This window comes from Cornus florida, unplaced genomic scaffold (assembly GCF_030987335.1).
Source record: "Cornus florida cultivar Cherokee Brave unplaced genomic scaffold, ASM3098733v1 CherokeeBrave_3.0.0_Hap2_Chr03, whole genome shotgun sequence".
Taxonomy (NCBI): Eukaryota; Viridiplantae; Streptophyta; class Magnoliopsida; order Cornales; family Cornaceae; genus Cornus; species Cornus florida.
Window position 1 is genome coordinate 57,335,629 of NW_026775573.1, and position 72,089 is coordinate 57,407,717.

The 72,089-nt window shown below is 36.4% G+C and overlaps 1 protein-coding gene across 1 annotated transcript; it reads right to left on the reverse strand.

The window, feature by feature from the left end:
- Nucleotides 1-19,352: 19,352 nt before the first annotated feature.
- Nucleotides 19,353-49,185, reverse strand: LOC132300592 (protein CHROMATIN REMODELING 25). Its single transcript, XM_059797757.1, has 21 exons — nt 48,914-49,185; nt 47,130-47,510; nt 46,346-46,432; nt 46,004-46,244; nt 45,802-45,927; nt 45,644-45,700; nt 45,456-45,542; nt 44,312-44,407; nt 44,047-44,097; nt 42,548-42,622; nt 42,359-42,445; nt 38,720-38,811; nt 38,502-38,634; nt 31,903-32,022; nt 31,706-31,819; nt 31,506-31,589; nt 31,294-31,371; nt 31,157-31,215; nt 21,052-21,247; nt 20,837-20,935; nt 19,353-19,758 (listed from the first exon to the last, which is right to left on the reverse strand). The coding sequence occupies exons 1-21, from the start codon at nt 49,051-49,053 to the stop codon at nt 19,402-19,404; spliced, it is 2,760 nt and encodes a 919-aa protein (XP_059653740.1). The 5' UTR covers nt 49,054-49,185; the 3' UTR covers nt 19,353-19,401.
- Nucleotides 49,186-72,089: the final 22,904 nt, after the last annotated feature.

Genomic DNA, 72,089 nt, shown 5'->3' on the forward strand with positions numbered 1-72,089 from the left:
ATCCTTTTAAAATTAAGGGTATTATATATGCCAACATGAATTTTCTTACATCAAATTTACAACCATACTTGCATGCTTTGGGATTAAATTAACACAACAAATATCATGCTCTCAATTTATCAACCATAGCATTTTTGGCATGTAAAGCATGAAGTAATATCAATCAAACACATATTTTCACAAAAATTCAAATAGGCATGTAATTTAACACATTGATCACATAAAACACACTATCATGCTTCACACACATATATGTCTTAATAGCCATGAACAGGACTCACAATTTAACATACTATAGCACAATTACAGTGAAGATAATTCACAAGAATTAAAGAGACTGAGTTTTAGAAATCCCTACCTCAAAATTGACCCAAAAGCTCCAATTAGCCCCAAATTTTGAAATCACCAAGGTGGCCCAATCGAGAATCGGCTCTGATCAATTGGTAACCCTCATCGAGCTCGTTAACTTTACCTTCAATGGCAAAGTTCAAATCCAAAAGGAAATAAATGAAATGGTGGCTTGAAACTTATAGATTTAGAGAGAGAAAATGTTTAGAAAGAGAAGATGAAACCCACGGCTGTAACAAGAAGAAGAAATGGCCAAATTCTGCTAAGTGTGGTCCTTTAATTAATGTGTGGTCAAAGTGGGGTCCACTTGACCCTCAAAATGTCCATTTTGCCCTTCTAAGCATATGTATACACTAAACATGCTACAATGTGCAAATAAAACACCTACCCACATAAAAACACTCCAAATAATATAATATGAAATGCAATGACCCCGAAAAATAATCCCGAGTATGAAAAATCCGGGTGCGTGACCCACCCGGGACCTCTTGACTCGAAATTGAAATATGGAAAAAAGACAATAAATTCATTTCTAAGAGTTCTAAAATCAAAGAAATGTCCCAAACCTCACTCAAAACCTTCGTGGCACGCTGACTGGTGTGTGGCACGCAAAACGAGGCGCAAAAATAAATAAATCCTAAAATTCAAAAAATGCTCGAAAAAATGAAAAATTGAGAAACATTACATGGTGGTAAAAGGAGATAGTGGTGTAGGTGGTGGAAGGCAGTGGTGGTGGTGGTGGTGGAAGGTAGTGAAGGTGGCGGTGGTAGAAGCCAGTGAAAGTCAGTGGCGAGGGTGGTGGTGAAATATGGTGGTGGTGGTGGAAGGAGGTGGCAGTGGTGAAAGTCAGTGGTGGAAGGCAGTGGCGATGGAGGTGGTGGTGGTGTAAAGTGATTGCGGTGGCAATAGTGGTGGCAAAAGGTGATGGTGGTGGAAGGCGATGGCGGTGGTAATGGCGGTGGTGGTAGAATGTGGAAGGTGGTGGCGTTGGGGGTGGTGGAGGTGGAAGGCAGTGGTGGAAGTCGATGGCAGTGGTAAGGGCGGTGGTGTAAGTCGATGGCAGTGGCAATGGCGTTGGCGATAGAGGTAGCTATAGTGGTAGAGGTGGTGGTGGCAGTGGAAGGCTGTGGAGGAGGCGGCGGTGTGGTGGTGGTGGTGGTGGTGGTGGTGGTGGTGGTGGATGGCAGCCACAATGGTGGTGGAAGGCAATAAAGGTGACAATGGCAGTGATGGTGGTGTAAGGCAATGGAGGTAGCGGTAGTGAAATGTGTGATACCCCTCGGATCCGAGACACGGGTTGATCAGGCCCATGCCCAAACTCGAGGGAATATCAAACAATTAATATTTTAAAACGAACACAGATTACAAAATAGTTTAGAAGGTAAAATAATAAAGCTGAAACGAATACTAATATAAAATCCTTAACTGATAAAAAGTAAATAAATCCAACTTCTGAAACCGCCATGAATACAACTCGGGAATCCATCTCTAGTGGACCCCTATTAAAAATCCAAACTAAAAAGAAAACTACTAAAAGAACATCCATAGTAAACCATGGAGAGAAGTCCTACGTCGTCGGAAGAGTGAGTGATAATCTCTGCTCAGCACGATCAAGCCTACGACTGGAATGGTTGAACACCTGAAAAATAGAAGTGGGTCAGGCCCACAAACAAGTTCTATCCTACTACTATCCAAGCAGAGACTCGATACGCATACACATTCTAACCAACTCAACAATAGCTAATAGTCCATACATATGTATAATCACACTACAGGACTCTCACTGGACTATGGAGAGGGTCTCAACCTGAATAGAATGTAACATGCAAAAATGCACCCATAGGTGGGCATGAGTACCTAGACCTAACAGGGTACACCTCAACCTCCTATATCCAGCTACGCATCCTACTGCATATACGTTCCCTAACCGACGACTCTGAGACTCAAGCTCATATCGCGGTACCATAAAAATATATTTAAAGTCCGATCCTAACTATCCATCAAGAATCCAGTTAGTCATTCAGCTTGTGCAGCTTCTTTGACTTAACTTAAATAACAAGTAATCCAGTTAGTCATTCAGCTTGTGCAGCTTCTTTGACTTGAGCATAAGTAGGATTTATTTTGAAATCCATTCCCTTATTCTATGTAGGTAGGATGTAGTATTTTGAAACTAATCCGTCCCTAGTATATCACCGTCCCATACCGGTGCATACAATCCATCCATCCAGTAGTTGGCAATACAAGTATATATGTAAATACCAACTAATCCATAAATTCCACAGTTGATAATAATATATTACATATAGGCATCAATTGTTCCATAATAACTGGCAAAATCTAAATAACTGTTTACATTAATTAATTCCATACAAGGCATAATAGAACTTTGTAAACTAACATGCTTGTCTTATACCACCGTTGCATGATTCTCTCATAATTTATTGCACAGAGAATAAGTATAGACATCCTTTAATCCGTGCTAATCATAATCAAAATATATATTTGAACATGCTTAGTTTATACTGCTACACAATTATCCAAGAATTGATATTACATTTAACACATGTATAAATCAATTTATCCTCTATAAGCATATAATAATTCTGTAATCTGACATGCTTATGTTTCACCACTGGAACATGATTTAAATCTATAAAATCATTCTCGACAAAATTGCTAAAACCATGTTGAACAATTTTGTACCTTCACATTTAAACAGTATACTAACTTGTGTAAGAATTCTATAATGTTCAAACTATAATACAAGGTGATTAATTATGCATTAACAAGGCTCTTGGGAGATTTAATTTGTTCTTAGACACCTATGAAAACCTCCATTAAGGCTGCGAATTAAACTGGAACCTTCAAAATCCAAGTACCCAAGCAAAACTCTCGCTGAAACTTAAAAAAAAAATGGAAAAACCACATTGAAGCCGGCTCCAAAAATAAGTGGAGCCGCCTCCACCCTATTGGAGCCGCCTCCAATAACATATGGAGCCGGCTCCACTTCAATGGAGCCGCCTCCATTGAAGGGTGGAGCCGCCTCCACTCCTCCCAGCCTCCGTCTTCTCCGACGCCGGCTATTTTCTGACATTCTGATCGTCTACCCTCCATTCTTAAAGCTCCTAGGTGTTTAATACTAGGTCCAGTGTGTTCCAGAATTAGTTAAACTCTTAATTCATCAACCAACATCAATTAGACTACAACTTATGCAAGAAGGACCTAAACCGGAACAACTACTCACTCATGATCATACTGTTTCAAGTGATCACCCATGCGAACCAGATTAAGTTTAATATTTTCCCAAGGTGTTCCAGCATTGATTAAATCCTTAATTCTTTAATTGACATCAATTAAAACATAGAGTAAAACATGGGTTTCACAAGAAAGAGTTCAAAGCAAACAATAACCAACTTATAAACACATTCAGGTTTAACTATCTCAGACATGCAAACCCAGTTTAATTTTAAACCTTTATATATCCCTGGAATTATATTAGAGATGCAAAGAACACGAGCCTAAGGAATAGAGTTAGGATTAGAACTTGCCTTTGAGATTTCGGTTAAAAATCCCAACGTCGTCTTCGTAAATTTCTCCGGTAAACGACCGTAATCCTCCTATGTTCCTTCTCTGCCTCCACTGTCGTGGATAGGGTTTTCTAAAAACCCTAGGCAGAACTTAATACGTATATTTATAAGTTTATATAAAACCTAAATTCAATCCAAACCCTACAATAAATCTAGCCGGCCCATAGAAAATCCTAATTAAATCTACGTCGGCTACCAAGACTTGACTTCTAAAACAAAACCCTAAATTAAACGTTAACTAAACCCTAATGTAAATCAATTAAGCATTTAAAAGAATTAAAATACAAAAATACAATTAACTAATCAATTAAATAAATTAAAACACCATAATTCAAACAAGTCACAATTAAGTCAAATATCAAGCAAATAAACAATACAATTAACTAATCAATTAAATAAATTAAAACACCATAATTCAAACAAGTCACAATTAAGTCAAATATCAAGCAAATAAACAAATAATTTCAAATATTCAAAAACACAAGCAATTAAACATTTTAAATTCTCAAAAATGCAATTAAATAATTAACCAAAATACCAGGACTATCCTTTTTAAAATTAGGGGTATTACAAAATGCGGAGGTGGCAGGGGTTCGGAGGTAGGGGAATGCAGTAATGTTGGAGGCGATAGTGGTGGTGGTTTTTTGACTTGGAACATGAGGTTATTTTGGGAAGTTGATTTGTTTAAAAAAATTACTTGGGAATGGAATGGCCATTTCATAGCTTTAGTTGTGGAATGGATTTTCATTACAATGAAATAATCATTCCCACTTTAAATTGCATACCAAACAAATGAATAGTTGGAATGAGCATTCCATTCTATTCCATTCATGCACACCAAACGCAGCATTATGATCTTGCTCTTGGATTTTTTCCCCAAATACCTCATACTATTTGGAAATAACACTCATACATATACAGTTCGCTCAGTGTGATAGTCTGTTAATGTCTCGCAGCCACCCACATAGGTTGCCAAAATCACCCCTAGGGGGACTAACATCCTTGTTAATCACAATTTCGACTGGATCAAGCTCTGATACAATTTGTAGTGACCCTCTCCACCACATGGTGTGGAAATGGAAAGAGTGATATATATGTAGGAGTGTTATCTTCAAATGGAACGAAGCCTTTTGGGGTAAAATCCAATAATAAAACTAGGGGCGGGCTCGGGCCCAATGCAGACAATGTCATATCATGTGATAGAGTGGGTGTTACAAATAGCATCAGAGCCTGACCCAGAGGAAGTGTGGCCAACGAGGACGTTGGGCCTCCAGGGTGTGATTATGGCAACATTGTGCGCGGGTGCAAAGCACTAGCTCAAAAACTTGGGCCCATAAGAAGGTGGTATCGCAACCTACACAAACTAACATTGGACTTGAATCCCCTCTTGGGCGATGTTTGCACTGTGCACCAAAATGATATTATTTTAGTGTAAAGCACAAGACCAATGTATGCCACATGGAGCTCTACACTAGGCTCGCGTTGTGATTTGTGTCTGGGCGCCCAATAACGTTGTTTTGGTGCATTCCAAGAGCACAATTCTCCTAAGAGGATCCTTGTGTTTGTCTTAGAGTCTATTAGGATGTAGTTATAGAGAAGTTCGACTAGTTACACTTTTGTTATGGTGCTGGAAAAATCCGATCGGTTGGATTTTTTTGGACCGGTTGCACTTACCTCTCATGATTAACAAAATCTATCAAAACATATTGCTAGAAATAAAGGAATGGAAAAATATGATATTGTATTAATGTTAATGAAGATTACATAAAGGTCCTATATATAGAAGAAGGTTTGGGGGTAGATGAGTGGTAAATAAGTAACCTATAGATATTAATATGGTAGGTGTAATTATATATAGTAATTTGTAGTATGCAAGAAACCTAGGTGGTAGGTAAAGGGGTAAACTTGTAATCGAACAACTCCCCTCAAACTAGAGTTAAGTATGAACTCAACTTGAAATTGAAGGCAAGATCATGAAAGCATCCTAACAAAAATTTGATGGAGATGGGTTTTCACCCATGATACAGATAGAGGCACGGTTAACAGCTGACATGGCTGGTGACTGGGCACTACTGCTGGCACCGCTGTTGGCTGTGTCTGACATGGTACTACTACTGGCATCACTACTAGCTGTGTCTAACATGACAGCTGTCGTGATAGGTGACGTAGCACTAGGGCTGCAACTCGGGTGGGCCCAACCCAAATTTACCCAAGCCCAGCCCGCATTTTTATGGGCTTGGACAATGATTTTTTGTTATGGGCGTGGGCCTGGGCTGAGTTTTTTGAGCCCGAATTCAATTCGGGCCGGGCTCGGATAGATATGTTATGAAGCCCGAAGCCCAACCCAAACCCAAACCCGCCCGAAACGCTAAAGCCCGCCCAACCCGCTGAAAGAACCCGAACATCAAGCCCGATCTCATAAGCCCGCCCAACCTGTCACATTCAGACTACTTCTAGTAATGGTAGTAGACACAAAAATATGAGGACGTAAGAGATTTGAACGCTGGACCTATTAGAGGAAAGAACTAGGCATTACCATTTATGCTCCAACAGTCCTTGTGAAATATTTCGCTTAGTAAAATATATAAATACTAGTAATATATACCTAATATAAAATTATAAGGAGGGCCATATTTGCATCCGTTTTTCTACACTTACACTACAATCTTAAATGAAATGTCAATTATAACCTTAACTTTACAACTAAATGATTATTACTTTTTAAATGACACAATAACCCTTTCAAATTTCCTCTCCTTATATCTAATATTTATATCTTTTGTCAAGATTCAAAAAACATATATATATGAAAAAAGATGATTAAAAAAAAAAATTATTTGTATTGAATAAATTATCTCTTTTGATAAGATCCAAGAAATAAAAAGGTTATTTCTATTGAATAAATTATTTCTTTTTACGGGCCATAAAAAAAATATCAAATTTTTTTTTTCAAAATAGGAATTATTGACTCATTATCATTATTAGAGGAATTCCTTTACTGAAAGTGATATTATTGATGGTTTTAATATCTGACTCATTATTGACTCATTATTAGATAAATTCCTCTACAAAAATTGCAATGTTTTATAATTTTTCAATACTTTGCATTTTTTTTTTTTTCTCTTTTTGTTTTTTTGTTTATGAGTGTCAAATAGTCAGATAGATTATTAGATTTAATCACTAATGTCTGTCAAAGTAATAGATGTATATTAATGAATAATGATTAAAGAAACAATCTTTTACATATAAAAAACAATCTTTTACATATAAAGTATAAATGAAAGGGATACACAATCTAATTATATATAAAGAGTCCTGATGTATATTAATGATCAAAGACACAATCTTTTACATATAAAGTATAAACGAAAGGGATACACAATCTAATTATATATAAAGAGTCCTTACAAGTATACAATCTAGAAAGGAAATTACAACTTTCTAAATAGTTAATTACCTTCTATTTACAACTTTCCAAATAGTTAATTACCTTATATTTTTAAATAGGTCCTATTATATTTTTAAATAGGTCCTATTATTATTATATTTACGTGAAGTAGTAAATTTTTACCTTCTATTTACAACTTTCTAAATAGTTAATTACTTTCTATTTTTAAATAAGTCCTATTATTATTATATTTATGTAAAGTAGTAAATTTTTATTTACCAGGATAAATAGTAAGACTCATATATATATATATATATATATATATATATATATATAAAATAAGCATGGCATGTCACAATGAAAACATAAATCAACAAAAAATAATCAAAACTGAAACATTGGCTATATTTATAATTATATATATATATATACACAATAAAAATAAAAATTTATTATTGTATTATTAAGGAAAGAATTAGTCGAACACTAAAAAAATAAAAAAATAAAAAAAAAAGACTGTTTTTAGTATATAGAAAGTTAGAAACCCTACGTTCCTTATATCCTTATGGACCTTACCTTACTTCAAAGGCTGCCTCACCTAAGTCCTTTCCAAAAAAAAAAAACACTCCGCCTTCGCTCTTCTCAGTTTCCACTTTCCATGCTTGTTGTTCTAGACCGGATCCCCTTTTCTCAGTTTCCATCGCTTGTTGTTCTAGATCAGATTCATCGTTCGCCTCCCCCTCTCTCCCTCCAACTACTAACTTGTAGGTATGGGTTTTGTTTTAATTTTTTTTTTTTTTTTTCCTAAATCAACTAATCAAGGCTGTAAGACTGTAATTCTTGTTTTGCAATTTTTTTTTTTTTTCAAATTTTTAAAAAATTAAAACCCATATATTTCACTTTCCAGAACCAGATCTCAGACCCCTATTCGCCACCGTCCTCTGTCCTGCCGTGACTGCCGTCCTTCGTTATCGTCTACTGTCATATCGGTAGGTACTACGAATTTTTTATTTATTTTTTGTTTTAATGAGTTGAATCCATTGCAATTTCTTGTTATTGTTGTTTTGTCTTGCATATTAAAGTATAAATTTATATAAAAAACACAATATGCTATTATTGATTTACTCTCAACTCTCAAGCTTGCCCCCCTCTCTCTGTGCAATGCTAACTTGTATGTATAGGTTTTGTTTTAATTTTTTTTCTTTTTCTAAATCAACTAATCATGGTTGTAAGACTATAATTCTTGTTTTGCAATTTTTATTTTTTATTTTTTAATTTCAGATTGTTCAAAAAATAAAAACCCATATAAGACTGCAATTCTTGTTTTGCAATTTTTATTTTTTATTTTTTAATTTCAGATTGTTCAAAAAATAAAAACCTATCTAAGACTGTAATTCTTGTTTTGCAATTTTTATTTTTAATTTTTTAATTTCAGATTGTTCAAAAAATAAAAACCCATATAAAACTGCAATTCTTGTTTTGCAATTTTTATTTTTTATTTTTTAATTTCAGATTGTTCAAAAAATAAAAACCTATCTAAGACTGTAATTCTTGTTTTGCAATTTTTATTTTTAATTTTTTAATTTCAGATTGTTCAAAAAATAAAAACCCATATAAGACTGTAATTCTTTTTTTGCAATTTTTATTTTTTATTTTTTATTTTTTAGTTTCAGATTGTTCAAAAAATAAAAACCCATATAAGACTGTAATTCTTGTTTTGCAATTTTTTTTTTTTTTTTTTTTTAATTTCAGATTGTTCAAAAATCCAACCCCTATTCTTGTTATTGTTGTTTTGTCTTGCATATTGAAGTAGAAATTTATATATACACATAATTTGCTATTATTGATTTACTGAGCATTTTTTATTTTTATTTTTTTCACACATACGTTTTAGAAGTATTGAAAATTTGGGATGGTGAAAAAGAAAGAGACAAAGGCAACAAATGAAGCCACAATAAAAACCATGCCAACTTTGCAGAAAAAGAGTTATCTACCAAAATCTGAGGTGTGGAATCATTTCACAAAACAGAAGAAAGAAGGGAGGGGGGGGGGGGGGGGGCTTCTGATAAGGCTAATTGCAATTATTGTGGGGGCTTATATAGCTGTCCTACTAAGAATGGAACTAGCACTCTAATTCGACACTTAGGAGTCTGTTCTAAGTATGATGGTAATAAAGACCCTACTCAAAAAATCTTAAGTTTTGGAGGTGATGGTTCTGGTGTTAGTAATTGGAAGTTTGACCAAGAAGACTGTCGCAAAGAGCTTGCAAGAATGATTATTGCTGAAGAACTTCCTTTTAGTTTTGTGGAGAAAACTTATTTTAAAAGGTTTTTAAGTGTGTAACAGCCAAAATTTAAGTTGTTTTCTCGAACTATTATGACAAAAGATTGCATTAATCTATATGAAGCTGAGAAATGCAAACTTAGATGGATTCTTGAGTCATCGGCTTCAAGAATTTGTCTTACCACTGATTTGTGGACTTCCATCCAAAATCTTGGCTATATGTGTCTTACGGCACATTATATTGATAAAGATTGGAGGTTACAAAAAAAAAAATTATTAATTTTCGTGTGGTTCCAACTCCACATAATGGTGACATCATTGCACAAGCTGTTGAAGGCTGTTTGTTGGAGTGGGAAATTGATCAACTTTGCACGTTAACTGTTGACAATACAAGTTGTAATGATACGGCATTTTCAACTTTGAAGAGGAAGTTCAATAAGCACAATGGGCTGTTATTGGAGGGTAAGATGTTTCATGTAAGGTGTTTTGCACACATCTTGAATTTGATAGTGAAGGATGGAATTGATGAGGTGAGTAGTTCCATCATTAAGATTCGCGAAGCAGTGAAGTATGTTAGGAGTTCTCCTTCTCATTATCAATGTTTCAAGAAGTGTGCTGAGGTGGAGAAGATCACATCTAAAAGAACAGTGTGTTTGGATGTTCCAACACGATGGAATTCAACATATTCAATGCTTGGTGCAGCACTTGAGTATCAAAAAGCCTTTGAGTGGTTAGAGGAGCAAGATTTAACTTTTTCAAAGGGTGCTCCATTTGAAGAGGATTGGTTGAAGGGAAAGAACTTACACAAGTTCTTGGAGCACTTTTACATTATCACAAATCGTGTATCGGGGTCCAAGTATGTCACCTCTAACACCTATTTTCAAGAAGTGACTGGAATTCAAACTTTGCTACAAAAGTGGTCAAGAAATGAAAATGTTTTATTTAGTAATATGGGGAAAAAATGGTCCTAAAGTTTAAGTATTGCAATATTGACAAAATTAATATTTTGTTGATCATAGCAGTGGTTTTAGATCCTCGTTACAAGTTGGGATTTGTAAAATTTTGTGTTGCAAAATTTTTTTCGGATACCAAGGTTGAAGAGTTGACGGGGAAGATAAGAGATACCATGGCTGCACTTTATAAATATTATTCATCAATTGAGTTGGCAAAAAATGTTGAGTCAACTAAAACAAATGCTGATGTTGAAATGGATGATGTTGAGGGGGTGGATAATGTACTTGATGAGTATAGGAGGAATTGGCGTAATCACTTGAAAAATGAGCAAAGGGAGGTGATTAAGTCAGACTTAGAACGTTACTTGTATGATGCTGTTGAAGAGGAATCACCAAAATTTGATATTTTGGCGTGGTGGAAAGTAAAAGCCCCTACATATCCTACCCTTTCAGAAATGGCTAGAGACATTTTGGCCATTCCAATTTCAACTGTGGCTTCTGAGTCAGCTTTCAGCACGGGGGGATGAGTACTTGACTCATTTCGAAGTTCCTTAACTCCTTATATTGTTGAGTGCTTGATTTGTGCCCAAGATTGGCTGAGGAGCTCATCAACATCTATTGATATGGAAGAAAAATTAGAGGAACTAGAAGCTTTAGAAAAAGGTATTACTTTTCTTCACTCTCTTTATTAATTTTATAAGTATATAAAATTGTCATTTGTGATCTCTGTAGTTAACAAATAATTAATATTCTCATTTGCATATAGGTTTGGAGATCAGTTGGAGAACCTGGAGCTTGCACCACTTCAGCATCATCTAGCAAAATTCAAGAGGTAATATTATCAATTATGTGTATATGAGATAGTTTTGACAAATGATTTATATATTTCATGTTTTTTTATTACAAGTTATCTATAATTTGATATTGTTATATCCCTTTTGTAGGAATGAGGAGCATGGAGATTGGAGGATGAATGACCAACAATTTTTTCTGTTGTTTTGGAGGATGAATGTTTTTATTAATGTTGGTTATGAATTTTATATTTTGTTGGAATGTGGCTTGTTATTTTGTTAACTTTGTACTTATTTATTATTAATGTTGGACTTGTATGTTTTATTGTTTTGTAATGGATGCATCATGAACGCATGGAATGTGGCTTGTTATTTTGTTAACTTTGTATTTAAAATTATACTGACTTTTCCCTAGAAAATTAGGTGTTCTAGAAGCCAGGGGAAGTTAATAATCTCATATGTAATTCCTTGTAAAAGTAGACTTAAATGTTAGCAGAAGAAGAAGGTGCATGGAGATGAATTAGATCTTCTAAGACTGATGATTATCGAAGATGTTATTCTCTTATAGATGGTCCGCACTTGGTACTTTATGAATAAATATTTGATAATTTTGGTATGGTCTAAAAGAAAAGGTTTATATGTTACTGAATCTGTGAACTAAAATGTTGTGACTGATGTTGGTAATTGTAGCTTGTGTCTATCATTACACAGGGAGCAATAATGGGGCTGTGATCCAACTCCAAACACTAATAAAATTGAGAGCCTGATTTAAAAGTCCAAGAAAACCCGAAAATATAGCCCGAATAAAGAACCCGAGTTTAGCCCGCGTTTTAAAAATTAAGTATGGGTCGGGCTTGGGCTCACTAGGCGAAATTATACATGGGCTTGGGCTGGGCTTGGGCTAAAGGTTTATATATTGGGCTGAGCCCGAGTTAAGTGTCCAACCCACCTGAGTTGCAGCCTTATGTAGCACTACTGTTGGCATCGCAGTTAACCGTGACTGAGGATGAAGAGTTGACGAGGTGGGATTATGGCGTTATTGCCATGTAACTACGTTGATGTGTCTTGGAGGTTGATTGGGCAGCGGCCAAATAAGGTTTTTGCTGATTATAAACTTAAGATTGAAAATTGTGACACATAAGGTTAATCGTCGCCTAGGATGGGGCTGACGAAGCCATTCCCGACTGTGACTACGAGAAAACTGGTAGATTATTTACCAGGGATCGAGATGCTTTGATACAATGTTAGGAAATAAAAGAATGAAAAAAATATAATATTGTATTGATTGTTAATGAAGTGTAATGACCTGATCATTTTCCTCCCATTCCTTTTTTTCAAATTTTACAAATAAATTTTTTTCGTTTAATTTTCTTTTTCGAGTTCTATTTTCCATCACTGGGTGTCATCTCGAATGCTTGGAAATGGTTTCCAAAACTCTTTCGTTTGGATTGACAACTTCTTTTGAAGACCGAGTCATTTCCACATTTTCACTTTTCGGACACTATTCACTTTTCGTCTTTTTCCCGTATGTCACTTTGTTGGCACAACCTCACTTTTCATGTTCGGTCTTGCTTCCATTTTTGCATGCACTCATGATTTATGATTTCTTTGAAATGTGTATTTTTACTTTCCTAGAAATGCATGCCATTTGTTCACTTTCTTCCTTAGGGGTGTGGATGCACACTTTCTTTGGAAACTTTCTTGTTTTGGGGGTTACTTGTGTAATTATGTAAAGTAATTATTTTTCGTCTTGGGGACCATTTTGTAATTTAATTTGGAAGATATTTTAAAAAAGGACCTTTTTGCAATTCCCAGAAAGTGTGACAAGTGTCACACTCTCATTGGTCCACTTGTTGACATTTGTGTGGAGACACTTAGATACCTTGGATGATGACATGTGGAGAATGGAGATTCAACCACTTGTTAACCTAGGATAAGTGCACTTGTTGGCTTGGATGGTTGATAAGTGTAAGTTTAGGATTAAGCCTACAATGGATGCTTGGATGAGTGACAAGTGTATGCTCACAATTAAGTCTTGCAATTATTTTTGGGCTACTTTGGGATTGTGGTTTTAAAGAAGGGTTTTTGTGAAATTGACCATAGATGTGTGTGTTGACCATGGTGTAGGATCACATAGTGAGTGGAGGATTTCTATTTCCTCCACTCACACTTTTTCACATTGTATCATTTTCTTCTCCCTAGCCACCATTAGAGAAGCTTGATGCTTAGGCCTTGACCTTGATTTTTGAGGCCTTTTCACTCACCTTAGACCATAAAGTTTGGAATATTTTTTGTTCTCCTCATCCTCCTCTACATAAGGGTTTGTCATTTGGTGTTGATTTGCCTTGGATTCAAGAGGAACAATCCTTCTTGTGAGGTAGGGGGTATTATAATTTATTTTTCCAAGTGGTTTTACTTGCATTTGCATGAAATACAAGTTGTATGCATGTCTCTTGTTGATTTGAGAAATTAATAATGTATCATAACTTGCATAGAACTCATTTTTGACTTGATATATAGCATGGCCTTGACTTGATCGTTGTTATATAATTGTTTGGAATCATTTGAATGAGTTTTCAAATCTAGAGATTAAATGAATTTAATTTGATTTAAATTCTAGTTAATTGTGTTTTGCTTGTATTCCATTTTAGACTTGATATATGGTATGGCCATGACTTAATCCTTGTTATATATTTATTTGGGATTATTTGGACAACTTTTGAAATCTAGAGATTTAATTAATTTAAATTAATTAAATCCCACATGATTATATTTTGCTTACTTTTTGAAATTGATGTGATATTTGCAATCATCATGGAATGGACACTCACATATGTTATTTTGAGAATTTTTGGAAAAACTTTGATTTCTAGATAAATTAATTAATTAGGTTAATTAATTTTTACTTAGTGTTCTAATGATTTGGACATCTATTTCATGGAGCTTTTACCTTTTTACCATGTATCATGACTTGTTGCAACTTAGCTTCATTAATGTAGTTAATGAACTTGCACCCTTACATTGGAATGATTTAATTGTTCAAGAGTTGTTAAACAAATAACTAAATCATTAATCTTATACTAGTGGTATGTTTACATCGATGGATTCCATGTGCTATATATCTTGGTTGTAGTCTATATAGATGCACACTATGATTACTTGACGTTTCACATGCCATCATAGTTGAGAACTTAGGACATGACTTGTGTGTTCCAAAATCTTGGTTGTGCATAAAATGTGGTTTAATGCATTACTTGTATCTCGATACACTCTTGGTTGTACAACTTGTTAATTTTGGGACTTGAGATATCAATCAAGAATTGACATGGCTAGGACTTGGTTCTAGTATGGGAGATAGAGAGCTCTCTACACTATAGTGCGCACTAGGGGAAGGTACCCATGGGTTAGTAGCCCTAAAGTGATCCCAAGAGTACGGTTTTAATCCAGGCGATATCCGAGTATCCACATTGGTTGATTTCACTCTTTAAATTTCAAGTTGCTATTCCTTGAAGATTTAAACTTTGTCGTGTTATATGAAATGTTCCAATCTTGTTTACTTGCATAGATATTATGCCTTATTCTTGATTACATGTATTAAACTTGTCGTGTTATGTGGAATGTTCCATTCTTGTTTAATCGCATATCCTTGATTTCATGCATTATCCTTGATTTCACGCCTTGTCCTTGTCGTGTTAATTGAATTGTTTCAATCTTATTAATTTTCTTAGTTATCTCATTTCATGTTACTTTATGCTATCGTGACTTAGGAATGATCCTAGACATGTAACTTGACTTAGATTCTAGGTGGCATGGACCACATGTAATGATTTATATCAACATGCAAAATCTCTAAACCCTTAGATTTCAAGTGTTATTATATGGAGTATTTCCTACCTTATTTAATTACATAGACATTATGCTTACTTCGTGTATTTAGACCTCATTCAGTATACTTGAAACTGTGCACTTGCTTCTTGCATCTAGATTCCATTTAGTATACTCGTGTCTTATATACTTGATTTGTGTGTTTCCGATCTCGTTTAGTATACCTATGTTTTATATACTTACCTCGCATGTTTTCATCTTTGTTTAGTACAATTATAACTGGTATGCTTGTATGTCGTGTATCTCATTTCAATTGCATGAGTAGTTTGAGATGATCCCTGAGTCTCACTTTGACATAAACGTTAGGTGGCATAACCCTTTTTAATTGTTTCAAGTTAATGTAAAAATCTTTAAAGAAATCGAATATATACATGCTCATTCTCTACGAGTAAACTTGTTTACTCACCCCGAAGTTACTGGGGGTTTTGTTCAGGTACGAAGACTTGGTTCATGATGCTCACCATTCCGTGGATGACTTGTAGCTTTTAAGTTTCCATTTCATGCAAATGTTAGCATGAAATGCCTTTTTGTAGCTTTTTATGTCAAACTTGTAGATTTGATTCTATGTATGTAATGTGTACATAAGTACACCTTTCGCAATGTATTTGACATGTATGAGATGAGGCCGGAGGCCAATGACATGTATTTTGTATTCTATGTAAATTTCGACTTCATGAAATATTATGAAAATATTAAAAAATGCCAAGTTATTGTCTCGCTATGGGTGCATCGGGTGTGGGAATTCAATTTTCATTCTTTCATAGGGTCTCATTAATCATGTATGAAGTGTGGCCAAGGGCCAAACAGTAATTTCCAATCATTTGTTAATTTTGGTTTTCAAAATTTTCATTTCAAATTCATTTTCGCCTTTTTGGCCGTCGGGAGGTCGGATTTTGTATCGGTCGTTTTCAGGAGCCGTGGACCATTCCCACGCGCTCAAAATCATTTATTATGTTTGCGTGCATATTTGTTTCAGTTTAGAAATGCATTTGGCGTCAAATGCATGCTTGGTGCAAAGTTGCATTTTCGTCGTTTTGAGCCTAATCTAATCCAGGGGCATTCTAGACATTTCGCAGCGAGTTTTTTTGTTTCCGTCCACATAGTCGGGTAGAAAAGATGATTTTGATGGTGGGGGGGGGGGGGTGTTTCTTCTTTCTATTTTTTTCAAAAAGGCCCAGAAAGTCCTCAAAATCACATTTCAAACTCAAAAAGCTGCTAAGCTTGTCAGCAGGACGAGCGTTCGTCCATGGGGTACGAGCGCTCGTAAATGGGGCAGTGGGATTTGGCCCTGGGCATGCTCATCTACGAGTGCTTGTATCCCTTGCACGAGCGCTCGTCCGTATTGTTCGTGTGTGTGTGTGTGTTTGGTTCAACACTGCACTTCCAACTTCGGGTCATCATATCTTCTTCATTTTAACTCCGAATTGGTCCGTTCTTGAGTCTAAATTGACCATGCCGAAATAAGCTTTCCAATGGTACTAATTTCAGTTTCACATTCCATTTGTGGCTTAAGATATTCAAGTTTTATTAAGGTAGTGTCAGAATTTGGTTCGAACCGGGATGGGGTTTCCCTTCCTTCAACTTCAGGACTTGATATCTTTGTCATCCGGACTCTGAATCAAGTGATTCTTGAGTCCATATTTGTTAATTTTTCATTTTCTATCCAATGGTGTACACGGGAGTGCCCATTTCAGTTTGGAATTACCATTTTACCCTTTTAGCCTTAAGTACTCATTTTTCTTCGTCCTGCCATTTCTCTTTCATCCGGATTCCGAATCATGTGATTCTTAAGTCCATCTTAACTAGTTTTTCATTGTATTTCCATCGGTGTGCTTGGTGGCACCCGAATCCATATTTTTTGAAATGACTATTTTGCCCCTAGGGGCTTAATTGTTATTTTTCTGATCTTTTGCTTCCGCTTCAGTTCTCATTGAGTTCCACGACCTCATGGAAGGTCATCAAAGTGTCTTAGAGATGTGTTGTGCCTTGGGAGACCGTGGTCTTGTTTCTTACTTCCGCATTTGGATCCATTCCGGGTCGTCACAAAACACGCTAGGTTGAAAAATCCAGGGTCGTCACATAAAGATTGCATATATAGGAGGTGGTTTGGGGATAGGTGAGTGATAAACAAGTAACCTATAGATACTAATATTATAGGTGTAATCATATAGAGTAATTTGTAGTATGCAAGAAATCTAGGTGGTAGGTTTTTTTTAAATTTTTTTCCCTGGTCCAAAAAAAAAAAAAGAAAAAAAAAAAAAAAAAAAAGGAAAATAAAACCAAACCACTAAGCAGCATGATCCAAAGTATCCAGTTCAATAGCCTTCAGCACCTGGGATGGCCAAACATCCCAACTTACATCACCAGATTGAGAGGCCATTGCCAATTGACTGATAATATGAGCAACCGAATTATTTTCTCTCGGCGTCCAATATGAATTGGATATCTTCCACTAAAGGAAAGGAGAGGGGGTCATGTGGATTAAAAGTAAAGATGGATAAGTAATCACTTTCTATATCTACCTTGTCATATCCCCATTGGATTAGCATATTCATTCTTTCGCGAAAAACCCAAGCCTCAGCAACCTCTGAACTGGCCACATGAGAAGTAAAAACTGATGCAATTCTAATTGGATTACCATTAGAATTTCTCAAAATAAGACCACCACCAGCTTCTTTGGAAATAGATCTAAAGGCTACATCAATATTGAGCTTAACTCGACCTTCAGTTGGAGGAACCCAGTGAGAGGGAGAAACCAACCAAGAAGAAGAAATCATAGAAGGAATACATTGATCAAGGAAAGCCCAAAACTCATTAAAATTAAACTAAGCTCGTTCCACAATGTTCTTTGGATTCCATTTTATACTATTGAAACAAAAGTCATTTCTTTCCTTCCATATCTACCAACACATGAATAAAAGCAGGCTTATAAGTTGGTCAAAATATTCAGCTTTCTTCCACTGATCCGTTAATTGCTCCATATCGATCTAGGTGGATAAACTTGTAATCTAACACATATAATGATCTAAATGTATATTTGTGCTTCTTTTTATATGTATCTCAATTTTTTTTTTTTTTTTGGATATTTATAGACAACCCTAGCGAAACTTTCCAAATAGAATCGGTAAGGACGGATCCAGAAATGCATAATAGGGTGGACTAATCTATTCTGGGGTGAGCTAGTACTACTATTTTTTTTTTTTTTTTGGTTGGGCTTAAATTACCTCTAGTATTTTTATTTTTTTATTTTTTTATTTTTTTTATTTATTTATTTTTTTTTTTGAGCCTATCCGTGAATCCGCCCTTGACTGACTTGGTAAGAATTTACTTGAAAAACTTGAAAAAATACTGTTCACGTCTGTCAATTGATACCCATGTAAGGGTCGGTGGATCAACGTACGTCAATCGATATAGAGTTGAATATCGATTGATCGATATTTTAAAGTACTAAGATCGACAATTTGCCTTTATACCCTTATTGGGTTGGCTCTTTAAATGGGCTTCTGCTTTTGCCTTTTGGTGGTCTTCCGGCCAAAGGCCCTCCTTGTAATTGTTTATTTTATTTATATCAGTTGCTTGAAATTTTGAAAAAATAAAAAATAAAATAAAACCTTTATACCCTTATTTTGAAGAAGTTGACAAATATGTTCATTATATAAACTACTTCATCCAAAACTCACTAATCACCTAATCATCAGACAACTTATATAAACTAAATGTAGTCTGAAATTACATTGTACAGTATCAATTTTGTACGATAAATTTTGCCAACTTAAGAATAAAAATCTAACTTCAAATCAGCACTGTGAAATAGATTAGGTATCTAATTTCAAGATGCAACAAACATACGTATTCACATTGATGTGCTACTTTTTAGTGGCATCTAGCAGTAGCAATGGCAGGAACCAAGACATAGATATGGCCAAGAACAATGGCAATGTCTTTATTTCTGCCATAATAAATTAAAATGGACGGAATAATTTAATTGAAGAATGCAAGAATTTGCTAGAGATGCCGACATCCAAATACTCTGGAGATGATATTTTTTAAGGTTATTGATCTCAAAGACATAATCCGACTGAATTAATTTTGGAGACATACAAGAGGCACTGTGGTATTTGAGAACAAAAATGAAGGGAAATAATTCATTTGAACTATTCAAGAATTTACTTGAAATCATCATCATCGTCTATGGATTCTGGAGACAATCTTTTTTTAGGTAATTGATCTCCAAGTGTTAGTCCAGGCTTCGTAGCATTTGGCACACCTTCTAGAGAATTTCTTACCAGTGTTGTGTGTGCTCTTTTATGAGACTTGAACGAAGAAGGTAACCTATTCTGGACAGAACGAAAATTAGAAGATGGAAATGGCCGTTGATGTTGAGAAGATAACATGCATTTCGGGCTTAGATTTTCCTTTGAAATAGACTGCTTATCTCCTTCCACTCCATTGAGCTTTGAGCATAACATTGATTCAATAGGCACAAGCTTCCCATCCACTTGATTAGTGAAAACAAATGTGACCTGCAACAGCGTAACAATGTGAGTTTAGCTCTACCACATGGTGATAAGACATGAACAGCAAGTATTAAAATTTCTGTGTATGCGCACACAAGCGCTCAGAATGCACATAATACTATGCGTGTTCTATGTTTCATTTACAAGGAGAATGCACAATCTTTTTTGTAATAATCATTCTAAGAAAAGATAATTCTTCAAAGGAACATAAAGATATCAAACCCAAGTGATGTATAAGAATGCATTTTAAAAAAACTGAAACTGATCCCACACATGAAATTAAGGTCAAGCAAAAGATTGATTTCGTTCTCATCCAAACCCACAAATGCATATGTTTGTACTCAACTTTATCTTCTTCCACTAAACATCATGCAGATAGATAACAATATTGCATTTACAAAACCAAAAAATAAGAACAGTTTCTTACAAAACTTTGGGAACAAAGGATATCTATATCCCTCAAACCCAAAGATCCTGTTAAATCACGGTGAAAGATTATTCAGTTACTTTTTGAGCAATTGTTAATAGTAAGATCTATCTTCTAATTTGAACCCCCTATTACATGAATTCCTAAAAAATGTATAAAGTATCCGCCAAACATACGACAAGTGGACATGGGAATGGGATATGTATACGACACATTTGACTAACATGCACACTGTCTTATTCAAAAAGTCAAATTTATTATGTAACCATGAATAAAATTCCCATATTATGTTCCTATTATTACATTCTTGCCTGAATACAAGTGAAGTTCCTACATTGAACACTATATTAGATAAGAACATCGTGTTACTGTAAAAATGAATATTAAAGAATACTAATATTTAGTCGTGCCCTCATGTCATTGGGATTGGGAATTGAAAACTCTGATTCTTAGCCATATATATGCACCCGATATGCATGGTTGAGTCCATGTGAATTGTTAGGAACTTAGGATATGCAAATTATATATTATAGTTTATAATACTACAAAGATCAAAGAACACATTACACTTCAATAAACATTTATGCTCAAGAAATATTGAAACTACTACTGAGAAACAATATTTCAAGTTTATATAAAAATTAAAATTCTTAGCACCTCCTCTCCGGCTGAAGCTTGAAAAATAACATCAGGGACTGATGCTGGGAAAAAATGATGCCCCCAACTACCTAAATCCTCTTCCAAAGGACTTCCCACCTGGGTGGAAAAACATATTTTCAACGTCATAAAAATAAAAAATGAGTGCAAACCAAATATAACACCTAAATATAAATTTGGTGCCAAAATTATCTGATGAATTTACAGCAAGTGACCTGCTTCTCTGAGCTTTTTAACTTATGCAAGCAACCAGCAATGCCAGCAAATCCCCCAATATCCTCTTCATCAGACTGACAACCTTCATTTCTTGATCCAACTCCATCAATCTCCCTTGCGTTGTTAGGTCTGTCCTCTACCACTATCTCACAGGTTTGACAACGAGTGCAACTCATCTTTTCATGAATTTGTGATCTACAAAGATGATATTAGAATTAAATCAATGCAGGAAGAAGAGGTATAAATATATATCTTAAAGCATGTCGTCAGACCATGACATGTGGACGGGGCTTGCTGGGTCAAATGGACTTAAGTTGGCAAATATTGTAAAACGAGACTGGAGTCTGTAACTTTTGTTTTAATTTCTAGAATCTAATCTGGATTAGAAAATTTCAGAAGTTAGTTAGAGTTAGTTGATCACCTTGCAAGATCGAAGCAGGAAATCAAAACTACACTGAAGGATAAAAAGGAAGTTCAGCACAGTGATTCACTCACCAAAAATTAGGGTTCATGCATGCATTGTTAGGGTTTCTAAACTTCCATGATTTTGATCCAATTTGTATCCCTAAATCTTTTAAACCATCCATCAAATGAATTTTCGGAAACTTTGATCGAGGGCTTATGGAGTATCGTCGATTGATTGACAAGAATTTCTATCAATCAAGCTTTTCAAAAAAGCAGTTTCCAAGTAGATTTAAACCCTGTCAACCCTGTTCTCTCTATATACTTCTATGTTGCCTATACATGTGAATTAGTGCAATATACAATAAACAGATATAGACGGATATACACAGAGAATACACAGAGAGCATTATTTTTGAGTTTTAGAGTGCATCTTCATTTCTCTTTTTGCATTCATCATTCTGGTACTAGTGACTGGCGAGTGTGACTTTGTGTGTTGACAAATACTGCTACACAATCAATCACATAGTTCAACACAACCATTCAATCCTTCATCAGAGATTGAAGCCTGAACAACTAGTGGTTGAGACCAAAGCACTAGAGAAGCAGATTCGTGAGGAGCATATGGACGGACGGACGGGAGATTTTCGACAGAGAGTTTGGCGTGATCTGTGTCAGGAGGTAACTAAGGATTTCTTTGGGTAGAGCCTGTTAAACTCAGGTTGCACTATCTTTTTCACATGGTGGATTTTGGTTTGCCTAGACAAAGTCCCCTACTTTTTCCCATTTGGGGTTTCCACGTAAAAATCTCTATTGTCCATTGCTTCACTTTTTTTTCAACTTTTTATTGCTATGGAATGATGATTTTTATATCTGCTACAAAATGAATTTGAATTTCTGTTAGCTTTAAATTCAAAGTCGTTAATTTAGTAATTAGTTGTACAAAACCTATTTACCCCACTCTAGGTCTGGATCACAAACTTTGAGCGTCTCTCCATCAGAGCCAACCCTTTTTATTGTTGTTTATGAGTTTTGTCACGTTTTTCTTTTTCTCGATGCACGTGCATTTCAAGAGTGTGGGCCCGGGGCGAGTCTTGGACTCGGGATTAGGGCTGCAAATGAACCAACCCGAGCCAAGCTTTGGCTTGTTCGGGCTCAGCTCGTCAACTTCGGCTCGATAGAGTTTCGCCAAGCTCGGGTTCGGCTCAGCTCGGGATCGTTTACCTACCAACTATCACTGATCAAAAAAATCGCCGTCATTTCTTCCATAGAATCCGACCTCCATATCTAACAAGAAAAAATAATAATTACAGAGCATGAAATCAAACCTAACAAGGTTATGTCAACTCCATTAATAACCGGCCGTTTTCACTGAAATTTCTTAATCTCTGATTTAATCTTTTTTCTTTACCCTAAGATATGTTCGAGAGAAATAGAGAAAGAGCTGTCACATGTGGTCTGAAGAGGGTTGCCAGTGAGATCATGCGACAGAGCTGAAGAGGATGTGCCACTGTATGCTTCTAGTTCTAGGGTCTTATCTTCTCATCTCTTAACGTTAGCAAACCAAGGGCTAAGATATATTAGATTTTAAGGGCTGAGATGAAGTCTTATTTGAATAATGGACTAATGAATTACTCCCTCTGTCCTAATAAAAATGTCTTTTTCGGGAATCTAACTTTTTAAGAGAATGTTTTTTTTATTGTTTTTTAATTGTATTAGTGGTGAATGAATTACCAATTTTACCCCTAGTGGGTCTACAGTGATGTGATGGTTTACTTTTTATAGGTTTAATGCAAGAAGATTAAATTGGTAATATTAGAAAAATGGTACATTGACTTTTCAAATGACACTTATTTTGGGACGGATAAAAATGGAAAGGTGGACACTTTTTTTGGGACGGAGGGAGTACAACTCTATTGGCCTTATTAATTGTTCAGATTCATGAGAGATAGAGAGAGAGAGAGAGAGAAATGTATATTCTGTATTTCATTCAGCCCTCTCAATGAGGCTTATATAAAGAACAAGGGTTATACACCCTAATTACACAATATTGCTTAATTACACAATAAGCCTAACTACTGTGGGTAATTACATAATGACCCAACATTATGGAAGATATAAACATTCTAACACTCCCCCTCAAGCTGGAGAATATATATCAAATAATCCCAGTTTGGAATAGATAGTCCTTAACCGGTTATGACCCAGTACTTTGGTAAACATATCAACTAGTTGATCTTCAGACTTCACAAATAGAGTAGAGATGCTCCCACTTAATAGTTTTTCCCGAACAAAGTGACAATCAACCTCAATATGTTTGGTCCTCTCATGAAACACAGGATTCCATGCAATGTGAACAGCTGTTTGGTTATCACAAAACAATGGAGTAGAAGCTTCAACTGTCAACCCAAGTCCTTTTAGAAAATGTTGTATCCATGTCAACTCACTAGTGGTATGGGCCATTGCCCTGTACTCAGCTTGAGTACTAAATCTAGCTACCACCGTTTGCTTTTTACTTTTCCACGTGACAAGATTTCCTCCTACAAATGTACAGTAGCCTATAGTAGATCTCCTATTTGAAGGAGAACCAGCCCAGTCAGCATCTGTAAAACCTTCCACCCTGAGATGACCATTTGATTTGTATAGTAACCCAAAACCTGGAGCTTGCTTGAGATATCGGATAATCCAAAGAACAGCAATCCAATGTGGCATTCTAGGAGCTCCCATGAACTAACTTACAACACTAACTGCATATGAAATATCAGGTCGAGTGATAGTGAGATAAATTAATTTCCCAACAAGGCGACGAAATTTGCCCGGGTTATTAAATAGATTACCCTCATCAGACACAAGTTTTGTATTTGAATCCATAGGAGCATCAAACGGACGACCACCTAACATACCCGTTTCTTCTAGCAAGTCCAACACATATTTTCGTTGAAATAAACTTATACCTTCCTTGGATCTAGCAACTTCAATACCCAAGAAGTACCTAAGTTTACCCAAGTCTTTAGTGTGGAATCGATTTTGCAGAAACAACTTCAACTTAGCAATGCCTGCAGAATCATCACCTATGACATACACCACAAGAAAAATGAAGCCAGCTTTAGTGCGCAGGTGAAATACCGAATGATCGATCTGGCATCTGTTAAGACCAAATTCTAATGCCGCCTTAGAGAATTTTCCAAACCAAGCCCATGGAGATTATTTCAATCCATACAAGGCCTTCTTAAGGCGACAAACAGTGTGACAATACTCCCCCTGAGCAACAAACCCAGGTGGTTGCTCCATATAAACTTCTTCAACCAGGTCACCATGTAAGAAGGCATTTTTGACATCCAATCGAAACAACGGCCAGTTAAAATTGGCAGTAAAGGAAATAAGAACCCGAATAGAAGAAATCTTAGCAATCGGGGAAAAAGTCTCATCATAATCAACACCATAAGTCTGACCCCTTTGCCACTAGACGAGCCTTCAACCGCTCAATAGACCCATCATGAAGGTATTTAAGTGTGTAGACCCACTTACAACCAACTGTTTTGGAGCCCGGAGGTAAGGGAACAAGATCCCATGTTCCATTACGGTGAAGGGCATCCATTTCATCCACCATGGCTTGTCGCCAACCCAAATCAGAGAGAGCATCCTGCAAAGTCCTGGGAACAAAAGTAGCAGATACGTTGGATAAAAAACAAGATAAAGAGGATGAAATATGACAGTAGGAGACAAAGTTAGAAATGGGATGTGCAGTAACACACGACCGAATACCTTTACGGAGAGCAATAGGCAAATCATCAGGTAAAAGCGTCGGATCCGAAGACTCTGAAGGAAATGGAGGGAGCGAAGTAAGCGGTCGAGGTCGTCGAGTATACACCTGCAATGGGACAGCAGAGCGAGGAGGTGTGGAAGCAGGAAACTGAGATGGAACTGTTGGCATAGGTGGCTCAGAAGTAATATCGAGAGGAGTAGTAGAATCAAAAAAATATGGGAGACTCAGAAAATGTTACATCAGCACTAGTGAAATAGCGTTGAAAATGAGAACTGTAACAACGATAGCCCTTCTGAGTGCGAGAATACCCAAGAAAAACACACTTAGTAGCACGAGGGTCGAGTTTATCAAGACCGAGTCCAAGGTTATGGACATAACACACATAGCCAAAGACTCGTGGAGTCAAATTAAACGATACGGAGTCGGGAAATAGAACAGAATGAGGAGATTTACCTTTTAACACTAATGAGGGCATCCGATTAATAAGATGACATGCCGTAAGAACGGCATCACTCCAAAATCGTTTAGGAACATGCATATGAAATAAAAGGGCACGACAGACTTCCAGAAGATGACAATTTTTACGTTCAGCTACTCCATTTTGTTGCGGAGTATCAGTACAAGAGGATTGATGAATGATGCCTTTAGCATGAAAATAAGTCTCAAATGGGTCCAAAAAATATTCTTTGGCATCGTCAGAACATAAAACTTTAATGGAACACCCAAATTGAGTTTTTATTTCTTTGCGAAATATTTCGAAAATAGAAAACAACTCAGAACGATTTTTCATTAAAAACAACCAAGTCATCCGAGAATGATCATCCACAAAGGTCACAAAATAACGAAATCCATTAATAGAAATATGTTTTATTGGTCTAGCAACACGATTATTAGCCCTTGGTTTGAAAAATACACGACAATACTTACTAAGCTGATATGTTTCACAAGACATGGACTCAACACGACTAAGACCGGGGACTTGACACTACAGAACTGATAGTAATGGGTGGCGGAGACGACAGTGCCACTGGAAAGAAGACAAAGATGATTGAAGAGCCGTGGGAGATGGTGCAAGATCGAAGTAATACAAGCCACCTACTTCATGCCCCGTACCAATCCTCTTTTTCGTCTTGAGATCCTGAAAAAGACAACATGTGGGATAAAATGTAACAGAACAGTGAAGAGATTTAGTAATTTTGCTGATGGACAACAAATTAAAAGGGAAATGAGGAACATATAACACAGAGGAAAGGGACATAGAAGAGGTAAGATGAATAGTTTCCAAACCCAAAACTTTAGTTAATGATCCATTAGCAAGAGTAACACTTTGAGAAGAAGGAACAGACTGAAAATCAGATAAGGGATGAGAACTACCAGTCATGTGATCGGATGCGCCAGAGTCAAGAATCCAGGGATTCTGACTAGAGGACAAAAGACATGCAGGGGCACCACCTGATTGGGCCAAGGACCCCATGGAAGATGAGGTGGAATGCCGTTATTGAGACAGAAACTGAGCATACTCATCGCGGGGAATCGTGACCATAGCATTCTCAACAGCCACATGTGGAGCAGTGGGTGTGGCAGAGAGAGAAGAATCCCCATCATTAGAAGTCACTTGATGTGCATAGGAAGAAGGTGGTGGTTTCCCATGAAGATTCCAACAGTAATTGACAGTGTGATTAGTAAGACCGCAGTGAGTGCAAAGTTTTGAGTCTCGGCCTCTGCCTTGACCACGGCCACGAGTAAAATGACCACCACCACCACGAGAAGACTGAAAGCCACCCTGGTTCACAACTAAGGCAGAACGTTCACTGCTAGGAGGAGCAGTGACACCACTGGAAGCCCCTCTTGAAGCGCCACTAGATAAAGTGGCACGCTGGAGTCTAGATAACATATCAGGTAAAGAGGGAAGTGCAAGGCTCCCCAAAATCTGTGCACGAACAGGTTCATACTCTTGTGACAATCCTGTGAGAACTCGAACAACATTAAAATCCTCACGTTGCTACTGCATGCTTTTCACATCAAAGGTGATGGGTTGATACATATTCATTTCTTCACAAAGTCCCATTGCCCGTGAGAGGTATTCTTCTAAACTGTGAGTCCTTTGCTGGAGGTCAAAAAATTGTCTACACACCTCATAAATTCTGGTTATATTACCAGCACCGGAATATAACTGTTGGAGTCGGGTCCATATCTCCTTGGCAGTGTCCAGATATAACAAGTTGGAACTAATATGAGGTTCAATACAATTCAGCATTAAGGAGATGATCTGAGCATCCCTTTGTTCCCATGAACTGAAATCAGCATCACTGCTTTTGGGTTTATGCTTAACCAAATGAGCACCAAAGCCTTTGGCTTTCAGGAAAATGGCCACTGACTTGGCCCATAAAATGTAATTTTTGCCATTAAGCTTGACTGAAGTCATGGGAGGATTAAAGGAGCTAGAAGATAACAGGTCTGAACTGGAAGCCATGGAGAAGGTAAAAAAAAAACTGACGAACCTGGGGAAAAAAAAAAATGCAGAATCGGCAACCGGGTCGGATCTAGGCAATCAGGTCGGATCTGGGCACCCTAGTTGGATCAAAACCAGGTCTCTGCTATCTCGACTTTAGTAAACCAAGGTTGGAATAGCATAGCCGCGTAGCCAAACAAGGCTGTTCTTCTTCACAACCACCAACAGACTCCGGCAAGCACACAATGGCGACACCACACCGAATCAAAACCTTCGCAACTTCCGACCAAGAAAAAGGACGAATCGATGAAGCCTCACCTCTGCAAACAACGACGGTGGATGTCGGCGAGCTTGCTAACGATCAACGCGGCAACAACACAAGCGGCCAAGGGGCTTCAGATCTGACGGCGACGAAAGAGGCTGCAGATCTGACAACGACGATGACTACGGGCTTCAAATCTGACGGCGACGAAGGACGATGACGACTACGAGTGATGTTCTCAACCTACCAGCGACGGCAAAGACACCAACAACACACTCGCGATTCCAATCGCGAGTCCAATCTCATACAAGGGCAACACACTTGTCGTTTCCCACACCCATGAATCTATAGTGCTCTGATACCATGTTCAGATTCATGAAAGATAGAGAGAGAAATGTATATTCTGTATTTCATTCAGCCCTTTCAATGAGGCTTATATAAAGAACAGGGGTTATACACCCTAATTACACAATATTGCTTAATTACACAATAAGCCTAACTACTATGGGTAATTACATAATGACCCAACATTATGGAGGATATAAACATACTAACATTAATGAAATTATGTGAGTTGGGCCAAAGTTATACTTTTATAGGCTAAACCTTTTAAATGTAAAGTAGTAATATATAGGCTAAACTTTTAAAATATAGAACGATAATACGAATAGGCCAGTTAACGAGCTTGTTCACGAGCCTAACGAGCCGAGCTCAATGTTGCTCAAGCTCGGCTCGTTTACTAAACGAGCTTGAAAATCGAGCTTGAGCTCAAGCTCAGCTCGTTTACTAAACGAATGAGCCCGAGCTGTTCATGAACAACCCGGTTCATTAACAGCCCTACGCGGGATAGGTTAGGGGCATTTATGAAAGTCTTTGGGCACTTAGATGAAAGTACCTACAAGGTGCGATTAGAGGAAAGCTTTGGGTTAAGTTTGCAATTAAGGAAAGTTCATGACTATTTAAAGGAAAGGATAAGGGAGGAAAGCCACTCATTGTGTCTTCTCTTTCTCTCTCTATATTCACCCACATCTACACCCACATAGAGCTCCAACTTCTCTCTAGATTTGGAGGGTATAGGAGTTGAATTTTGGAGAAGCCCAAGAAGGAAGAAGTGATCTCCTCTCTCTCCTTTACATTTTTACCCGTTAGAATTTTTTATTTGGAGCATTTGGGGGTTTGGGTGATATTGGGCTTGGATTTTGAGGAAACCATAGAAGAGAAGTTTGATCCACTCATCTTCCTCTACGTTTCTACCAGTTCGGAATTGCGGTGTGGAGCGTTTTTGGTGGAACAACTAGGGTTTTGTTTATTTGAGGTAGGGGTGTTTGAATTCATTTGACGCATAGTTCTTGAGCCATGTAAATGAGTAGTATTTGATGCCTTCGCATGCTTAGGAAGTGTTAGAGATGAATATTCATGTCATGTATATGTGGTTATTGAAATGAGAAGATTTCTTACATGTACTTGGTATATTTTGTGATGCTAAGTGTGTAGGATTATGTTAAACAGGCTTAGTGTCGACTTGGTTAGTGTAGAGTATCATGATATATGCATATTGATGATATAAATATCATGTGATCACCATATGTTTGATAAAATGCTCAAATGAGGAATTTGTTTTAGAAATGGAATTTTGATGATATTGATATGGAAATCGACATGCATCGGATATATTACATGTTGTAGTATGGTAATTGTGCGTGTTGTGAATGTTGAACCCATTGCTTGTGAATGCATAGAGTTGGGAACGGGATATTGATTTTCGGATTGAAAGTCCCAAAAACTTGGCCAAGCGAGTGTCGTTACCGTCGGGCTAGTAGCCTATAAAGCAAGGGCAGGGGTGTGGGGCTACGGCACGTACTCGGGTGTGTGCATACAATCAATCTGGCTTGTTATGATTTGGAATGTGATTCCTTGATGCGTGAGTTATGGAGTTTAGGTGAAATTGCAACTTGGGTTGGATAAGCTAATTACCATATCATCTACTGGCCAGTTTGCTCACCCCATCATTTTTCAGGCAAGGAGCATGATACGGGCAATGCTTAGACACGCCATGGATTTGGAACATGGTTTGGACATTTTTGCTTCTCTTGTTGTAATTGGATACTTTATCTTTAATCTATTATTGGATACACGCCATGGATTCCTTGATACATGGTGTAAGAACATTGTTGGTGTTCCTTGGACTATAGTATGTTAGTTGGGGTGTTCTTGTATGATTTCCACCCCTATGGCCCATTCATGTTTAAGCTTGTAAAATTTATGTTGCATTTCATGTATAATTGATTCATGATGTTACGATTATATTAACATGAACTTGATGTAATTGTTATCATGCATGTTTTATCATGTTTTGTACGAGTCTTAGGGTGTACGAGACTTGGGAGATGATATATTGAGGTTGTGGGGTTGAATTACAGGTGTGTCGGACTGATTTAGGAACTGCGGGAGAGGGCTAGTTGACAGTGTCTTGGGGGACACAGTTGACTGTACTTTTTTTTTGAGACTTAATTGAGGGACAGTCAATTGTACATTTTTTTGTGACTTTCCAGTAGCACGGCTACTGAAAATTGTCGACTGTCCTACTACACAGGCAGTTTTTATTTGTTTATTTTTTATTTTTTATTTTTTTTTTCTTGCTTTCTCTGTTCTAGTTTCTTTTGCTTGGACCTAGGGCATTGGGTCTTTTCTAACGGGGTATGAATCAATGTTTAGAGGGTGTTGGTGATTATTTTATGATTGATTTGTCAATCCATCATTCGTAAACCGGGTCTTTGGGATTCTGGGCGCGACAGTGGAGTCTCAGAGTATGGGTTTATGTCACCCCCGGTTTAGGGGAATGATACCATCAGGACCCATGAGGCATATTTCAATCAATGTTGCAAGGGATGGAAGATGGTAAGAAAAAACCGTGTAAGTAGATTCTAAGCATCAATGTCTCAGTTTAATATTTAAATGTGGTAAGATTTATGCTTAATATTAAAGACTTCAGAAGCCTGTAATTTTGCCAATTTGATATAGTTGCATTACATATTGTCAAGTCTTATCAATATTATCTATAACATATTGTTATAAGAGGTAAATATTTTGATAAACTATACCAATACCTAAAGATTATCATGAAGAGATTGAGGGATTTTGAATCAAGATCATTAAATTGCTATCACAAAAAGGTTATCTTTTTAGTAATGCTTCTGAAGATGAATTTGAGATGGAACACACCTCACGTTCTCATGAAATGTGAATAGATCGCGTAGATCTTCTGTTGAAAGAAGGTTCCCCTGCAATTATAACTCACAATTTATATATTTTAGAGCATTGACATAAACATAGTAAAAAGAAAGCAGCAGAACAAGTACATGGGTGTTGAAGCCATCTGTTTTCTCCTGCTGAATAACTTTCTGAAGCCCTTCTTTTGACATCTGACGCTGGTATACCTGCATAAAATTATACTGGTTCATGAAACTGACTCCAAGACAAATCAGTCGTTCACCGCTCAGACTGCCATAAAAGATGCAAACAGAAGAGGAAAGGATCTGATAACACTGAAAAAATAGTGCTAAATCAAAACCTTTTCTTCAATGGTTCCAGTACTCAAGAACCTATATATGTATACTCTCTTTTTCTGTCCATCCCTCCAGATCCTTGCAGCAGCCTACTTACATGTTAAAAAAGAACATGGGAGAAAAATTAGATCAGTTATGTTGCAATAAAATAAGAGGCCTTTTCTTCACTCACGGTAGAGTGCTGCATGAATGGTGAAGAAATTACCTGTTTGTCATTTGCAGGATTCCAATCAGGATCAAACAAGATTAGTCTATTTCCACCTATTAAATTGAGGCCACAACCACCAGCCTTGCTGCTCAAGAGAAAGACAAACTCATCCTGCCAGAGGTAGATTTCACTTGTTTTATCAATAGCTGAGCCCATATGTTATAAATCATAAATTGCAAAGAGGATTTACCTACCTTTGATGGATCATTAAAACGGTTGACCAACTTTTGTCTTTTACTGATTGATGTAGTTCCATCAAGCCTTAAGAATGGATATCTTCTCTCACGACACAATTGAGCAAAAAGATCCAGTGTCTGATGAATCGCAATTAATATCATTAACAACTCAAATTAACTAGTTGTTTCTCCAGTTGGATAAAGTACACTTAGCTCAAAATAAATTAATTATAACCATCACAACTTGACCATTATAAAAGGACAATAACAAAAAGAAAAAGATGATTTGGGGCGATTTTAGGGTTTGCTTTTTGAGTTAGGGTTTGCTGTCTGGGGGAGGTGATCCTATTATGGAAGAGGGTCAGACCTCCTCCCACGAGATACTGGGAGAGCTACCACACTGGCAGGCTACGAGTGTCATGATCCCGATCCTCTGGGGAAGGTGAAGATGAGTGCTATATGTAGGTTCAACACCCTTCTATGACACAACGTATTTTAAAGCCGTGATGGCTGTGAACCCATCAGAACTCTGCAATTAAGCGCGCTTATGTTGAAATAGTACCAGGATGGGTGACCTCCTGGGAAGTCTGATCTAGGGGAGCCAAAAGCAGACAATATTGTGTCGGGTAGGATGAGGACTATTATAATTGGTATCAGAGCCGAAACCCAGCCAGAAGAGTGGCCAATGAGGACGTCGGGCCCTGCCGAGGGGGGGTGATTGTGACGACCTCTGTGGCGGGTGAGAGACACTGGGCGAGCTACCACACTGGCAAGCTACAGGTGTCATGATCCCACATCGCCTGGGGAAGGTGAAGGTGAAGTGCTATACATAGGTTCAACACCCTTCTACTCTTCTATGACACAACGCGTTTTAAAATCGTGATGTGCTTATGCTGGAGTAATACTAGGATGAGTGAACTCCTGGGAAGTCTGATCCGGAGAAGCCAAAAATGGACAATATTGTGTCGGGTAGAGTGAGGGTTGTTACAGTTGTGCCCACACGATTGAAGGTAAGCCAATTATTGTTAAGAAGTGGTTTAAGAATGTTCATCTTAAGCATGATGTGCTAGGGTCCGTCCCTATTTGGAAGAAGATTTATGGGCTCTTGATTCATTGTTGCAAGAAATTTGTTATCTCTAAAGATTTGTTACAAGTTCTCTAAGCCTCTGATTCTCGATGAATCTATGTCTCAGGACTGGGGTCAATTTGTTAGAGTTATGGTTGAAGTTGATGTCCATAAACAGCTGCCAGACTCAGTTCTTGTGAATATTCATTGGAAAGATTGTTTCCTTCAATTAGAGTATGATTGAAAGCCAACAATGTTGTTTGCAATGGGTATTGATCATGTCATGGCGAATTGCCCTTGGAAGGTTATAGAGAAATCAAAGCCGAAGAATGTTGGACAATGGGTTATCAAGAAGAAGGGTAAGATGGTTTCTGTAGAAGATGAAGTTTTACAAAGGGAAAGTGATACTCAGATTGTTATGCCTCCCAGAGAAGGGCCGAGTATGGAGACATCCAACACTTTTGAGGCTTCAAATGACAATGATGGGTTGGAGTATCCTCGGGTTGTGCCTGTGATGGAGCTAATCAAGCCGAGTGAGACTGCTACAATTTATGAAGTGGGTAGACAGCCGTATGAGGATGTTCATGAGCAGTTTTCAGATAAGATTTTGAAGACTGAGAAGTTGACCCAGAATGATGGTATGCTGAATCAACAAATTAATACTACAAATGTTGGTAGGAGATGTCCTTTGCAAGCTGAATCTCGACCAGTAATTGTGAAAGAAGTTTCTAATACAATCCATGGGCATAAGGTCAAATCTGGATTGCAATTGCGTTGGAGTAAGACTGCAGAGTCTAAATCTAATTCTGGGTTGCAATCAAGTGGAGGCAAGGTAGTAAGAGTGATTCCTGCTCCTTCAAAAGGAAGAGGTAAAAATGGCCAAAAACAGAGTAATGTGGCCACAGATAGAATACCTAGGAGTAAGGGTGGGGTTGTTGACCTCAAAGCATCTCTCTCATGATTGGAGCCTGGAATGTTAGGGGCCTTAATAGGTCCAGAATGAAGGAGGTAAAGGGATCGATAACTCAATCCTCCTTGCAGTTTGTTTTTCTTTTAGAAACTAGAGTAGTACATAATAATTTTGATAGAATCTCCAATAAAATTAGGTCTAATTGGACCTGGATTCAGAATTTTTCTTCTCATTCAAATGGTAGGATTTGGTGTGGGTGGAATGGTGAGCTTTTTTCGGTGTCTGCCATCCATTGTGCGCGCAGTCTCTATTGTTGAAGGTAACTCACATTGCCACTAATAGTACTGTGTTTTTTACCCATGTTTATGCCTCTAATACTGAGAGAAAGAAAACAATTATGGCAAATTTGAGATTCCATGCTTCTTTGGCAGATGGGCCATGTTTAGTTATGGGAGATTGGAATAATTGTTAAGTTCAATTCTGAAATATTGGGTGGCAGGCGGATCCGTCAGATGCTGTTGGGTGAATTTAATGATTTATGGATGCTGGACTAACAGATCTTCATACTAATGCAAATCCAACTTGGAGTAACAGAGGATAATTTATGGCAGGTTGGATAGGGCTATGGTCAATGCTATTTGGTTGCATACATTTGTTGGTGCTATACCATCTCTGCAAAATGCTGATCTTTCAGATCATGGTGCTGTGGTTGTGAATATTTTTCAAAATGTTGCAGCTGGCCCCAAACCTTTTCTTATGCTGAAGGTATGGTGTTTTCAAGATGGGATTGAGGATGTGTGGCTGGTGCATGGGGTATGTATGATACGGGGAGGCAATCCTATACAATCTCTGCAGCATCAGAAGTTGAAGAAAGTCGAAGACGTTAGAGTGGAACACAAAAAAGGTTTGGTAATGTGTACCCAGCAGTTAAAACTGCCAGAGAGGAATCGAACCATGGTCAAGATCAACTACAGCGTAATCCAGTTAATGCAGAGGTTGAGTCAGAGAATATGCAGACAGCAACTCGAATTGGCCTTATCTAATGAGGAACTCTTGGTGGCTCAGAAAAACAGGGTGCACTGGTTGAAAGATTTTGACAAGTGTACTTCTTTCTTCTATAATAAAATTGCTCAACATAGGAATCATAATATTATTGCGTCTATTCAGAATGAGAATGGAGTGGTGACATTTTGACAAGTGTACTTCTTTCTTCTATAATAAAATTACTCAACATAGGAATCATAATATTATTACGTCTATTCAAATGAGAATGGAGTTGTGACATTTGACAAGTGTACTTCTTTCTTCTATAATAAAATTGCTCAACCTAGGAATCATGATATTATTACGTCTATTTGAATGAGAATGGAGTGGTGACATCAATCTGCCATTAAAGTCTGGATTGTTGCAGCTCATAATGATCAACTTGTTCCTGAGTTAAAGCCTCTCAAAAGATCTTTGTCTGAGGACCAAGCTAGCATGCTTGAAGCTCCCATATCTGATGATGATATCAAGAAAGTGGTTATGGATTTTCACCCTGATAAAACACCTGGTCCAGATGGTTTCTCACCTAGGTTTTATCAAAGGTGATAGACTATTATTGGTAAGGATGTGTGTGATGCTGTTAAATATTTCTTTGCTCGTCCTAGGCTCTCAAAGGGTGTTAATTCTTCTTTTATTACTCTGATTCCTAAAAGGGAAAAGGCTATTAGCATTTCAGTTTTAGGCCTATCTTCTCACTATGTAACACAACTTACAAAATTATTATCAACACTATAGTTCTTCCTAGTTTGGTTGGTTTGGAAAATCAGCATTTATTAAGGGTAGAGGATGCATGACAACATCTTGATGGCTCATGAGTTGTTGAGAGGGTTCAATGGGGCTGCTAATCCTGTTTTTACAATTAAAATTGATTTAAATAAAGCCTATGATACTGTGTCATGGAGATTCACGTTAACTTTGTTGCAGAAGATTGGTTTTGGCCAGAGTTAGATTAATTGGAAAAAGGAGTGTCTTACTACCTCTTAGTTCACTGTATTGGTCAATGGTTCTTCAGAAGGCTTCGTTCAACCAGGTAGAGGCCTTAGACAAGGCTGCCCACTCTCTCCAATGTTATTAACTCTTGTTGCTGAATATCTTTCTTCTTTGGTGCAAATTGAGGTCAATTCTGAAATTTATCTCTTATTAAGTCTGCTAGAAAGATCAACTCTTCTCTCTGTCACCTTTTATATGTTGATGACCTCTTGTTTGTGGCTAACGCTGATAGTAGTTCAACTGTGACTATTCAAAGGGTGTTGAATGATTTTGCTGCTGTCTCTGGACTTCAAGATAATCCTCACAAATCTACAATCTTTTTCTCTAAGTCAGTGAGGAGGAAACAGTTTCTCAACAGAATTCTGCAATTTAAAGAGGGAAAGTTTCCTATCAAGTATTTGGGGGGTTTCCATGAGCATGTATGATTTGTCCATGGCCTCTTGCTCAGATCTTCTTCATAGATTTAACCATAGATTGTCTAATTGGTCAAATATGAAACTGTCCTTAGCTGGGAGAACAGAATTGGTCAGAACATGCATCTATCCTATCATTCTGTATTGGTGTTCAGTTTTTAAAATTCCTGCTGCTGTTTCTAATGTCATCCAGGTAAAAATTAAGAAGTTTCTAAGGGAAGCACAGACAAGGTTTCTAGGATGCATTACCTGAAATGGGGTCTCTAATTGCAAGACCTAAGATTGAAGGAGGGCTTGGACTCAGAGTTCTTGATGATATACAATCTGGAAGGAAAGAAAGAAACTCCAGGTTGACGTTGCTCCATTGATGTTGCTAGATCAGTTGCTTTTGAGGTTATGGATGTGGCTGCCATTTATTCCTTTAATGAACTTGTAATGGAAGCGGTCGTTCTCAATTCTTTGGATGCACAGTTCCAGTGAAGGTATGCCCTCACTTTTTTTTGTGTACTGAATGCTTATCCTTTTGAAATGAAATCATTTCATTCATGAAAAATATATATATATATAACCAGACAAGCTTGCATGGAAGTTGTTAGACAGCCCCCTTAGACTTGTTATTAGCCTGTATATTTGCATATGTTCTGTTATATATGTTTAGACTTAATTATAGGCTATGTTAGACAGCTCCCTTAGATTTAGGCTTGGCATTAGCTTGTATATTTGCATATCTTTTGTTTCATGTGTTTAGGCTCAATTATAGGCTTATAACTTACATTTAGCCTTAGATTTGGGCTTGCCTTTCATGTAACACACATATAAATACCCCTATTGGGATGAATACAATTGAGTTGAATTTTCCCAATTCTTTTAACTTCCACATGGTATCAGAGCGTCCTACGACCTTATAGTCTCTTCCGCTTCCTCTTCTTCTTTGAATTGCTAAAAACGTCTTTTCTCGGGAAACAGGCACTTGCAGAATTTTTTCAAGTTTTTTGCGCCAAAAATAAATAAAGAACAGAAACTTATGTAATAGGATCTATGTACCAGTATATATCTGGTCGGAGACTTGTGATATCTGTTACGCATAAACTTAGTGAGCTTGAGTGAGACTTTGAAGATGTGATTAAAAGTTGTTCTTCTTCAATTATTGAAACTCTAGAAGAATTACTAATGGTAAAGATTCCATAACATCTTCACATTTTCAATAAGTAAATGTACATTTTCTCAAAGAAACAAGAGGTGGTTCGCTTGACTAACTGAAGTGTCTACTGTCAGTGTAAGAATGGGAATCATAGGATTACGATTGGATACAGCTTAAGGATTTAGTGAAATTGCAAATGACAGCATTTGGAAACAAAAAGAAGTTCTATTAGTCAAAAGCTAAAACAGTAAACAATCAGATGGTCTCAAGGTGTTATTGGCAATGATGTTTGTACTTGACTACTTGTTTCTTTGAAAAGTGCACCCTTTAGCTTTGTACTAGGTCCCCCTTTTTTTTCCAGTTGAGTGTTTTCCACTTGAAATTGATATGTCTATTACTTGCTTTTGAGTGGTTAATTATCATATGCTTGATTGTTTAATTGATTACACTTTCAAGTTAAAAAAGAATAATGTTTAATTAGTCACAGTCAAAGGAAGAGTTCTATTCACCCCCTCTAATTCTGGAATCACATCTGTTAATCTACCAGACTTTCTGTTTCAACTCATAGTAGTTATTAGCTTGGCCAACAAATACATATTTTTTAACAGAGGCCAAAGGAAGTATCCTAAACTGCCATAACAACAGTGAGATTGAAAATCAAGATAAAGGAAAAAAAGGAAAAAAAAAAAACCTTCAATAATTAAAGTAACTTAATAGAATTCATATAGATGCAATATAGACTATATTTCATCACTTTATATAAACATTTGTTGTGGAAAAAAAAATAACCTACTATTCACATGCTTATTCAAGTTTGTGAATGAAAGAAAATATCCAGATGACACAATCCAGAATTGGATACTGCAATACCAGTATGCAGAGTATTCTACTAATGGCATGAAGGTACAGTCTTGCTTGAAGGCACAAGCAATAGCCTCATGAACCCTACAGCTTATCATTAAAAAAGCATATAGAAACAACGAATAAAATAAATAAAATTCATATGTCAGATTGCCAGCTCTTCAGTTAGCTAGAATTAAAATATAGAACTACCTGTGTGTAGTTCGAAACAAGGACAATTCGGTCATCTGTTCTTTGACGTAGCTGGGCCAGTAACTGAGCTAAGACATGCATTTTCCCAGATAGTTCAACCCAAACGCCATTACCACCAGTCCATGTTCCAGATCTGAAAAATAACAGAAAAAAATCCATGACTTGAAAATATATTATAGAATAAATTTATATCGACAGTGTAATCAGAAATAGCTTACCTTCCAGAGAACATCTCCGAAGGGAAAAAACGCAAACAGTCCTCAAAACCTGATGTTCCAGGACTCCCACTTCTTATCGTATCAAATATAAGCTTCAAAATATACATATATCATTATATTATATATATATATATTGCATGAAAAAACAGTGATTATGAAACTTGTACATAAGATGAACATAAGAAGGACTGAGAGTGAAAGGTAACACACAATTAAATAGAGCAAGTCTAGCCTAAGGACAAATAACAAACTAATAAATTCTCAGATGGATTATTATCTTTCAAAAAGAAATAAAATAGCTTTGATAAATCAAAATAAGCCTCAAAAAATCAACTACAACTTTCTAAATTTAAGAGAACACTAATAAAATAGCTTTGATAAATCACCATAAGCCTCAAAAAGTGGACTACAACTTTCTCAATTTAAGAGAACATTCTATCTTTTGAACAACTACAAGTGCATAACATGACCTAACATTGATTTGGTGAAAGAATATAGACATCAAAAGATTAACTTCTAACTTCTTTACTTTGCTTGACGACTATGCTACATAGACTCTTCAAAAGTAGTGAAGTACCCGTGTTGGACACATATTGCTCGGACATGGGTATGGGATATGTGTCCGGCATTTTTGAGTAGACATGTACACTCCAAAATATAGCAGATGAATGAAAATAATACACTCCAAATAGCATTTTGGATGAAATGCACCATTGGAGCAGAATTGTTAAAATATAGCCTTTTGACACTGTACCATTCATGTTCTAAATAAATTAGGGTTTTTTATTTACATGTTTTTATCTTTAAAATCCTTATAATATGCATAAAAGTGTTTAAAATTCTACTAATCAGGACAGGGCAGCTTCGATCAATTGATGGATCAACCAAAGGCTTCTTAACAAGTTTACATCGATCGAATCATTCCTGATTGAGCGGAATCTGCAAGACTCAGTTTCTAAATAAGTTTTAAACACTTTTAACCATAATCCTTTTGTGCTTCCATTCTATATATAAAAAAACCAATGGTTTCAGAAAAACCTATGATTTTGGAAGACAACCAAAGCAAGTATATACATTTATACTGAGTGCATTCCAGCAATCTAATTCCAAGACTTTGTTTCTTCTCCATTCATCATTCATACATTAGATGATGAGTGAATTAAGACTGTTGATCATCATATATTCAATGACTACACGGATAATTCAACACCAAGAGCATATACACGTCTACATGAAGAACAAACATCACTAGTCACGGAAATCATTGTGCTACTAGAAGTAAAACACGTGATGAGCGGATTTGTTTATTGCAGAGATTGATTGGATCATCTTCACATGAAAAACGGATTTGTTAACTGAAAGCAGCAAAGAACGACTGGATCATTTTGTAACTGGGGGTTCTTGGGTTAGAGTTTTGTTAATTTAGTTTGCTACATTTCTCATACTTAAAAAGATGGTAACCATAGCTAAACAGAAGGCAATAAATAACATGTATGAAAAATTAGGAACAAAAGAGAGTAAAGTAGCTGTTTACAGAACGACAAAGAATAGAGAGGTTGACAAGAGACATGGATCAAGTTAGGTGTATTAAAGATATAGGTCAAACAATATTAGTTAAAGACAAATATATATTAGAGAAAGATGGAAGAACTACTTTCAACAATTACTAAATGAGGAAATACTGGAGAAGAATTCGTAAGTAACGAACCGTACGTAGGATTGGTAAATGAAATTCATAATAAGGAAGTAGAGGACACACTTAAAAAATTGGGTAAAAATAAGGTCGCTGGACAGGATAACATACCTATAGAAGCTTGGAAAATTTTAGGAAAGATAGGCATTGAATGGCTAATAAAGTTGTTTAACAAAATTGTAAGAGAAGAAAGCACGCCAAGTAAGTGGCGGAAAGTACAATAGTGTCAATTTATAAAAATAAAGGGGATATACAAAATTGTGGAAATTATAGAGAAAAAAAATTAATGAGTCACACAATGAAATTGTGGGAAAGAATAATAGGGCAAAGATTAAAGGGAGAAACATTTATATCGGATAACCCATTTGGATTTATGCCAGGTAGATCCACAATGGAATCCCTATGCTTAATAAGACAACTTATAGGAGTATATAGGAGTAAACAAAAAGATTTACTTATGGTTTTCCTAGATCTAGAGAAGGCACATGATAGAGTGCCAAGGGACATAATAAGGTGGGCTCTATAAAGAAAACAAGTACCTATAAAAATTATAAATCTTATTCAGGGGGTATCGTGAGACATTGACTAGAGTGAACACTACATGCAGGGAAACTAGTGACTTCCATATAAAGGTGGGACTACACCAGAGATCGATGTTAAGTCCTTACCTATTTGCGATAATATTAGACAAAACAATGAAAGATATTCAAGATGAACATCCCATGGTGCATGTTATTTGCAGACGACATGTATTAGTAGATGCCTCTAAGGAAGCCTTAGCAACAAAATTAGAAGTTTGGAGAAAGGGATTAGAATCAAGGGGCCTGAGAGTTAATTGGACTAAAACGGAATATGACATGTAAATTTGATAAAGTAGAAATGACAATAGAGTTACTTAAAAGAACTCTTTTCTGTTACCAAGGATCTAGACTACAAAAGGAAGGGGAGATAGATGGTGATGGAGTAAGTAGGATTAGAGCCGGGTGGACAAAATGGATGCAAGTTAGTTGTATCCTTTGTGACAAATGAATACTGAATAAATTAAAAATACATATATATATCTACATTCTATAGAAAGGTTATTAGGCCGGCAATATTGAATGGAGCAGAGTGTTAGGCGTTGAAAAAGGCACAAATACAATGCATTCATGTAGCTAAAATGAGGATGCTACGTTAGATGAATGGAATCACTAGTAGAGATAAAATAAATAATGAACATGTTACGTGAACATTAGGTATAGCGCCTATTGCCTATAAATGATAATATTAGGGCAACTAGACTTAGGTAGTACGGTCATATTCAACGTGTGGTATTAAAAGAGGAAGAGTTGTTTGTTTAGAAGGTAAGCTACAAAGATGCCGACCAAAACTTACGTGGGATGAAGTTGTTAAAAACAACTTACAAAAACTTAAATTTTAGAGATAATATGGTGTATAATAGGAAACAATGGAAAAAGGGAATTCATTTGTCTTACCCCATCTATATGGAATAGACTAGGATGATGACGATGACATTTTCTCATAGTGGATTTGATCAGCCTGAACTGAGCCCTCGTGGTTTTTTCCCAATGGAGTTTAATCATTTGTTCATGTGTGAATGATTTACTTTACGTACTTGCTTCATAGGATTATGAATAATTTTTTCATATAAGTTCAAATCACAGTTAATAGTAATTCTTTTTTCACTAAATTACAGTTAATAGTTGTTTATTTTTAGTTTCTGTTAAAGTCCGTCAATTGTTAAGCAAGAACTCTTCACCCTCCCTCTAGGTTTAGATCAGGCCTCTCAGAGCCTAGGATTATTGTCCTACAATTACTCACAAACCAATAATTTTGCACTATAGAACCATAACCAGTAACTTTCAATCCTCACTATCGGTACATAATGTAAATTAGGCAAAAAAGGAAAAGAACTTTACAAATATTATCCTCCAGTGATATTAAACCTTAGGATGGTTGCACAGCTTCTTGAGAACAGTAATGTATGCCAAGATTTTTGATTGCTTCGCTTCTTCAGTAATTGCTCTTTTAACCTGTATTTTAGGACAACCAAATAAAGGAAGTAGCTAATTAACCATTCCCAGTGCCAATATCCATTAATTTTTGCACATTTTGAAGAAATAATGAGATTTTACATTTTTTGACTGTACAAAGTGGTTATATAGTTCTGACTGGAGAGGAGTTAACTTGCAGCAAACAACCTCAATTATCTGCAAAGGCAATTGTGATTCAGGTAAATTTCAGTAACTTAGAAACTCTTAATAATGAGAGAATCAGTACAAAAAAGACAAAATTTAATGCTGAAAAATAAAATGGACTGTACTGAACTATTATATTTTAAATTGATTCAGCAATCAGCATAAAAATCAGGCCTGCCTGATTGAACCTCCATTATAATTGACCATAATTCAAATACAACCAGACATGAATAAAGTGGAAAAATACGAGTAACGTAACTACATTTTTGATGGCCACAAAAATTTGTCAGATCAAGCTAACCAGAAATTTGCAGTACAAAATAAATATGGCCCTTAACCAAGTTAGTAGCAGTTTTATCCACTCTCACTTTCCCAAAGAATGCAATGAACTAATCTTCTAGCTTCCAGCCATACATATTCATGTAGAATAGATTGGATGACTAAGAAATGTCAGTTTGCTGCAGTTCACATATTAGACCCTCATTTTTTGGATTCAGCAAAAGATACGACTTGATTTATAATCTTAGTTAGATGCCTTGATTAAATAAATTAAGCAAGGATTGTTCAATCAGTATTTTTTATCTGTGTAGACATGGAAAACAGGGGAAAATGTCCTGGATCTACTCAGATAAGATCAGAAGAAGAAACTCACTAGCTTATCAATTTTTTTAAAAAAATATTGCTCACTCATTAAAATGGTGGACATGCTCTACAATAACTCAAGCCAGATAACCAAGACAACTTAGTTCCTAACATGTTTCTGAGAAGTGACCCAGGACAAATTTACTAGCTGGTCCTGGCTCAAAAATAATTTGATAGTCATGCTACAAAATGTCTGTCCTGTGGTGCATGTAATTCATAGGAGAACTAAAATTTAAAACAGATAACCAGTCTGAACTTTAAAGACCGAAGAAGAAAACTATAAAAAGGTAGAAGGACAGGGACGAGAAGCTTCAAGAATAACAAATCTTCTAGTTTGAGTATTATATGGCTGATGAAATGTACAGTTCAAGTGTCTTATATAATTTACACAATTATGACAAAAGAAAAGAACTTTAAAGTTTTTTCTTTTTACCAGACAAAATGCCTTGTGGCTACAGTCCTACACTATAGAGGTAGCATCTCATCACTAAGCAACAATAAAAAATAAAAATAAAAAAATTAACATATTTGTTTCATAAAACTATTTGAAAAGCACTCCTGTGTAGTCTTTCCAAGGACGATGAGAGCATTACCACCTGAGAAAATGATTTCCCTGAAAAAACTGTCATATGCCATTTGTAATTTTCTGATACAATAATTTATGGAAAAAAAAAACTGATACAATAAACCATGGGTAAAGGGATAAAGCATGAACACGGATTAATATATTTTGCAATGTATTATGCAAGATTTAACAAATAAAAAAGGCACACAGATAAAGACAAGAGCCATACCTTTGGTGGTAAGTGATTCGATAACAACACATTGGTCCTTCTCAATATGAACTGAAATAAATATATGAATTAACTGTTTAAAAATTAAAGGCAATTCCTACTTGGTAGTCTCTAACTAAGGACCCCAGCAGTTTGAAAAATAAAATTTTTGAGGGGAAACAAATAATATTTCTATGACTTGCATAAGACACCGATATTGATTTTTGAAGCACAAACTGGTAACAGTAGCCTCTAGATTTTGCTCATCTCAAGAAGAAAAGTTTACCTGATTTACTTTTGCACTTAATTCCGCAGAGCGCTCAACACTAAGCTTCTTCTCTTCTTGAGTGGCAGACGGTTCTCTACCACAAATGATTGGAGTCTTCATTAACCATTCAAAATAAGAATGAATTTCACGTTAAGAAGTAGAAAGACAAGGAAGGAAATAATATATCAGTTGCAAACAAAATATACAACTTAACTTGAAACAGTTAAAAGAAAAATAAATTCCAGCATGAACCGCAAGGGGTTGGCTCAAGTGGGTAAGTCACTTGGCTCCGGTGCCTCATGAAGCATCAGGTCTAAGGTTCAACTCCTCTAGGGTGCAAACAATTCCTTGGAGGGAGGGGTTTGTGAGTATCAACTAGGAAAAAATAATAATAAATTCCAGCATGGCAATGAATACTTTGTATACTTGATTAATTGATCATTGAATAATGCAGATATCATTAAAAATTGATCCCTACTTATCAAAAATTTGTAGGTAAGTAGTCAATGCCCTTGCTAGCACATTAATCAAATACTTGACTCAACCAAGCTTCCTTAACATTTAAGTTGGCTAAATGAATCTTGTTTCATCAGTCCAATCTACCTATGGTCATAATCTTAGCTAAACCGCATGATATTTTACCTTCTCCAACTATCTCAAATTCTCAATCCGATTTAGCTCTGGTATACCTCTTTTCCAACATTAACCTTAATAGGGACCATGTCACTCTTCCTCAGCCATTCAATTATTAGCCTTTGAAGCACATGTTTAAACTATCTTAATGTCAACCTTCTTTCATTTTATCTTTAATGTGTGCTCTTTAATCCATCTCCTAAAATTTTCATTCTTAATTTTCACCTTTATTGTATTGTCACTCATATATGTCAAAAATCACATTCCTAATGCGCTCGTTTTATGAATATATTGATTGTTAGCAGCCTAATGTTCTGTTTTGTAAGGTATAGTTGGTCTAATAGCAGTTTTAGATGCGTATGAGGATCATACATTGTGCCAGAAGCAGTCCTTCATTAATCACACGGTATTCACACCTATAAGACTAACAATATTTAAACTCCACAAAGTATTAATTTAAGGTCAAATATGAGTATCTCATACTCATGTTAACCAGCCATAATGGTTAGCATGTAAACTGTTAGCTTACCTCATAGTAACGTCGAAAATATCCAGCATCACCCAATATTCCAGGATTAGTGAAGTTAACCATTGCATAGAACTCTTCTAAGTCATTCTGTAGGATAAAATGGAAATAGAAGAAGAGATAGCATTACAAAATAAGATTGAATGCTTGATAACATGTGATTTAAAAAAAAATGTACAAATAGCCCTCACCTGCATTGGAGTTCCTGATAATAAAATGCGGCGCTTGCATGAGAGAGCAGCTAATGTCTGATCCAGATTTCTTCATAAATTAACTCCAGAAGAAAAAAAGATAGAACTGCACTCCTAAAAATTCATAATAGGATAGAGCATAAATCTGCATTTCTTACTTTATTTGTGGATGTCTGATCATTTTTCAGCCGGTGAGCTTCATCACAGATGAGAAGGTCGCAGGACCCATTCTGGCTAAATTTTGAAGAATGCATCCGAAATGTTTCATAGGAAACAATCAATACCTGGGAGAATAACAAATGAATCAGTTCATAATTTCATATAACAATCAATACCTGGGAGAATAACAAACGAATTTACCTGTACCGGACTGATGGGACTGGTAAAACTATGAATTCCAGAGAGAACATCATCTCTGGTGCTTTCACAGAGCGCAACAACCTGGACTCTTTCTCCAACCCACTTCTTAATTTCAGCATCCCAGTTACTTACAAGACTGGTAGGAGTAACAATGATTGCCTTCTTAATCATTGCTTTCCCATCAAATCCCTGACGAAGAAGAGTATACAACAATGTGATTGACTGCAAAGTCTTTCCCAAACTGCAAAAACAATAACAAACTAAGAAACATGGCAAGAATGAGCACAACATAAATGTAGAAACATTTGTCATGTGAGATACCAGAAAGCATGAGATATTTACCCCATATCATCAGCCAGAATGCATCCATATATGTCGGCAGTACTACATAATCCCGAAACGCATTCAAACATGAACTGAACACCCTCTCTGCATGACAAATTACAAGGCAGGCTTTTGATAATTAAACGAAGACACAAACCAAGATATTGACACTTTCCTGAAAACTGTTGCGCCTATCATAAATATACTTGGAAGTCTAGATTGTCAATGAATTGGGATAATTAAAACCTCATAGACTAAGAAAAATGAATCCAATTTTCACAATACAGCACAGCATAGTTCCATTTTAAGGTGTGAAAAAATGTTTTTTTTTTTTTTTTTTTTTTTTTTTTTTTTTTTTTTTTTTTTTTTTTTTTTTTTCCTAGTTGGTACTCACACACACTTGTCACCCATGACCTCCCTTTGGGAGGTAAGGGGTTGATACCGCTAGGCCACTGGCCCGTTGGTGTGAAAAAATATGTTGTTATCACTAGCGTCACGAAATTCTATTAGTAATGTGGTTTTACATTTTTTAATCAAAATTCATAAGCATTAATAGCACATGAGTCCACTAAAGATGGTCATTATGCCCGATTAATCAACAGTGTTAAGAGGAGCAGATTTGATACAGGCCCAACTTTTGGCATTATTTGCGCAAAGCAGCTGCTATCAGAATTCAAGCATGCATTTTCACGCTTGACAATTTTACCACTGCACCAGGCAATGGCTCCTAGCACTTCACTCAACTATTCTTTATATAAAACACTCCTACAACCAACTCAAAAACCCTTACTATGAACAATACCTTTGATGGGGCCGAAGGAAACGAACAAGCAAGGGATCCACTACTATGGGAAACAGATTATTGGCTCCTCCTTCGCATTCTTGCGGCTGCCACAATACCAATGGTTCGACACCTTCTGGTAGACTCACAATCTCATCAGACACTTCATTCTCAATAGCACTTGGGATATTCAGCTTATCAGTAATGGCAACCAATGCTGGCCTTGTGGAACCCCAGGGAACAAACCGCTTACGAGCCCAGAGACGGCGAACAAGCTGTTCATTGTCATTGCTGTAGCCACTACCTGAGGGAGGCTTAAAAGGCTTTCTAACAACAGCTGCTCCATCCGTCACTGAAAGAACTCGTGGAAGTAGTGACTGTCTTTTCACCACAAGGTTGCCTCTGTAATTTCAAAATATTGACTTTAATTCACCAAATAAATCAAATGTGTATTTATGGAGAGTGATGAGGAATGAACATTGAATTCATATAATACTCTATCTTTGATATGTCACATTAAATAATTCCAATATAGGGAATAAGGGTACAGGTTCGATTAGTAGCAGGACTAAAGCCAATAAAGTTCTTATGTGCACCCGAAAAATAAAAGGCTAAAAAATAATTTTGAAAAAAGAAAAGTAAAAAAACCGAATTTAATACAAAAAGGCCACTACTCACTGATTTTATCTTCGTCCCTGTTAACACTGGTGCTTAGAGAGGTGAATTGTGTAAAGGCCAAACCTTCAGCATTATTTACACTAACACAAAACGGCTATTTTCAAGTACAAATCCACATTTGACTTCTGGTAGATTGAATTTTTGTCAATGGTCAAGCAATGGCGCTCAAAACATCTAAGGTATTTCTGGTTAAACTACTGTAGGAGTCTTTCCACAAAAACAGCACGGTTAACAACCATCTACTCTAAAAGCTCAAGCTGTTAAAGTTGGTGTAACTTTAATATTTGTATCCTTCAACAACCACAATAAGCAGCAATGGGACATAGTTGAGTGTCTATTTAGTTAATCCAAACTAATATATGGAACTGGCTTGCTAACCAATAAATCTACAATTATGTAAAGGAGTTAGATATATTTGAAAAGTAGCATTCTAAGATTGACACACAGAAACTGCAAAGCTAAGGCTAGAATAACCGTTCCTTGTTCCCAATAAATCTGATTGTGAAGGCAGTCACAAGGATTTTATCAGCACCACATATAAACCTGCAAGAACCATGTTTATCACTTACTTTGAACATACTCGTAAGTAGAGGGTCTCTAGCAAGCCAAATGAACATTTGATATCCATTATAGGGAAGAAGGGGACGAAGAAGAATGGAACAGATTGAAATAAAAATCTACCTCATATGAGAGTCCACGTTTTGGGATTTCATCCATCAAATTAAAATCCCTATGGAGCAACTATATCAATTCAAATAATGAAAGAAATTTTAAACCCTTCCTTACAGCCCAAAAAAAAGTACGAAACCGTACATTGGAAAACAGAGATCAGTTGTAAGAGAATGGGGTTACTAAGACAAATCAAAAGGGTTTAAATCAAATATATATATATATATATATATATATATATATATATATATATATATAATCGAGTATGCATGTATGTATGTATTGAGAAGTCGAATGTGTATATATGGAGAAAGATAAGGAATGAATCTTGAATTTACATAATATATCTTTCAAATGTCACATTAAATACTTGCAGAAGTAAAGAGACCTAGATTGAAATCCATTATAGGGAACTGAGGAGACGAATAAGAATGTAACAGATCGAAATCAAAATCTACCTCACAAGAGCGTCCACATTTTGGGATTTGCGTTCATCGTCACTGTCATTAGCAGATTCATCTAGGAGATTTTCGTGGCTTGAATCGCTGGGATCGGAGAGCGAAGAAGAGAAATCGCTTTCGTCGTCCTCGTCTTCCATACTTTGGACACTACCACGAGGCAACAGTCCTGGCCAGTCGTGACAATCATATACTCCTAAATATAGTTTTAAATTTGTTACTTTGGTGGTATAAAATATTTTAGGACCTAAAAACACCGACCGAAGTGTCGGTGAGCTGGTGGCGACCTAAGTGCGGTGGCCCGGTGGCGATCCTCTGCTGTGTCAAACTAAAGAGTATGCTACGTGGACCCCAACAAATGTGTCAACAACCCTATACACTAATTCAACCACTTTATTAAATGAATTGTACATGTTAACGTATTTAATGACTTATTTATCAATATTATATATTATACAATATTATTATTATTATTATTTTAACATTATGCAATATTATTTAGATTATTCATAATACCCCAATCAAGCAATAAATACAACACAAATACACACACACACATTAGTTAAGAAGTTAAAATATACTTGTGAGTCACAATTCCCAAAACACTCAACTATTATGGAATAGAGGAGTATTTTTCTTTAGAATTTATGTTAAAATGACCTAATTATCCATAATAATTGAGTCTAAATAAGTACCGAGTTACACGAATAGAGATAGCAACGAGGGCAGTTTTAGGCGGGTGTACCCTCCCCCGCCCTGATGTGTGTATTATCAATGATAAAATCACTCGCAATAAAACAAATCCTTGTAGGATAGGACTATGTCGAAGGTGTCGAACCTCAAGGATTATGGTGGATTGTCAAGAATAAAATTAATTCTAATCTAATTCAAGAGAAAAATGATTTAGTGTTTTATATTTCTAAATTACAATAAAACTGAAAATAAACTAAATTAGCAAAGGGTGAGATAAAAGTGAGAAGAACTTAAGGATTGATTTCACCACTATCCTCGTAACATAGTCAATTGTTTCAACTATGGGGAAATTCACATATGTATATTCGGGAATCAAGTGGTTACAAGCACACTTTAATTCAATTAAGAAGGTATATATGAATAAATAATAAGCCATAACTCATCTTCGGTTGGCATGAATTATCTACCTAATTACTCTAATCTAGGGTGTAGTATAACTCATCTTCACTAGGCATAAATTATCAAAACATTCATTCATACATATTCAATTAAGCACCACTGCATGATCACTACTTAAACCATTAAAAGAAGCCCTTAGCCGCCAATCTCTCACAATAAAAATAGTTTAAATTTTATTAAAGCAAAGTTAATTTTAAGATAAAAGATCGATTTCATCAAAAACCAATTATTTTCATTAAAACACAATTGCTTAATACAATTAAGTCAATTGCTCAAAATCATGCAATCAATATACATATAAAAATTCCTAAAGTTAAGGAACAAGCAAACCATGTTACTCAGACTAGGGTTACATCAATTCCCAAAGGAATGCTTTTTACTACTCAAAGAGAGGAAGGATGTTATCATTGTTGGTGTGGAAGCCATCTCCATGGACCGCCAATTGAAATATTCAATCTTCAAAACCCTAAAAGCTGCCACAAGGTAGGAGAATCAAGAAAGATAAGAGAGAGAGAGAGAGAGAAGAAAAAAAAAAAAAGATTCAATGTGTCTTTTCATCTTTTTTTTATAACGTAGAACAAGTCTTAATCCCCTTTAGATGGGCTTTACAGCTTCTGGAGTCATTTGGCCCCGTTTAGACCAAAAAGGAGTGTTTCTTGCATGTGTTTTTAAGTTCCAGGATGACAGTGCTCGAGCATAGTCTCTGTAATGATCAGGTCATTTTCCTTCCTTTCCTTTTTCCTTAAATTTTACGGATGAATTTTTTTCGTTGTATTTTCTTTTCTATGTTTGGTTTCTCGTCACTTAGTGTCGTCTCGATTGCTCGAAAATGGTTTCCGAGACTCTTTCCTTTGGATTGACAACTTCCTTTAAGAACCGAGTCATTTTCACATTTTTCGTTTTTCGACACTATTCACCTTTCGTCTTTTTCCCGTTTGTCACTTTGTTGGTGTAACCTCACTTTTTGTGCTCAGAGTTGATTTCCGACTTCACGTACCTTCATCTTATGTGGTTTCCATGAAATACTTATCTTTACTTTTGTAGAAAAGTACTCTGGTTGCTCCCGATGTTTATAGGGCATGGATGCATAGTTCTTCAGAAATATTTTTTATATTTCTTGGAGTGTTTTTCGTAAATATCTTTTGAAGATATTTTATTTCATGGGTTTTTAAGAAAATATTTTTAGAAGATATTTTCTTTTTGGGCTAGTTTTGTAGTTACCCTTTCTTGGAGGGGTCATTGTGCAATTAACGAAAGTTATTACAAAAATGCCTTGTTTTGGGCCTGGATCCTTATACGAGATTCATTTTCACATTTCGTTGAGTCGCGTGCTCTTAGAATTTCCTCCTAGTCGTTTTTTTCCAGTTTTAGGGTTTCTGACCCTAGTTGCCGCCGAACTTGTTTGGGGTATATCTTTTTACTCGGGAATCAATTTTCGACTTCGTTTCTTCCTTTATTCATTTTTATTTCATTTCGGTTCTTTTTCGTTCATGGTGTTTTGCCTTTTGAGCCCATCTGCTCAAATTTCACTTTTTCGAACCCGGTGGGACCCGTTCGGGGTACTTTTAGAGTTTTCTATAAATAGGGTGACTTAAGATGAAAAATTAGATTTTCTCATCTCTTACCCCTCTCTTGGTCGGCAGTCATGGCAGGGGGCTACCACCCTTCTTCTTCTTTTTTCGGCCTTTTCCCTCGTGATAAATGTCGTAGTGTCTTAGTGTTTATTATAGGCCTTGGTGAGATCTTCCTTTCCCCCTTATTAGAATCCATTTCCGACCATTTTTTAGTTCGGGTTTCGAGTTCGGGTTTGGATTTTCATGGTACCTCAAAGGTTAAAATTGTTCATCTTGTTGTCTCTGACATAACCTAGGAGTATCGTCAGATTCGAAACACTTTTCTTTCGGTGGGGATTTGAGATTTCATCCCAAATTGAGGTAGGGGATGTCATAGGCTTATATTTGAGTTGTATTGATTGTTTTATAAGCTTATACAACTTGTATGCATGTTTTGTATTAATCCTAAAATTTAATTTAATTATTTTCTTTATATATGATTTAATTCTCAAGGTTCTGTATAACTTATAATTAAATTATGGAATACTAGTAAATTTGGCCTTGGTATGTTTGTTGACATATATTAAATTGGGAGCATTTGACTAAGAATTGCAGCTTTTATTTAATATTTTTCTTTTATGAAAGTTTAATTTACATGGTTGTAACTTGCATGAAAATCAACTTGTAATGTGATATTAAATTAGGATTAGGTGAGTTCTTTAACATATGTTAAATTGAGAGCATTTGGAGTTGTTTAAAAATTTAGAGGAAATTAATTAATTAGCTTAATTAATTTTATTTTAAGTGTTTTAATCACTTAATTAGTTATTTGATGTGATATATGTGATGACCATGCTATGTCTTTTAACATATATTAATTTGAGATTATTTGGAATTGATTTGGAATCTAGAGAATTTAATTATTTTTATTTAATTAAATTCTATCTAATTGCTCCATGGATTTAATTGTATTTTAGAAGTTGTTTCTATATTTAAATCATGGATTTGGACTTGTTATATATTCATTTGGTACGTTTTGAGCATTGGATAACATTATTGTTATATTTAGATTTATGAGTTTATGTTTTAAATATTGAGTGACATTGTTATAGCATGTAACGAATCACACATTAAAGATTCGACATTTGTCATGCCATAGTAGTTGTGGACTAAAAGCATCTATTGTATGTGTTTCCGAATTCGGTTGTGCATTATAGGTAGTTGATTATCTTATATATACATGTTGATATATACGTTGTTGCACAACTTGTTGATTTTAGAAACTTGGGACGTCGTTGTATGACTACGGCTAGGGCATGGTTTTAGTACGGGGGATTGTCCCCCTATGGTCTAGTGCACACATAGGGAGGTTACCCGTGAGCTAATAACCCTAAAGTAACCACGTTGTCGGTCTGATCCGGCGTGATGTCCGAGTATCCACCTTGTTTGATTTCGCATTTCATTTCAAGTTGATAACTAGATGATGATATAAATTATTGTTCTTCTTTGATTTTCCATTTTAAGTTTCAAGATGTTAACTTTGAGAAATCATGATTTTGGTGTGCTATATGTGAAAGATATTATAAGTTTGCATGGGTTCCAGTATCTATTGTTTCGGATTGGGATGCCAAGTTTACTTCAAAGTTCTGGGAAGGACTTCAAGCAACGTTTGGCTCACCGTTGTATTTCAATACGACATTCCATCCACAAACGGATGGCTAGTCAGAGCGTACCATCCAGATCTTGGAGGATATGCTTTAAGCATGTGTGCTTGATTTGGGAGGTAGTTGGGAGGATCACCTTCTACTTATTGAGTTTGCCTACAATTACAGTTATTAGGCTAGCATTCAAATGGCTTCATTTGAGGCGTTGTATGACAGACCTCGTAGGCCGGTCTCTTGTTTGTTGGACTGAGGTGTAACAAACCAAATCCTCATGGATCCGGATCATTAAACGGGTCCTTACCTAACCCAAAATCATCCGAGGGTAAAATGGTCTTTTCACATTAAATTTAAATATCAAGCCCGAAAAGGGCAAAATGGTAATTTACCACAATTCAATAAATTGAGACTCAAGGGTACAACGGTCATTAACGTATATCACATAGTAAATAAAATAAGGTTCGGGGCAATATAGTCCTTTCGGAGGTTAAAATATAATTATGGCATTTTAGTGGGTCATAAAATAATTATTTAGAACTTCAAATGGGTGCCAAAGTGTAATTTGGGAAATTAAATACATACTACTTGAGTGGCATAAACTGGTCCACGTTTCCACACCATATGTCGACTGGTTTGGGTATGAACAGTGGGAAAACCCACTGCCAAGATACCGGTCGACGTATGGGAAGCCATACGTCGACTGGTTTGGAACGTGTACAAGATTACCACACTGTAAGATACCGGTCGACGTATGGGGAGCCATACGTCGACTGGTTTGGGTCATTCACGTTCAAAATACTTACTGTCAGGACACTGGTCGACGTATGGGATGCCAGACTCGGTTGCCACTGTCCAAAGAAAAACCAAACACTTGATGCTCAACCACCCACGCCCACGCCATTACACTTACGTACATAAATTAAGATATACTTCAACATCAAATTGTAATAACAACCACTAAGTTGATAACGTAATTTACAACATGTTACTTAAAATGCACAAAACTAATTTTGAGTGAGTAATACTTAATTACATTTTCCAATGGCCATAATTGCAAACTTATTTACATTCTCCAAAAACTATGATTATACATTACAAAATACAAAATAGCAAAAAATCATCTTCTAACAACTTTCAAGCTTTCAGAGGATTCTCATCCGCCATTTTCTTGCTATGACCTGAAAAATATAATAATATAGTGGGGTGAGCAATTTGCTCAGTATGTGGCGCCTAAGACGCACCTCATAAGACCCCATGAATCCAAAACAAAGAATAGGCCAATAGGAGTTGGGGTCATTCAACATAGGAAAAATACAACATGGTTATCGTCCTCAATTCAACATAGGAAAAATACAACATGGTTATCATTCTCAACACAAATAATAAAGATGCAATGCATGCCGATGTCGCTCCCCATTTTCACAATTTGAATCATCGCTTTCAAACTGTTAATGTAACCCCCTTTGGTGACTCCGCAGCGCCGAGAGAAGGATTAGCTACTGTCCCTGACCTTTGGTGACTCCGCAGCGTCATTATGGGGCCTAGATAACTCAACTACGCTAGGGCAATCTCCCTAGTTCCCTCTAGGTTACATTAACCGACCTACTCGTTGGTGACTCCGCAGCGACCGGGTTTTCCAAAACACTTTCATCAAAATATTCTTTCCCAACATTCCCCATTTTCATTTCAAAAACAATTTCTTCCCTTCATGCAACCCAATGGTGTACATGCATGTCTCATGATCACAATACTATGAAAATGAGGAATTTGACACAACACAAGTAAGCATGTTCTCATACTTTTAATATTTAGACAATAAAGGATTATCACAAAATACAATAGAGCATGCTTTCATACACCATTCATAACATGTGAACAATACAATAGGCATAAAACTCATTATATAAGCATGCTTCTCATATAACACAATCAAGACAAGTCTTCACATATTCACATATATACAATCAAGACATTTTAGGCTTCAATTAATACCAATAAGCATGTTATAACACAATTCAAATAGAATAACTCACAAAGGTGCATGAATAATGTGAATTACGAAGCCCCTACCTCAAAATGAGCAAAACCCTAGAAATGGGTCAAGAATTTCGAAATCCCTAGGAGGCACCAAATCTGAATTTGCTGGTACTCAAGCGTAGAGCTTGCCGTGCTCTCCGATTTGCCTCAAACGGTATCCAAAATCTCTAAGTAATGAGAGAGGAATCCAAACTCAAAGTTTGGTAACCAAATGGAAAAGAAAAAAGAATGAAGAAGAGAAGAGAGAAAATGAGGGTTACTGGGGAGAGAAAATGAGGAAGCCAAAATGGGTTTCTAGACTACTTATGTGGTTAATGGTGGGTCCCACCAATTTTATTTTCTTTTCCCTTTTTCTTTTACTTTCATTATCCACCTCACCCACATTTAATTACATGCACCACCAAGTAAACACCACATAATCATAGAAATTAAATTACACACAATGCAAATGGACCCAACTAAAAATCTCGTATGCAAAAATGTGAAAGGACAAAAATGCCCTTGCGGCGACTAAATTCTAGAAAAATGAAAATTTGCCGAAAATAGAAAAATGAAAATTGCCGAAAATCAAAAATGTTCTGGGAAGGACTTCAAGCAGCGTTTGGCTCACCGTTGTATTTCAATACGGCATTCCATCCACAAACGGATGGCTAGTTAGAGCGTACCATCCAGATCTTGGAGGATATGCTTTAAGCATGTGTGCTTGATTTGGGAGGTAGTTGGGAGGATCACCTTCCACTTATTGAGTTTGCTTACAATTACAGTTATCAGGCTAGCATTCAGATGGCTTCATTTGAGGCATTGTATGACAGACCTCGTAGGCCGGTCTCCTGTTTGTTGGACTGAGGTGGGCGAGACAGTCGCCTTAGGACCTGACATTATACTCGAGACTACAGAGAAGATTAAGTTAATTAAGCAGAGATTGCTTACAGCTTAGAGTTGACAGAAGAGTTATGCAGATAGGCGGAAACGGCTGCTATCCATTGAGGTAGGAAACCACATTTTTCTACTGGTTTCTCCATGGAATGGGTTGATGAGGTTTGGGAAGAGTGGTGAAGAACGCTGAAAAGTGTGCATTTAAACCCCTTAAGCTCGAGTATTCTAGGACCTTTATCTATCTTACTTTCTCGTTTTAGACTAATTGCATGTTAATACCCTTTTTAGGTGCTTATCCCCAAAATAAGTCAATTTAGCCAAATTAGAGTATAAAAGAAGCAATCTCAAGTTGAATGGAAGAATGGAGCAAAGTGGAAGCAAAGTGGTGGAAATCAGCAAACTTCAATCGATCAGGAATATTTTCGAACGATCTCACATTGATCGATCTCACCTCACCAAGATGGATCAGACCCCTTGTCCTTATCCTCAAAGAATTTCCATATTCGATTGATCCAACTTTCTTCATATCGATCGAACTTCCTTGATCTTATCCCCACCTACCACTTTTGTCTTTTTTACAAAACATTCCAAAAATATCTCAGATTTGTCTTATTCCAAAAAGGCACTGCCAAGGATTGATCGATTTGGCCTAAATTCGATGGATCTGGCCACAGTTCGATCGATCGAACCTCCTCAAGTCTGAGTTAAAACAGTGTCTAGCTCATTAAAAGATGGCTCATGGTGCAATCATTGAAGGGACCCTAGTGCACGAGTCCAGACCATTGGGTGTGACACTTGAGCTACCTATATAAGGATTTGGAGCCATTTTAAAAAAAAAATTCATTCATTTATACTTAGAGACTAAGAAAAGAGAGAATGAGAGGCTAAAGACTAGAGACACATCTTTTTGGGAGTTCTTCCATTAATCTAGGGTTTCCATCAAGAAGAAGAGCATTTCTACCATGCAGATAGCCTTTGAGGGTTGGATAACTACATCAATGAGTGGCTAAACATCTTTTTGGGGCTAGAGTTAGCCCTGAACATGCCTTCTAGACCTTAATGCTTTGTATTTTGAGGGGATTTGTGTTGTAATGTTGTCTTGACACTTGATTTTTATATGAAACTTGTTCTTATAATGATTTGTGTTGATTAATACTTCCAATTGATCATTTTATTCTATCCATATGTCTATGTATGCTAGAGTAGATGTTCATGTGTTTATCTCTTGGTTTTTGTGATATTGATGCATGTCTATGTGTATTGATGCTATAAATCTAGAGATTATCAAGGCATAGTGCATAAATAAAATACTCTTATGATTTGTTTAATGGTTCATACTCATTTCTTGATGGATTGTGCCTTTACGTTAGTTTAATTAGTTTAATTTTCATGTCCTTAGCTTAGAAGTAGTGTAGTTGCTTTACTTTTTTAGATGTGAGGACAATCCATGCTTGTTGTTTGATATTCCATACTTATGAATGCAAGTAGTATAATTCTCTAACTTGTTAGTCTGTTGATTGTAAGCTTAAAGGAAGGATTAATGGCTTAGTTTGATATATTGTGCTATTCACTAGTTTGTCTAGACAATGTATGCTTAATTATTTAATCCATACTTGTTGATTCAATTAATCACACATCTTTGAATTACAACACATGATTCCCCTCATTCATTACACATTGAATGTCTAGAATGGTGATGTTTAGTGGTGACCTCTAGATCCCAAGACCTCTCTCTCTTGTTCTCTACCCTTTTATTTACTTTAGTTGTTTAGTATTGAATTCATTTACATCATAGTTTAATTAACCAACAAACAGTCTTTTGATCATTCGACCTACTAATCCAATCTTGTTTCCTTATCATATTACCCTTAATCCCTCGGGACAATCCTTACTCACCCTAGCTATATTAGTAGTTAGAGATAGTAGTGGCTTTTTATAAATTTAAACTTGGCTACACTTTCATTGCAACTTTGGTTGGTCGACACAACTAGAAACACCACCAAGTTTTGGCACCGTTGCCAGGGATTGAATTGGCAACGCCGTGTTTTGGAAAAAATTAGGAATTAGTACTCTTTTGATCATTCAAAGAAAGATTTTGAAAAAGATTTTAAGCCAATAGCTCTATTTCTGGATGCCTTGAAAGGATCCATTTCTCTTGAAAAATAAAAGACAAAGACCAATGAAATTATTGATGTGTTTAGGCAAGTGAAGATCAATCTTCCGCTTTTGGATGCAATTAAGCAGATTCCGGCTTATACCAAGTTCTTAAAAGATCTTTGCACCCAAAAGAGGAAGAATAAGAGCCAAGCACCAAAGAAAGTGGTTTTGACCGAGCAAGTAAGATCTATCTTGCAACACAACACTCTCCCAAAGTTTCAGGACCCCGGTTCACCTACTACTTCTTGCATCATTGGTGACCATGTCATTAATCGGGCTCCTTTAGACTTAGGAGCAAGTGTAAACTTTCTTCCATACTCGGTATATGTTAAGTTGGGCTTAGGCTACTTAAAACCGACGTTGGTGGTTTTGCAACTTGCCAACCGATCCATAAAAAAGCCCCGGGGTATCATTGAAGATGTATTGATTAAAATTGATAAATTCTTTTTCCCGGCCGATTTCGTTGTTATTGACACGGAACCGGTTTCAAATCCCAAGAGCAAAATTCCCGTTATCCTTGGCAGTCCCTTCTTGGCAACTGCAAATGCCAACATAAATTGTAGGACGGGGATAATGAAAATATCATTTGGGTATATGAAAGTGAAGTTGAACATTTTTAATCCAACCTTGAATTCAGTGGATAAACATGAAGAAGTTTTTGTTGTTGAGAAGTATGTTGAGAATGAACTTGATAAAGTTGAGTTTTACTTGATATTGAACATTCCCATAGTTTGCTTACCAATTTAAATTCAAGAAATGTTGTTTTAAAACCAAGTGTTCAAAGGGCATGGAAGCCCAAGAGTTGTTTTGATGAAAGACCGTCAATTCTTTTTTTATCCAAATCCAACAAGTTCTTTAGAGAACAATTTGTTGGGTGGGATTCAAAGTGCCATTTACCTTGTCAAGGAGGGGATGCATAACAAGATATTTGATCCGGGCTAAAAGAGCCCAACGTCTTGCTAGAGACGTTAAAGACTAGTGCTTCGTAGGGTTTACAACCCTATTCCTCCCTCAATTCTTTTTTTTCTTTCATTTCTTGCGTCATCTTGATATATTTTGGGTTTATACACATTGCTAGGAACTATGATTGAGAATGCATGCACTTTTATTCTGAAAATAGGCATTTTGTGCCTGTTCGATCAATCTCAAAAGAGGTTCAATTGATCGAACATCTATCCCTGCATCCAATCATCTCTCTGTTCCATCGTGCGAAGATTTCCTACATAAATCAGCTCTCTGTGTATCGTGCGAACTTCATGTCCGATCGATCTGAGTGTTCCAAGATTGATTGAGATTTTCTCAGATCGATCTTCAGTCCATACTTAGAAATTTTTTTGGAACCCACGAAAAAGGCCTCTCTGTGCATTATTCGAACTTGTCTGTAGGTTTTCACCTGTTGGATTGATCGAAGTCTCTTCTAAATCGATCTTTGATTGATCAATCTGTGTTCCTTTGTTTACTTTGACTTTGACTTCCATTTGAATTTTGAATTTAATATAACAAAAATACAAAAATATTTTGAATATTTTGAATTTTATTTTATTTTATTCTCAAAAATTCCAAAAATATTTTTAGTTTTAAGAAATTTTTCAAAATCCAAAAATATTTTTCCTTTATTTTATTGTATTGTATTTTTATTTCAAAAATTCCAAAAAGATTTTTATTTGATTTTATTTTTCCAAAAAAAAAAATCCAAAAACATTTTATTTTTATTTTTATTTCTGAAAATCCAAAAATATTTTTAATTTGTTTATTTTTCAAAAATTCAAAAAATAAAATAATAATAATAATAAATAAAATAAAATAAAAAATAAAATATACTTGTCATTTTGCGAGGTTGGATCGATCTGAGTTCCTATCAGATCGATCTTTGTTCGATCAATCTGATTTCTTAGTGATCGATCGAACTCGTTGGAAACAGTTTTTAAAAATAAAACCCAAAGGTCATTGGATCGATTCAAAAGATCGATCAAAGACCCTAGCTCTCTCCTGACGCTGCCCACCTTCTTCCCAACCTCCGGCGAATCTCCGGCGAGCTTCCACAGGCTTCCAAACTCCCATCCTCGCACTCGATCTCATCATCTCTCCTTTGTCTCCACTTCTATCATCCAATTTGGCAAGTTTTGCACTTTCTTGTTGAATCCAAAGTTTCATCTCTATATTTGAGACTTGCCATGATAGATCTGAGATTCCATGATTGATTTCTTGCTATATATGAAGTTTCAAAACATGTGTGTATATATATATGTATATCTATATATATCTATTTTGCCCGATTTCGATTTAGGGGGGTCACGTGCCTACTTAAGTGACTATTTGTGATTTGTTGAAGTGTAGAGGGACCCACAAGCTTGCTTGGGTGCCCCCCGTGTTGTCTACGTCACAAATCTGTGACTTTTCATATTTTTGTAGAGTTCGATCGATCACGTTTTTCTCTGATCAATCTCACCATGTTCAGATCGATCCAACTTGGATTGATCTCATCTTTTTCCTGATCGATCGAACATCACAAATTTGCATATCCACTTCACATGCCATCTTTTGTGTTTCATGTTATCTTATATTTACTCAATGCCTGTATTTTCCATATTAGGTGCATTTTATTCTGTCATATTTAGCATGTTTCACTCATTCACTATCCATGTCTGGCTCATTACAACTTACATAGATTCATGTCAATTATTTTGAGTTGTCTTGTACTTCAATTCTTTATTCCTATACTAACTTCTTCTGCAAGTTTTATTTTTCTTCTGCAAACCATGGCCCAAGTCAAGACTTTGGCCAACTGGCAGTATGTACGCTGAGTGCGACAGCGTACAAAGGAGCCCGCAGAGCCTTCCCACGCTCAGGACCCAGTTTTAGTGCCAGCTACAACTCAGTCCACATCAGCCGATACCAAATTACAGTCGTCTACTTCCGCATCATCTTCTTCTGATGAGGCTGAGCATATACTGTGATACCCCTCGGATCTGAGACATGGGTTGATCAGGCCCAGGCCCAAACCCGAGAGAATATCTAACAATTAATATTTTATAATGAACACAGAATACAAACCGAAATAAGAAATGAAGTTTTAAGCTGATAGAAACTAAAACAAAATCCTCAAAAAAATTCAATAAACCAGCTCAAAAACCTCCAAGGTTACAACTTGGGAATCCAACTAGTGGACCCCGAAATAAAACTCCAACTGGAACTGAAAAACTGAAAGTATAGATATTCCAAAACTAGATCATGAAGTGAAATCCTACATCGTCGGTAGAATGAATGAGAGTCCCTGCTTAGCACGATCAAGCTTGAGACTGGAACCGTCTGTTACCTGAAAAGAATAATAAAGAAGTGGGTCAGGCCCACATGCAAGTCCTATTCCAACTGTAATCCATACAGTGCCCGATACGCAGATACACCCAAGATACCTTCAACATAACTACATAATCCATAAATCTACATATATATCCACACTAAGGACATTCACTGGACTATAGTAGAGGTCTCAACCTGAATAGAAGGCAACATGCGAAAACGCACCCAAAGGTGGGCATGAGTACCTAGACCTAACACCTACTGACTAAATCCAGCTACGCATCCACTGCATAGACGCACCCTAACCAACGACTCTGAGACTCACGCTCATATCGTGGTATCATAACCATATATCTAAAGTCCATTCGAAACCATAGTATGTCATTCACCTATTCAATGAAGAGACATACAAAATACCATCTAGATAAGCATTCAACTTATTCAGTTGAAGTGGCTTAACCACAACCAATTAATCAAAGGAGTCATTCAACCTAGTCAGTTGATTTGACTTAAGCACATTGATGGATTCAATAATTTATAATCCATTCTTTCCATCCGGTAGGTTAGGTTAGCGTTTTTAAGCTAAACCATCCCTAGTATGTCACCGTCCCATACCGGTACATACAATCCTCCATATCCATGTAAATTACAACGTTTAATTCTTAACTGAATAATTTACAGTCCAAACTAATATCCAAATAATTGCATAAAAGGTTTTTGTTGATCTAGCAATTTAAATCCAACATTAATCCATGTATTTGTAGAAAGAATTTACCAATTCAAAAATTAGCATCTCAAAGCATGTATAGAGCAAAATAAATATACAGATGGTAAATTTTAGTTCAAACTAACATCCAAATAATTGCAGAGACGTTGATTAATATTCTAGCAATTAAATTCCAACGGTAATCCAAGTAGTTGCAGAAAAAGTTTAATAATTCGACAATTAACATCCCATTGCATGAATAGATCAACATTAATACATAGAGAACCCTACCATGCATTTAAAATAGGTTTTATAACCATCCTACTTCCCATTATATTGCTGAAATTTAATTAAGCAATTAATCCACCTTTCATCCGTTAACCGTATACATAGTTTCACTAAATTGTTACTGTTTGTTCCAAGTAATTAGAACTAAATTCTAATTAATTTTAAGTCTTAGTAGTGCCCAAAACCATCTTCCTAATCACCCTGTACAACCCCAAATTAAACAGAATAATTTTCATGCTCCAAATACTAACACACAGTTCGTAAAAACACAAAAAAAAACATATCAGTGTGCAAAATGGAAGAGGGAGCCTGCTCCAAATTTTGGGAGCAGGCCCTAGCAGCCTAGAGCCGGCTCTACCTCTCCTAGAGCCGGCTCTTTGATGGGGGAGCCGGCTCTCTGCATTCCAGAGCCGGCTCTCTCCTCCTTCTCGAGCCTCCTTCAACCTCTGTTCCTTTTGTAACTTTCTGCAGTGTTTCCGGCCATTCACAACCTGTCCAGTTGGTTTTAAATTGATCCTAAGAGTTCCATCTAAGTCCAGTATCATTCTCAAGATGTGTTTATAGCAATTACATACAAAAACAAAGGATACAGATTTATAAGATTTTTATGCTTCAAGAAACAAATAAATCACAGACACACACAAACTGTAACTAGATAAATTCCCACACATACAGAACATCGATATACCATCAACTATACATAAGAAACCCAGTTAATTCTTAATTAAATCCTAGAGACCACCTAGGTGCACAGAACACAAGCAAAGGGAAAAAGAAGGAAAAGAACTTGCCTGTTGTTTTAGACTCAACACTTGTCGCCGTCGTCCTAACTTCCGGCAACAACTGCAACACTGTCTAGCCTCCTATTACTTTTGATCTAATCCACCAAAATCCTCCCTTGGTCCTCTCTGTTATTTACTCAAGTTCCCTCTCTGTTTCTCTGCTCTCACAATTCTCTGTATCACTGTATACGGGAATAGAGTTTTACGTATTTTTTTTCCTCCAACTCTAAACCCACATAAGGTCATATATATAGGCATAGTAATCTAACCCTAATCCTTGTATAATTTGAGCCCTAATGCAACACTTAGTCGGCCCAAGAACAACCTAAGTTATAACCTATGTCGGCTAATACGTGAATATACAGAAAAACACAATCCTAATTTAAACCAATTTAATTAAATAAAACCAATTATCAATTAAGTCAAATAAAACATCATAAAAACAATTTAATTTAAAATAATTTAATAAAAGAAAACAAAACAATATAAACCATTAATTAAAACAAAATCAAATTTAAATAACTATGGAAGAAACACACAATTAAAATAACCAATTAATAGAATAACACGAAATTAAACAATTAAATAAAAGATTAAACAATTAAATAAATGCCAGGACTATCCTTTTAAAATTAGGGGTATTACATATACCACCTCCTTCACCACCACCAGCACTGCCAGGCCAGATCCGACACAGGCCTAGCAGGAGATATACACTCCTTCAGGTGGCACATGAGTCGATCTTCGACATTGCCTTCTTTTCCCGGTCAGTTCTGACCCGAGTGACATTGGATGATATTGATTGGTGGGGCATTTTAGCCATTTTTGCTCCAGTTACTTATCCAGTTTACCCGAGGCTAGTCCGGTTGTTCTACCAGAACCTCCGGCCGGCCCCGAGTGACCTATTGGAGCTACAGACTACTATTGATGGCCACCTCATCCGCATCACTGTTGAGTCTTTGGCCACTTCTTCTCGATGCCCGCACGTCTGCCCTCCCGGCCTTTATTATCATATTCTCTAGAGGCCATCTGATGCAGACATAGCCGTTCCACTGACTGGCCACTACAGTGATAATGAGACATTCGCCACCAGGACTTATTTGCCCAACGATCTTTGGTTCTTTGATTCGGTCTTGTACCAAAACGTGTTTATGGCGGGCCATAAGATCCACCAACGTTCAGAATTTTTGGCTGCCCTCTACACCTTCTATACCGGGCATTGGTTCTCTGTTCCTGCACTTATCTGGGGTGTCATGATGAGGTTATACGCGAGCTATATCAGCAAGGCCAAGCCTAAGCGAGCCACTTTCCTCCCCTTTGGACATCTTATCACTCAGATCCTCCGCGATCAGCACTACCCTTTCCATCCAAAGGAGCATCCTGAGTCAGGGGCTTACCACTATGGCAAGAAGGATTGGAATAAGAGTTATAATGCTCTTATCCGGAGCTTAGAGCAGGAGGCTATTATGGCAGCTGAGGAGGCGGCGGAGTTGGAGGAGGCAGAAGCAGCAGCAGAGGTAGCAGCAGCAGTAGATCATGATCTAGTAGACCCATCGGCGGCTGTGGATGTGCATATGGACATAAATTTAAAACGAGAGCCTCTAGCAGAGTCACCACGTCACTCTCCGACAGGGTTGCCATTAAATTCTCAAGAGCAGGGTCAGGATATACCTACAGTTCATGATCCAATTATCCTTGACACTCCAGTTCCGACACCTGGCCTAGGAGAGCATATCCAGACCTTGGAGGACGCGGTTGTCTCTTTTCGGTCAGATGTGGCCTCTCTCAGCACTGACGTGACTACTCTCTGGTCAGACGTCTTGGCTGCGTTGCAGGATTTATCCAGAGATATCCGGGGATCACGCCCCGCTCGCCTTACATCCTCTACCTGATCTCTATCTCTTTACTCTCATCATTTTATATATCTGTGATACATTACTGTTATTTTGATACTGCTATTTTTGCGGCCAATCTGTTGGCCCTGATACTATGATGTACTGTACATTATTTTTCTCTCTCTTCTATACATGCTATGCGTGGATGTCAGATTCTTATATTGATACATCTATTTGTTCTTGACTACATTATCAGGTGCATTCCAGTGACTTCAATGAAAGAGTGCTGCCCAAAATTTTTTCAAGACCATCATTTTTCCTCTCTTCTTAGTTCATTTATTATCCCATTTACACTTGCATGTCCACTGTGCACTGTTATTATCCCCTTTGTTATCTGATCAGCTTTTATCCCAGTGTCATCTTTTCATGATCGCAGTCAATTCCAAGTTTGGGGGGGTTATACCACCCACTTTAGATACTTGTGCCCCAGACATTCTTTGCCTTAGCTGCACTGGTATACTCTTTCCTTTGTTCTCTTTGCACAATGAGGACACTGTGCCATTAAGTTTGGGGGTACTGGGTGTTAATTGCAGTGTCTGCTTTCAATTCAAATTTTTGAGCATGACTTGTGTATTTGAGGGATTTTCTATGATTGGTCCATAACTAGCTATGATTTTGATCTTTTGAGGACTATATTACTTAAAATTTAAAAATTACTTGACTTGAAAGTCCAATACTCCTTCTATGCCCTGTGGATGCCATTTAGGAGTAAATTTTTTGAAAGATTGATATCTTGCTTGCACTTGTGGTCCGCATCATCATGATTTTGTGATTATTTTGAGATTCACTCTAGGATTCTACACTAGCACAAGCGTACACTAGCATTCATTTGTAGGGTACATGCTTTGTTTACTATTGAATTGGTTATATCCCAATTGAGCTAGTAGTACATTGAAAGCTTTCATCTTGACAAAAGTGGATAACAAACTATTTTCATTGAGTAGCCGGGATTCTAGCCTCATCAAGCACTGAACTTCTCGCGCCAAAAAGGTGGAGGGCCCAAACTTTAGGTTAATAATTGAATTTTAAAAAAAAAAAAAAGAAAAAAAAAAAGAAGAAAAAGTTGCAAAAGCAAATAAAAAAGTGAGGACTTCTCCCAAAAGGTGAGAAGTAGGAAATGATTAGATGGAGGCTGTTTTGATTTGTAACCTAGTTGATTTGAGCTTGTAAGTCCTTAGGGGTGTTTGAACACCTAATGCCCTAAAGCCGTCTAGTTTAGGAGTCATTAACCTAATGCTCGACCTCATGGATCGCTAGAAAGCTTAATAGATCAACACATTGCACTATGCTTCCATCTTTGATCCTTAGGATTAGAAAAAAAAATTGAGTGAAAAGAATAAGCGCACCTAGTTAAATAAAGCTTTAATAAAAGGTCCACCCTTTGTCTTGATGATCGGTACTAGATTTGTGTGCTAGTTTGAGGGTAATGATGTGATCATTTCTTTAGTTGGCTTAGATAGCAACATACTTGATGCCGGTCCACTCAAAAAGAATTCTAGAGTTGTTTTGATTTGCATGATCATTTTTTGATGTGTGGAGGACCATACTTGCTTGTTTGATGTTAAATTTTGGGAGATTGCTTGGAAATGATTGAAAAATTGCATACTTGAGGTAATTTTCTCCCAATACTTGTTTGCAATATTGGTGTCTCTTTTGTGAGAATGAGCTTAATATTTGTGGGTATCATTTCTGGAAACCCTCACGAGACTTCACTCATCCATTAAGGGTAACCTAGGGGTTTAAAAGGCTTGTTGTATATGCTAAATACAATCGTGTTCCCTACGAAAGTGGCGTTATCCATTTATTGTTTTCTAGTTCATAGTTGTTTAGTTGTTCATTTCATTCATTTACTTTGTAGTTCATTGCTAGGGACTAGCATATTTAAGTTTGGGGGTGTGATGAGCGCTGAAAAGTGCTCATTTAAACCCTTTAAGCTCGAGTATTCTAGGACTTTTATCTATCTTACTTTTCCGTTTTAGACTAATTGCATGTTATTGCCCTTTTCAGGTGCTTATCCCCAAAATACGTCAATTCAGCCAAATTAGAGCATAAAAGAAGCAATCTCAAGTTGAATGGAAGAATGGAGCAAAGTGGAAGCAAAGTGGTGGAAATCAGCAAATTTCGATCGATCAGGAATATTTTCGATCGATCTCACCTCACCAAGATGGATCAGACCCCTTGTCCTTATTTTGGAAGAATTTCCATCTTCGATCGATCCAACTTTCTTCAGATCGATCGAACTTCCTTGATCTTATTCCCATCTACCACTTTTGTCTTTTTCCTAAAATATCCCAAAAATATCTCAGATTTGTCTTATTCTAAAAAGGCGCCGCCAAGGATTGATCGATCTGGCCTAAATTCGATGGATCTGACCATAGTTCGATCGATCTCTGGTGCAATCATTGAAGGGACCCTAGTGCACGAGTCCAGACCATTGGGTGTGACACTTGAGCTACCTATATAAGGATTTGGAGCCATTTTAAGAAAAGGATTCATTCATACATACTTAGAGACTAAAAAACAGAGAGGAGGAGAGGCTAGAGACTAGAGCCACATCATTTTGGGAGTTCTTCCATTTTTCTAGGGATTCCATCAAGAAGAAGAGCATTCCTACCATGGAGATAGCGGTAATACCCTTAATTTTAAAAGGATAGTCTCGGCATTTATTTATTTATTTTTATTGTATTTTTGGGTGATTATTTGGCTTAATTATTTTTATTTATTATTTGATTTAATTGCTTACTTATGTGACATGTGTTATCTTTTATTATTTAATTAGAATTAATTGTTTAAGTGTTTTAATTGTTTAATTCTGAATTTTAATTTCGTTAATTGTTTCTTGTTTTCTTTAATTGGGTTGTGTATTTAGTTATATGTGTATTTTCTGTAATTGGATTAGTTTGGTCATTCTAATGTTTGAATTAGTTTATTTAAATGTTTTAATTAGATTAAATTATGGATTAAATTAGTAACAGTTACTGTATTAAAATAAATTAATAACTGGTCTAATTTTAAACAGTAGGGTTCCCTAAGAGGTTACGCGTATGTAGCCGAGTATCTTATAACCTAGATTGCTATGGGCCGACTGACTAGAGTTTTACATTAGGGCTCTGGCTTTAATTAAACAAGGATTAGGGTTTAGGATTTTTACGCCTATATATACATAGTTGTAATATGTATTAAGGGTTGGAAAAACCCTACTCACGTAACATAGATACAGAGAGTTACAGAGTGAGGCTTTGAGAGAGCAGAGCAAGTTTGTGAGGTTTCCAACCGAGGCTTCAAGATTTGGCTTAGGAGAAGGGAGGAATAAAAGTCATAGGAGGCTAGACGATATTGCAGTGGTTGTCGGAAAGCTTAGAACAATGGCGACAAGGTTTTGTTTACAAAACTGTACAGACAAGTTCTTATCTTCCTCCTTCCCTCTGGCTTGTGTTCTGTGCACCTAGATAACCTCTAGGGGATTAATTGGCCATTAACTGAATCATGCATGATTTGTATATGTTTACTTGAGGATCTTTTAACCGTGAAAATTTATCTGTAAAACCATTCTATCAGGTATGTGTTCTATTCTTTGTTTTGGCATAATGTCCCACTGTTCTAATTTTTATTTTGAATCTTACTGAAATCAACCAAGGTCTGAATGGATACTAGATGTAATTTAAGACCTTCAAATTTAAATTGGAGGAAGAACAGAGGGGTTGGGATAGAACTGATGTTGCAAATTAGTTTCAGTGTTCTTTAACAATGCTAGTTTAAATGACTTGATTAAACTCTGTAATTGTTTTCCAAATTATTGTAAACAACCTTGGGGATGCTTCTAGACTAAATTAAGACCCCTAAGATTTATTTTAGAAACCAACAGAGTGGTAGGAATTGATCAGAGAGGGAGCAGACGGACTGAAACGAAACAAAACAGGGACCTAGGCTCTCAAAGGAGGTGAGAGCCGGCTCCATGGATGTGGGAGCCGGCTCCCACAACAAGTAGAGCCGGCTCTAAGGACTCCTAGAGCCGGCTCTAGGCTGAAAGAGCCTGCTCCCAAAATTTGGAGCAGGCTCTATCTTCAATTTTGTTTTTTTTTTTTTTGTTATTTTTTTTTAGTTTTCTACGTACTGTTTAACACTGTTGGAGCATGGAGACTATTTGAGTGAATCTGGAACTTTACAGAGGGATTAAGGAATGAATTTTGAGTGTTATTAAGACCCTAAATTGATTAAAGTTTAATTCTAAATTGTCGGGACAAACAGTGTAAAAATTAAGGCACTTCCTATGTTGTTAACAAATGGAAGTTAAATTAATTGTTGAAATAAATTTCAGCAATTTGATGGAATGTAATGTGTTTATAAAACTTGCTTTAAAATACATTCAAATGCATGATAAGGTCATTTAATTATTAATTTTGATCTATGCATGCTCGGGAGGCTAGTTGCCGAATTATTAAATCGTTTCCTGCAACTATATGGTTAATGCTTGGATTTAAATTACTGAAAAATTAAACAATCTTCTGAAATTGTTTTAGCAATTTATTGGATAATAATATGATTATTTAACTTATTCACATGCATGATGGAGTCCTTGACATATTAAATTTGGTCTATGCATACTTTGGATGTTAGTTGTTGATTTATTAAATCGTCTCCTGCAACTATATGGTTAAATTCTTGGATTTAAATTGCTGAAACTTTAAATACTTTTCTGCAATTATTTGGATAGTGGTTTTGGACTATACATTACTTGTTCATTATGTATACATTGTAATTTACCTGGATATAGAGGATGGTATGTACCAGTATGGGACGGTGACATACTAGGAACGGTTTAGCTCAAAACGCCTAAACCTAACCTAATGGATTAAAGGAATGGATTTATAAATATTGAATCCTAATTTTGGTTAAGACATATCAACTGCAACTAAGTTGAGTGGCTTCCTGGATTAATGGACGGTAGTTAAGTCACATCGACTGAATAAGTTGAGTGACTAACTAGTGGGTTTGTTGTATGTCAGTTTATTAATTATTTGAACTACATACCCTGGATTTGGACGGACTTTATACATATGTTTATGGTACCACGAGCTGAGCTTGAGTCTCAGACTCGTTGGTTAGGGTGCGTATATGCAGTGGATACGTAGCTGGTTATAATAGGTTGAGGTGTACCATGTTAGGTCTAGGTACTCATGCCCACCTTTGGGTGCGTATTCGCATGTTGCCTTCTATTCAGGTTGAGACCCCTATTATAGACTAGTGAATGTCCCTTAGTGTGGATATATTTATACGTATAGACTAGATAGATATTGTGAGGTGTCTACGGTGTATCTGCGTATCGGGTCACTGTATAGATTGCAGTTAGATTAGAACTTGCTCGTGGGTCTGACCCACTGCTTCATTATTCTTTTCAGGTACAGGACAGTTCCAGCCTCAGAGCTTGATCGTGCTTGTCGAGGATAGTCTCACCTTCATCTGATTACGTAGGATTTCTCTCGATGTTTCTAGCATTATCTATTTTCAGTTTCAGTTTCAGTTTCAGTTAAACTTTTGGTTAGGGGTCCACCAGTGGATTCCCAAGCTGTAACCTTGAAGTTTTGGAGGATTGGAGTTTTATTATTCAGTTATGCATGGAGGGTTTTATAATTAATGTTTCTTTCAGTTTTATTCCATCTTTATTATTTCATTTTGTCATCTGTGTTCGCTTTAAAATACTTTAATTGTTTGATATTCCCTCGGGTTTGGGCTTGGGCCTGATCAACCCGTGTCTCGAATCCGAGGGGTATCACAATAGCCCTTATGGGTTGATAACTACATCAATGAGTGGCTAAACATCTTCTTGGGGCTAGAGTTAGCCCTAAGCATGCCTTCTAGACCTTAATGCTTTGTATTTTGAGGGGATTTGTGTTGTAATGTTGTCTTGACACTTGATTTATATATGAATCTTGTTCTTACAATGATTTGTGTTGATTAATACTTCTAATTGATCATTTCATTCTATCCATATGTCTATGTATGTTAGAGTAGATGTTCATGTGTTTATCTCTTGGTTTTTGTGATATTGATGCATGTCTATGTGTATTGATGCTATGAATCTAGAAATTGTCAAGGCATAGTGCTTATATAGAATACTCTTGTGGTTTGTTTGATGGTTCATACTCATTTCTTGATGGATTGTGCCTCTACCTTATTTTAATTAGTTTAATTTTCATGTCCTTAGCTTAGAAGTAGTGTAGTTGTTTTACTTTCTTAGATGTGAGGACAATCCATACTTATTGTTTGATGTTCCATACTTATGAATGCAAGTACTATAATTCTCTAACTTGTTAGCGTGTTGATGTTAAGCTTAAAGAAAGGATTAATGGTTTAGTTTGATATATTGTGTTATTCACTAGGGTGTCTAGACAATGTATGCTTAATTAGTCAATCCATACTTGTTGATTCAATTAATCACACCTCTTTGAATTGCAACACATGTTTCCCCTCATTCATTACACATTGAATGTCTAGAATAGTGATGTTTAGTGGTGACCTCTAGATCCCAAGACCTCTCTCTCTTGTTCTCTACCTTTTTATTTACTTTAGTTGTTTACTATTGAATTCATTTACCTCATAGTTTAATTAACCAACAAATAATCTTTTGGTCATTCGACCTACTAATCCGATCTTGTTTCCTTATCATATTGCCCTTAATCCCTTGGGACGATCCCTACTCACCCTAATTATATTAGTAGTTAGAGGTAGTAGTGGCTCTTTATAAATTTAAACTTGGCCACACTTTCAT

Bases quoted from the DNA above. Each gene is read 5' to 3' on its own strand.
- LOC132300592 (XM_059797757.1), bottom strand. From the start codon at position 49,053: ATGGAAGACGAGGACGACGAAAGCGATTTCTCTTCTTCGCTCTCCGAT. The intron at 46,433-47,129 runs GTATTGTTCATA...TTTGTCATGCAG, and splicing joins TTCCTTCGGCCCCATCAAAG to AGAGGGTGTTCAGTTCATGT. The intron at 44,408-45,455 runs GTAAGCTAACAG...TGGTTAATGAAG, and splicing joins ATTTTCGACGTTACTATGAG to ACTCCAATCATTTGTGGTAG.